The 72,089-nt window shown below is 36.8% G+C and overlaps 3 protein-coding genes across 3 annotated transcripts in view; 2 read left to right on the top strand and 1 right to left on the bottom strand.

The window, feature by feature from the left end:
- The first annotated feature begins 10,411 nt into the window (after positions 1–10,411).
- Positions 10,412–59,016, top strand: LOC106055563 (probable G-protein coupled receptor 139). The gene is made up of 3 exons (XM_056016381.1): positions 10,412–10,589; positions 56,049–56,212; positions 57,294–59,016. The coding sequence occupies exons 2-3, from the start codon at positions 56,096–56,098 to the stop codon at positions 58,521–58,523; spliced, it is 1,347 nt and encodes a 448-aa protein (XP_055872356.1). The 5' UTR covers positions 10,412–10,589; positions 56,049–56,095; the 3' UTR covers positions 58,524–59,016.
- Positions 23,877–40,563, bottom strand: LOC129923744 (nucleolar protein 58-like). Its single transcript, XM_056016255.1, has 2 exons — positions 40,486–40,563; positions 23,877–24,476 (listed from the first exon to the last, which is right to left on the bottom strand). The coding sequence occupies exons 1-2, from the start codon at positions 40,561–40,563 to the stop codon at positions 23,877–23,879; spliced, it is 678 nt and encodes a 225-aa protein (XP_055872230.1).
- Positions 59,017–70,290: 11,274 nt separating the features above from the next.
- LOC106055556 (uncharacterized) overlaps positions 70,291–72,089 on the top strand; it is a 5,518-nt gene continuing 3,719 nt past the window's right edge. The window contains exon 1 of the mRNA XM_013211853.2: positions 70,291–71,179. Within this exon, the coding sequence (XP_013067307.2) occupies positions 70,462–71,179 (718 nt within the window). The 5' untranslated portion in view covers positions 70,291–70,461. The remainder of the gene's footprint in view (positions 71,180–72,089) is intronic.

Consider the following 72,089-nt stretch of genomic DNA (forward strand, 5'->3'; position numbering starts at 1 on the left):
GGGAAGTGATGGGACGACAACATTAAAGAATGGGCAGGCCTGTTAAAAAAAAGAGACTCCAAACCTGGCAAAAGACAGAGAGGAATGGTCAACAGGTCATGGGTGGTAATCCAATGGACAACAGACTAAGGGACAGGTGAAGGTGAAAGACATTTCAAATATAAAAAAAAATATTTAAAAAAAAGGAAAAAAATTAAAAGAACCTCAATATAAGCTTTTTTAAAAAGTATCTCTATATATAATTCTCTTCTTCCCTCAACAGTTTGGAGCAAGGAGTAAAGGAGAGATCACTCTCTTATTTCTGCGGATAGTCACCCCACGAAATAACAAGAGGGGGGGAGAACACGTTGGTATTCACACGTCGCTACGGATGGCTGCGCGGTCGACTGTCAAACCCTGCCCGCTCCCATCCCCCTTCGTCTTGCGGGAGGTTTAGACAAATTGGTAAACTATCTTCAACTCTGAAGGAACATCCGAAACATGTAAAACATTTTACAAACAACCATTTTACTAACACTAAATAGCAAGGCCGGACTTACGCATTGTGAGGCCCTATTCGAAACGGATTTCGCGGGGACAAGTTTGGGTAGGGAAGCGGACAATAAGTGAAATTTAAGAGTTTGTATTAGAAAATAAATTTGTCTATGCATTTTATTCATTCTTTACTACGTACAGAATTACTTTAATAGCCTTGCGTATAACAAAGTCATACAGTATATCATAATAATTCTATTTCCTACATAGATCCCGCTCAATAGCAAGGATTACCAAATGTTTCAATCTATCTTTGAAAATTGTTGACCTCCTGGTAAATCGACATGAAGGCGCGGGAAATCTGTTTTAAGTTAAAAATGGTTTAATTTAATAATTTATACACCTTGAATTAGCACGGGTCCTATGAAAGTGCGGATCCTTTGAAAGTGGGGGCCCACTGCGGTCGCATAGGTTGCAGTGGCCTAAGACCGGCTATGCAAAAATAGCGGCGTATGCTTTTTTTTTAATAATATTATTTTTTATATTTTGTTTGTTAAGTTGTGTAACCTAAAAAGTTTTTTTTTATTAAGTGTTTCATTATGGACACACAACAATGGAAGTAAAAAAGCTACACTCTGATCTATTCTTAAAGGATTTGGATTAAATTCGTGATGTTACTTTAGGAAGCAACATTGAGATGTCAGCCATATTATTTGACGATTTGATTTGATAAATAAAAGTTTAGTTCCGATCCTGGTAAAAAATATTGCATGAAGCCATTGGCTGACCTTGAAAAGTTAAACTCTCGTTGTCTTGTTTCGTCCTAACGACTGAACTATGATTAGAGTTACCTTGATCTGGCTTCCAACTAGATTTTTTTTCATAAATGACACCCGAAAGTCATTATAAAGGCCTTGTTGAGGTCACAAAGCACGCTTAGTCAGCGAGACCATCCATGACTAGAAAAAAAAGGTCTGAGATAAATCATAAGGAGACCTTTCTTACACATCTCATGAGGCTAACTAAAGTGGACGTCTGCTAAGACTGAACAGAGTTCCCTTTCTTTGAGTCTTAAAGCTTATCTAGATCTATTTACAGTTTCTTTCCCTCGACTTCCATGACGTCAGCGTGTCATCGCTTGACATTTCACGAGCCCCTAAAATAGCCCACGTGACTGGCACGTGCTTGTGAGTCACGTGTGGATTTAAGGAAATAGCTAACCTGTAGACGTGTTCTGTCTAGTTAAATTTAATATCTGTTGGCTTATTGGCTTTATATAATCCTTTGTCAGACAAGCAACCCCACACACACCCACACACACAATGTGACACATGTACACACAACTAACATTGCAGGATTCATACAAAATATATAGTAGAGTCACTATTGCGGAGCAGGCATGTTTGCGGAACAGCTCGTCGAAATTAGTTAAAACCTACTTTATTTTGAAATGTTCTGCTAAACTACTGTAACGGTACTGCGCATGGTCCATTTCTCTAGATTTCCAATATAAGGGTTTTCCTTTCACAGCAGAAAATTAATTTTGACTCCAGGTTAAAGTTGACAGGTGTGGAATCGTCCATTATTTTTCACGTACCAGGAGAACCGCATAGGTCAGGGCTTAAAGCTTTTTAAAAATGATAATGACCCATCACCTGCATGATACACATATTTTTCGGTTTATAAATGAATGTGGAAAAACTTCATGTCGTAGCCATCCACCAGGAATTTAATTTTTAAAAAATTGGGAGGTGTTAACCCAGTTTTTACCCTTTTAAAGATAGTCACAATTGTGGAACACTATAGATGTCATTTATTTGACCTGCGCATTTAGCTTAATATTTACATAGTGATTTAGATTATCGGAATTTAAATATGAAATAGTATTAGTACACATAAATTTAAAAACATTTAGACAATAATATTACTTATAATATATAATTTATGATTACCAGACGTCCAGCAAAAAGAGGACAAATCATAATATCAAATAATATCATATAGGCCTATATAATATTAATATAACAAAAAAGAATTACAGAATAGTGGAAGATAAAATCTTGTAAGGAAAATCAGGGTAGTGTTACGTCAATTAAATTAAAGAGGTAGAGAATTAAAAAGTGACAATGTGTTGTCTTAAGCTTTAATACAATAAAATTGATGTAAAGGATAAGGAGTTCAAGTATTATATAAGACTAATAAATGTATGCTTTATATAGGCTTTGTTCCGACATTTTTACCGTGTTCCGCAATTGTGACTTCTTAAAAAATCCTGTTCCGTAATTGTGACTGACCATATCTCAGTCGATTTGAATGTAAACTTTAAATATCTGTTGAAAAAAACTAAACAATGCGTCTATTTTTATCGGGAAATGGATGGGCCATGCCTAGATACTTTTAGTTTTTCCATAGGTCTAACCATTACGGAGCAAAAAATTGAAAACTAAAAGTAGCTGCAAACTGTTCCGCAATAGTGACTCTACTCTATTCTGTCCATATACAAAACCATCATAAAACATGTAAATATATATGCAAGTGCGGTCTGGACACCAACAATGAACGTCAGAAAATCTACTTAATACTTGGGAACAATAAATACTTAGAAAAATCTATGGTGCAATACAAGGTGATACTTGATGGGGGACACGCACTAACCAGGAGATACACCAGTTGTATAAAGATCCACATATACTGACGGACAAAAAAAAAAGAACAGACCTGCTGGCCAAGGTCAAACTCAAAGAGTGTCAGAGACAAGAGGAGCGAAAATTGTATAACGGCAAATATCAAACGGCAGGTGATCCAAAAGCAGAACTTAATTGAATCACCCCAAACTGGTCCACACAAGTGATTGGACCTTAGCCGAGATGTGTAAACAGGATGTTTATGTATTGGCTACTCGAATCTTTGAGTCTGGACACATGAGTAAATTAATGAAAGGGAATTATTGCTTCCGGTAGAAGTGCATTCTTGAACTTTCGGTTTGAAAACTTGTCTAGAGAGGAGACGAAGTGGTTGTAAATTTACTGATGAGAATTTATTATTTATTATTGAATTCGATTGATAAAGTGTAATATTGCTTGATTTAATTCGTAAAGAGTAGAGAATACAGTAGTTCTTTCATCTCTTCACATTATCCCTGGCAAACATTGGACACGAGGTCATCGGATTTAACTTCCGTATATACGAAGACATATTCACCACCCAACTCTATTGTACTATTTTCCAACTTGGTCCCATATCACCCTTGCTCTTGTTAAACGTCCATTAAAGGCTCTACTCGGTTATTCTGGACCACATAGTCACCTTTGGAACAGTGGCGACAACCAAAAGGAATAAATGAGCTTAACATAAAACAAAGTAATCAACTGATTTTTTTTTTAAATCTCGTTTAGAGCACGAAAAATATGTTTTCGATCAACACCATTGGTTTATTTTTACAAAAGCTTGTATCTACTCATTCTGTCTTTCTGGCTGTCTGTCTGTTAAAAATTGTGTACACGTTATTTCTCCCACGTCAATCTCGGATCAAGTTGAAATTTTGCAAAATGTTTTCTTGTAACTGACAAAAAAGAATCACTAAATAAATTAAACAAGTAGTTAATTAACTATTGTTAATTAATTATTTTGTTTCGTATCGAACAAGGGCAAGAAATTGAACTAACAAATGTGGTGGTATAATTTGAATTGGTCCCTTTATACTTTGTGTAATGTACAGAATTAGGTCGTCGCTTAAAAGTTTTAAACCAACACTAGATGACTATAAAACCATCTATTTTGATAATGTGTTCATTTGGGGAGGCTAGAGCCTTTAAGTTCCAAATGAAGTCGTACAACTTTTTTTTCTTCTATAAAATGCATTTAAAAGCGATCACAGTAACACTCACAGAGTACGCTTTTCTTCTCCCCTACCCTCCCTTTCGCAAATGGTCTAGACAAGTGATAAGATCATAGCGTATTGAGAAAGCTAAAAGCATGATATTGCGCTAAACAAAAACAATTGATCAAACTATTTCTTATCGCACATATTTATTATTGTTAGTATAGATATATTTCAAATTTAATTACATGACTGATCCAAACTAAATGATACAATTCACCTAATATGAGCTTTTTTTTTCAAAAAGTAGGTTATTTTTTATGTTTTTCTTGGTATGCTTTGATACAATTATATGTTATAGCACACACGTAAGCTTAAACGTGTAGCCGCTGGATGTCTTGGGAAGAGTTCATTAGGTGATTAGGTTTTAGCTCTGAGGAAACTTTTGGGGAAAAAAAGTCAAAGAAGAAAAATTAAAAGTCGCCATGTGACCAGCAACTTGTTTTTTTTGTGTGTTTTTTTGTTAGCCTGCTGGTAGAGCTTAGCAAGGATTAAAGTTTTTATTCGCTGGCCAATCTGTGTAACCAGGTCACATCGTCAATAACATGTGTCAATAACAAAACACGAAAGCTTGTAGGGATCTCCTTCTCTCTCTCTCTCTCTCTCTTTTTTTTTTCTCTCTCTCTCTCTCTTTCTCTCTCTTTCTCTTAATTTTCATTCGTTCCCTCTTCTTTCCTCTCCTTTCTTTCTTCCATTGACTATTGTTTTCTCTTTAATATATTTTCTTTTTCTCTTTCTCCCTCTCTCTTTTTCGTTAGCGCTCTTTTCCCGCCCCGACAGTGGCCTCTACTTCTCTATTCATTTATACTCTCTTTTAGTCTCTCTCTTTCACTCTCAACTCTTTCTCTCCTCCTCCTTGTGATATTTCACTCGCTGTATTTTATAGTCATTTTTTTAGGCTTCTCTCTATCACTCTCTCTTTCATTAACTCTATTTCAATCTCTCTTTCTCTCTTTCTGATGCTTTCTTTGGAAAGATCTGCGATGCATGATGAAATAACTTCGTAAGAACATAGACCTTCAAATCTGGTCATATTTCAAGTCATATCTCAACTTCTCTAGTCATATTTCAAGTCATATCTCAACTTCTCAACTTCTCTAGTCATATTTCAAGTCATATCTCAACTTCTCTAGTCATATTTCAAGTCATATCTCAACTTCTGTAGTCATATCTCAACTTCTCTAGTCATATTTCAAGTCATATCTCAACTTCTCTAGTCATATTTCAAGTCATATCTCAACTTCTCTAGTCATATTTCAAGTCATATTTCAACTTCTGTAGTCATATCTCAACTTCTCTAGTCATATTTCAAGTCAAATCTCAACTTCTCTAGTCATATCTCAAGTCATATCTCAACGTCTCTAGTCATATCTCAAGTCATAACTCAAGTCATATCTTTAGAGAAAAAAATATACAATCTAATCAACCACATATTAAAATTTTTTTAGACCATGCTTCAGTGGGAATTCCCGCATTCACTTCAACTGTTTTCTTTGTATTAGTAAGGAGTTGAATACATAAATAGACGTCTTACGATTTTCTTTTGTATGTTTCCTTTGTACGGTCGAAGGTACAGGAACATTTGGTGCACCGTTATATGCACCTGGTTGCATGCGGCATCAGAACGAGACAGCTGAATGTCTCTCGCGAAGGCCGCGGGATACACATTTGAGACCAAAAGAAAATCTTCTGCCGAGGACAAACGCAGAAGGCGAAAAGAAAATCTAGATCGACCACCTGCGGACAATGGTTATGCTTGCTCTGGTTGTGGCAAAATATGTAGGTCACACCTGGGACTGAGCCGCCACGGAAATTCTGCATTGCTCTCTAATCTTCGGACTCGACGACTAGCACTATTATATGTCAACAATTATCTGGAGTGTAATAGAAGAACTGAATTGTGGAAGCTGAATGGAAAGACTCTTTTCAGTATTGAATTGAAGTATTACAACCACTAGCGGATTCAGGGGGGGGCGGTAGGGGCGATCGCTCCCCCCCACTCGGCCGACCCCCCCCCTCCCGAAAAGGGGGGGGGGGCGGACGAATTTTTGTATAGAATTCCCACAATTTGTATACGAATTTATTACTTATGTTAATAATATATACTAATTATTGATATTTCAACCTATTTTTAGATTATTCCCCCCCCCTTTCTAGTATTTTGGCCGATTTAGTAGGGTCGGGAGGGGGCGATGGCATCAATCCGCCCCCCCCCCACCATAAACTTTCGAGTGGGGGGGGCGGTCCTATTTATTTGTAGAAATCACAGTTTGCTAACAGAATCAATTAAATATCTATATGATTAAAACTTGTTATTGGTATTTTAACCGGTCTTTATAGTATGTCGTTCACCTGTTGGCCGATTGGAAGGGGAGGAGCGAATGCCTCTACTGCCCTTCCCATCTAAACCCTTTGAGTGGAGGGGGGGCGGTCCTACTTTTATGGAGAAATCATAGTATGTGAACAAAATTAGTCGAATATCTTTATAATATAAACAGGTGGAAGTGCAATACATGCAATCACCTTCCCCCCATCGGACAAACCAATACTTTTTACTTTTTGTATTATAGAACTTTGTCATCAGTGTATATATAACAATGAGATGTCCTTGTACCTTAGCGAGCTGATTACTCCATATGTCCCCCAGAGAGCCCTGCGCTCAATGGACTCAACGCTTTTAGTAGTGCCACGTTTCTCCCTCAAAAGCTACGGTCTGCGTGCTTTTTCAGTTCACTGACCAAAGGTTTGGAACTCACTCCCCATTGATCTCAGACAGACAACATGCTACACCACTTTTAAGAAGAACATTAAGACCTATCTGTTTAAAACTCTTTTTAGATTAACTGTCACTTTGGCTCTCGTGTTTTTGTTTGTAATGTTGTTACAGCGCCTTGAGCCTACATTTTGTTTGTTAACAGCGCTTTATAAATAAAATTATTATTATTATTATTATTATAGTAAGAAATTACAAAATAAAAAAATCTGTCACTAATATAATTTATATAGGCTATAAAGTAAATTCTTATATCGAATCGCCCAACCCCTATTCTTTAATGCAAAATGCAATCATTAGCAGAAATTATAAAAAGGAGCGAGGATTATTCATTTTTATTTTACCGCCATTCCCCTTTCCAGACAGAGTTTGTGTAATTTCACATGAATTTATCATAACTATTTTAAGAAAGACTTTGCTTTGGAAAAGTTATAATTCAAACGAAATTTTTCAATATAACAGTCACGGTTGAGATTAGTTCAAAAGCCAGATAATCTTTTCCTAGTCAACTTTTTCCAACCTTTACTCTATCTCATATTTTTCTAGGTAAATAAATTTAGGACTATAACTCACAATTTATACTTGAATTTTATTGAATATTATTAATCGAATTTTTTTTTCTAGGTAAATAAATTTAGGACTATAACTCACAATTTATACTTGAATTTTATTGAATATTATTAATCGAATTTTTTTTTGGCTGCGATCCTCAAAGCCTTAATCTAAATACGTGGGGTATCTTATCATTTCAAAGAACAAATCGGTTTTATTTGCAATGTATTAAGGGACTATAAATTCATATTAGAATATTTTTCCACATTATTCAAAAGGTCCTTTATAATAGAATGAATAATGAGCTGTAGGTCAGGAGAATGCGTTACTGCAGTGAAGAATGCCAGAAAACGCTTTTAGCGTCGAGGCTCCGCCCCAAAACTCACTGATGAATAATAAGCTGTAGATGTCAGAAGAATGCGTTTCTGAAGTGAAGAATGCAAGACAACGCTTTTGGAGTCGGGTTTCGCCCCGAACCCCATTGATAAATAATGAGCTGTAGATGTCAGGAGAATGCGTTTCAGCCGTGAAAAATGAAAGAAAACGCTTTTGGGGTCGGGGCTTCGGCCGAACCCCACTGAAGAAGCTTACAGCGCTCTCCCAGACCCCCAAGTTTGAAAGAGAAAGGCCTCAACATGACTGTTTTTTGTTCTGTTTTTTTTTCGCCGAACATTGAGAAACAGTGTTATTTTATTCTCATATATCGTATATATATATATATATATATATGCTGTACGCACGTTTATGCATAGGGTTAGGGTTTACTGGGCGTTAGGGTTAGGGTTTGGAAAAAATTCGCCCCCCCCCCCCTCCAAAGTTCTGGATCCGCCAGTGATTACAAGAAATAAATGGAATGAGAAATTATAGCTCGCGTCAGCTTCATAAAGTCGAAACTGATTTGAAAAAAATAACTTTTTTTTTTGTAATATGCTACTTGTTATTACTCTAAGCAATCGTAATACTAAATGGTATTTGTTTAAATAAATGCTTATATAGTTCAGTCAAGGTCTTTCTGTTAATATTAACTGCTTAAAATTCACCGGTGGGAATTTAATAAAATGACATAATATGTTTTGTTAATGAACAAAAACAAGATAATTGATTTTTTTTTAATTTTTTTTAAAAATTTACTTGTTATTTTCATTAAACTTAAATGAAAACTCACTATTTTAATATTTGCGTCGCTCTAGACTTGCTGTTTATCTGTTTGGATAGAAATCATTGGTTCTAATCGGATTATTGATCGCTCTGACGTCATTCGGCGTTTACGCGAGGCGCCTAACGAGACGTCTACACTGACACTTCCAATTCCGATCAAATAACAAGAAGATAAGAAATAATGATGTACAAATAGTGACTCTTTCTTGGATGTGTCGAGTTGAACGAAGATCCACTTTAAAGTCAGCTTCCGATAGAGAACAATTTTTCAGAGGAAAATTCAATAAGTAGAAAGCTATGAACCAGGACTCAATGTCGCCAAAAAAAAAATTATTAAATGCTAAACTCTGCACCCATTCTGACAAAGTTTGTTTTAGGTCAATATTAGAGATTGTCATGAAGGGTGGATACAAACAAACAAATAGCTACCTTTTTGGTGTATCCGGTGTACAGACTAGAGGAATTGTTGATGAGCTGTATTTTGTTTTACAAAGCTTTTATCAACTCTGTCTGTCTGTCTGAACATGTTTTTCCTCCCCATTTCGTATCCTCGGATCATGTTAAAATTTTGCATAATTATTTAATCATTTAGTCCTAGATAATTAATTTTTGTTTTATGTAGTATAAATGGAGCTAAACCCTGTACATTTCAGATAAATTGTAGTAATTAGCGGTTATTTCCTCTTAGATAAGCTTTGGTTTTTAAAAAGTTTTCTTTTTTTTTTCTATTGCTTATCAAGTACTGGACAAATCTATCTACTGTTCTATAAATTAAACAAATAACGTTTGAATACAAACACAAACAAAACAACAACCTAGATTTGTCACGTGGTTTTTAAATCCAAAATAAAAGGAACATATAGACTATCTGTCTAACACAGCCTGAATAGTCTGGTGCCACAAGATCCTGCTCCGTTAGTTTTGTCTTGTTGTTGGCATCTTTCGTAAAAAAAAAAAAAGGTATCAAAGGTCAAAGTTGAAAAAAAAAGATTCATTATTAAATGTTTGACCTTTTTAAACCGTGTTTTTAATGTTCTTTTTTTTCTTGATCAATGTTCTAATTGGAGTTGATAATCGTAACTCAAATACACCAGAGTTTTGTTTTTTTTACTTTAAAGAAAAAAATAACGACCCCCCCCCCCCCCTATTTATTTTTCTGTCAGATGGTTCCTTCCTCACAAGGGTTGAGAAACACTGAATTGTAAATTTACACAAATAAAAATACTTTTACAAATCAAGAAATATTTCACAGAATTTGCAGAGTGAAGTTACCAAGTAGTTATTACGACTGGATAAAAGTTTCTGAAAAAAGCTTTAGGATTGGTTTATAGTCCTGGTCTACAGAGTTAAAATAAAAACTGACCGTTTGGCAGACGCTGGTCATTTACTGTCGTAAAAGAGAGACCTCAACTATAAGCAGACTTGCGTTATGGATACCACCGACGCTTTCCCTCATTCTTTCTCTCACTTCCCTCCCCCCCCTCTCTCACTCGCTCCCCCTCCCCTCTCTCTTCCACTCGTTCTTCAGAACCGGGCATAGCATTAGCCGTGGTTCCTGATCCATTATTCAGCGGGTGAGATGTGGTGGCTGGTTCGTAGATTGAATGAAAAAAGGTTTAGGCTGTAGAAATAAACAAATTTACGGTGCATCGCTGATTAGGATTCGAACCAAAAAATATTTAATTTCATAATCATCTTAACAAAACCAAAACTAACTGATTCATAACTCGTGGATTTCCTTTCAATAACGCAGTAAGTTTTGCATTTTGCTATTATACTTTTTTTTTGGGACACATTGCAACACAAAAGTCTTTTTGTGAGTTTTGTCTTGTCATAGTGATTGGATTTTTTGGGGGCATAATGATTTGATTTCTGGTCATCATAAAGATTTTTAAAAAACAATTTTGTATGAAACAGTATATATCGGCCTTTGTGCGTGTAGGTGGTAGGGTGGGTGGTCGGGTGAGAGAGAGATTTCCCTCTATATTTATGATGAATTGAAAAATAAAAATCCAGATTGAGTTGAAAAAATCGAATTTACAATTCTCTTTATTTGAAGATGTTTATTTTGTTGAGCGTGAGAGTATAGAGGCACGTGCAATGAGCTGTTTGTTCTAATCCGATATTAACTGGACATATCACTACCTGCTCAACGTAGTGCTAGTGGTGACTAGAATTAGAACGGAGTGTGTGTATGATGGACGCTGAAATCGTTTTTGGAGCATGTGCGTCATCGGGCGCCGTTGAGACACAGCCTTCACGAGATTCATCCAACGGAGAAGTTGCTGAGCTGAAAATCGCCGCTGAGTAAAGACAACCACTCGTGAGTTCTCTACTGACTACTTTACAGAGCTAGGACTTGTTTAGTCAAACTTTCCAATATGTATCTGTAATTGTGAAAAAAAAAATTAAAAAGAAAGGCGCAGTAGTTTCCAATGTAAGCGATCTTGAGTTCAAATCTCGGTGGAATCTTCACGAGGTTTCTGATGCAATGCTTTATAAGCTAGGGTCGGATCACTAGACGCGCAACAATGACCAAAGGCCTCAGTGGTTTGTATGGCCAAAGTCCTCAGTGGTTTGTATGGCCAAAGTCCTCAGTGGTTTGTATGGCCAAAGTCCTCAGTGGTTTGTATGGCCAAAGTCCTCAGTGGTTTGTATGGCCAATGTCCTCAGTGGTTTGTATGGCCAAAGTCCTCAGTGGTTTGTATGGCCAAAGTCCTCAGTGGTTTGTATGGCCAAAGTCCTCAGTGGTTTGTATGGCCAAAGTCCTCAGTGGTTTGTATGGCCAAAGTCCTCAGTGGTTTGTATGGCCAATGTCCTCAGTGGTTTGTATGGCCAAAGTCCTCAGTGGTTTGTATGGCCAAAGTCCTCAGTGGTTTGTATGACCAAAGTCCTCAGTGGTTTGTATGGCCAAAGTCCTCAGTGGTTTGTATGGCCAAAGTCCTCAGTGGTTTGTATGGCCAAAGTCCTCATTGGTTTGTACGGCCAAAGTCCTCAGTGGTTTGTATGACCAAAGTCCTCAGTGGTTTGTATGACCAAAGTATTCAGTGGTTTGTATGACCAAAGTCCTCAGTGGTTTGTATGACCAACGTCCTCAGTGGTTTGTATGACCAAAGTATTCAGTGGTTTGCATGATCAAGACCGAATACTATGTTATGGGACATTTTTTCATTAATGCGATTGTGATTCATACAGTATTGAGAGTGATTCAAGAACTGCTTCTATTGCGTCAACGCATATCCTCCGTCATGGTCTATAAACAGACCTATTTTATTGGTTGATTCCCTTCCGTGTTAAATACTTTATGATTTTCATTGTGTATTGTAAGCAATGTACACTGTACACCTAGTGGAGAATCATAGCAATGGGGGATAATTATAAATAGATAGGGCTGTTTATTGTACACTGTAATGTTTACTGTGTGTACAATGATCCCGCCGGTGTATCCTGTGCACAGAAAATAGGAAGTTTTGATTACCTATGTATTTTAAAAGGTTTGCGATAATTTGTTTAAAACCTATTCAGCACTGTCAATTCAAATTTCTTGGCTCTTTCGTTTGAAGCACCAACTAAGTTATGTTATTTTAATGGCCATAGTGTTTGTTCAAAATGGCGTCATTTTACATTGTTTTGATTATCTATTTATTTCAACATCTCGTCCAATCTTACATTTTTCTTTGGGTTTCCTGATATCGACACCACATTTCTTCATATCCCTTTTTCTTCTTTTTCTATGCTCCACTATTTTATTGCATAAATAATGTAAACCAGTTCTTTATAAAAAAAATCGACAGTCAAATAGGATACTATTTTGTTTAAAAACTCATCGCGTGAATTCAAATCCTCAATAAATAATCGAACAAGTGTAAAAAATGATACATAACATTTTTTTTAGAATTGATATGAAATTTAGTTCACTGTATTCATAATGCATTAACATTGAAGACAATTGAAATGATGAAAGAGAAATCAATAGTAAACAAAATTTGTTTTATTAAGGCAATTAAAAAAAAACATTATTAACGCTTTACACTATAATGCTTATTCGTTAGAGTCTATTCGTTTATAATGAAAAGAAGTTAAGCGTAAAAATAGTTATTAGTTCTGTTTTGTCTGTCTGTCCATTCGTCCATCTGTATGATATGTTCAGATATAAATAAAAGCTAATGCGTTGTTTAAAGTCCAATTTTAAGTTGATCAAACTTGCTGCATCATCTACTTTTTAGCGTCCCCCGAAAGGGGAAAAGACGCTATTAGTTTTGTGTGGAATGTCTGTCCGTCCGTCCGTCAGTCTCGTTTAGATGTCGTAAACTAAAAAAGATATTGAAAATCCGACATAATAATATTTTAGACCAATCACAGTTCTGATGCAACGGCTACTTTTTTCTTTTCTGAAAGCATAAAAAATATAAATTTTAAATCACTTATGTAAGCAGTTTTTTCAAAAATACACCACTTTTAGAATTATTCACTATGAATAGTAACAAACACGGAAGGCTCTTTAGTAGGGGAGAAGACTATTTACCATAATTTTGACACATTTATGCAAACCGTTTTAGATTGTTTGTCAAAAAAATGTTTTTTTTTACATTTGTATTGCTAAGTTAAGTAAGCTCTGTTATATTAACTACTACATTTACACACAAAAAATGTTTACTCTTTTTTTAAAGAGAAAAAATTTATTTAGTATGCATATAAGTTGGACATAATTTAAAACTACAATTAATAATTAATTTTCATATTATCGCGTGAACTACAGCATTAGACCATGCATATATAACACATAATTAAAGAATTATTTTTTTACGGGAATGTTTTTTTCTTGAGGAAAAAGAGATTGATAATTAAATCAATTAGATATTCATTATCAGACATCATTTAGGCCAGGCTCACATCTAACTTAACATTTTCACCTTTCTTTGGTCTGCTGGACCGCTGGGGCACCACACAAGATCTGTCAACTTTCTTTCTCCATCATTCTTCTCTGTCATTTGTGTTTGATAGAATTTCATTCTGATATTCTTTCTGAAAATATTGAAACCTGCCTTTTTACCTGCCTGGGTGGACCACTTCGTGGGCCGATTTTGAGTTTGTGTTTCCACACAAACTGTCTTTGTAACCTTGTTTGTCCTTAGCATCGTCTACTTTTACAAAGCTTATATCAACTCACTCTGTCTGTCTTTGTGTCTGTCTGTGTATCTGAACACTAAATTGTGAATGAAGCCCATTACAAACCTACGTGCTCTACTGCCTCGAATGTCTGCTCCCCTTCAACAGGGTCACGCCCTTGTTAATTGAACTTTATAAGACCTGCGCTTATTTGACTGTCAGACATTGTATGTTGTTGACCAAAGGATTATGCATTTTGAAAACTTATATTGCAGGAAAACTATTGGCCCCGGGGGTTTCCAATATCAGAACCGAAGTGGTTAACGGGCTTTTATAAAAAACGCCCGCTCCCCCAGATCCCCTGGGTGGCTAAGGAGTGGGAGAGCTGCGTTCATGGGATTTTTTTTTTGGGGGGGGGGGGGTTGCCACTAGTAAAAGTTTGTGTAACACTGTTTTAAGAGAAATGGTGCTTTGTAGACCATCAATGTTGATATTGAATGAGAGAACAAGAGATATCTTTGTATATTTTCAATGATCTTGGATCTTGCTTGGTTATAGTTACAGTAAGTTATCAGTAACTCGTACTAAATATAAACATTAATTTTACACAATTGACAAAAGTTATAAATTATTTATTTATTTATCTACTCATTTTTGCCAAAATGTTTTTGCTTGACGCACGGTATGTAAGTTAACATCTTAATATTGTCTATGAATGAAGTATGAAAAGAAAGTATTTTATATCAAATTGTGGATGCATATTAACCTTTCAAAAATTAAAAAAACTATTTTATTTAAAAAGTTTGTCTTAGTAAAACCAATATCTACCTAATCTAAAGACATAGAACATGAGATCTCTAGGAGCAGAAAGTTCTAGACTATCGTCTTTATTGCCTCAGATTCGAACCCTTCCCGCCGTCATCTCTCGCCGGGACCCACCACCCGGCCGTCTAGCGGAAGGTTTGGCCTAGGATGTATTAATCTTCAAATATGAAAGAACATTCTAAACATATGTAAGTAACTAATATCAAATAACAATGATCAAACTGAGATAAAAAGTTAAGTAAAGCTAATAGGTTCTCGGCCTTTATAAAATCTTGAAGTTCTACATCTCCGTGTGCCCATGTTATCAGATACTTTTTGCGGACCGATATTCGTTACATTTTGTGGATAGTATAAAGGTTTATAAAATTAACATGTTTTCTACCTTCGAATTATTTGGATTTTTTTAAAATCACTTATCCATGTTTAGCTGAGCCAAACTTTGAAAGTGAAATCTGAAACAGGATGGAGAGTCAGAAAATGCGCTTAATGTAATTGTCTAAATAATTTAGAATAGGACACTAATACTATAAGTCCTTTTTGTGTCCTTTTTTGTTTAGCACGAGAGACTAAAGTGTTTCTTAGAAGTGAAGTTAGGTAGTGACTAGTCGTAATATGTTGTAGATATTTTGAGTTTGTAATATATTCTATTGTTATTTTAATTATATTCTTTTTATTGAGTACATTATATTTATTATATTACTATATGCTGTTTCCTGAATTTGGGGCGGGGGGGGGGATGGTGACAAAAAGCTGTTGTGCACCGGAAGTCAGTTATGCTCGCTACGCCTCTGCTCGAGACCCCTCGGTTCGCAAGCCAAGTACTTTAGTTCAAGTCCAACACGCTCCCATCCAGAAAATAACTATCAATTATTCTGCAAGCGCAATTCGTGGATGTTGAACAGTTTTAGAAATGGGTAAGCGACACGCATCCGCTTGATCGTCGAACTGAGCGTCCATAGTTAAAATCCTGATGACCTCAGGGTCGGTCTTAGGCCACTGCAACCTATGCGGCCGCAGTGGGCCCCGCACTTTCATAGGCCCCGCGCGAATTCTAGGTGTAAATTATTAAATTAAACCATTTTAACTTTTTATTAAAGGATTCCTGGTATTCTCCTGAAGTTCTAAAATATACGAAAAAAAAGTTATGAAAATCTCCTGAAATTATTAAAATCTTCTGAAAACTGATGCAAATCTCCTTAAAAACAGACAAAATTGTCATTTCGGGGTGTCATTAAATACGGAGAACGCCAATCCTACTCACGATAAAAAAAAACGGCATGTCAGCTTTCATTTAATAAAAATATAATAATAGGGCGAAATTTAACCAAACAAGAAGTTCAAATACTTAATTTACTTTTTAAGTACCTGGCATAGAAATATAGATCTAAATCTATCTCGACCTTTACAAAAAAAAACAAAAGCGATATTTTGCTACTCGATAGTAGGCCTAAATCTAAAAGGCAGATCTAAATGTTAATTTGCTTTTTGTTGGAAAACTACTATCTACTGTAGATGGCTAGTAAAGTTAATTTGACAGTGATTTTGTGCTTAGTAAAGTATGAATAAAATGCAAAGACAAATTTATTTTCTAATACAAAAACTTAAATTTTCACTTATTATCCTTATCAAAACCCAGAATGGGGCCCGCGCAATCCGTTTCGAATAGGGCCCCGCAATCTGTAGGACCGGCCCTGGATGACCTTTACATTGTGACACACCTGTGCAGGAGAGGGCAGGGGTCTGAAACTTTCCCGGAATTCTCTTATTTTGAAATCCCAATGGGTGATGTGCACACATCAGTAGCATGAAATTATTTCCTGTGTTATCAATGTAAAAAAAAAACAACACTCCTAATTAAGAGGAGATTAGAGTATGTATAAAATGAACCTAATTTACAAGAGAACAAAAAAAAAAAAAAAAAAAGTCAGTCACGACTTTCTCCGTCAGGTGTAAGCCTCTCTCCCCGACGGAATCCATACAATCTAGTTTAAGGACATTTCTGTCATTTCTCTGCGTACGATGACCTTGATTCGTGTGTACTACGTCAGAAATTAAAACCACGTGACCAAAGAGAAGTAAAGCGAGATTGCCAGCAGCAATGTCGGAGGAACAATGAATGCCGACTGAACCATTCATCTTTGGTATTTCAAATAGTCACATATTGGACTCAACTTTCCACTGATACACATTTTTCTTCTAGAAACATAAGAACAGAATCAAATGAGCGTCCATTCTATAGTTCTCATCATTAGCGTACACTTTTTTTTTATGGAAATGTAAGTATGGAAGTTGGCAGGAAACGGGAAAAAAAAAAGAATTATTTCAAGTTAAAATTGTGCACATAGTAGTGTGGCTGTCTTGCTCAGTTTATGGCAGGGTTTCGATCACCAGAGTCGATAATATTTGTTTTCTATGACAAATATAATATGAATGTTTAATTTACTATATTACTAGAAAGTAGGAATTGATATTTTTAAAAATTGTTTTTATATTGTATTATAAAATCCGATATGTATATATAGCTCCTCCTTCGTGATCGAAGATGAGCACATTTCTCATACCCTATGCACTCGAAGATGACTGTTAAGTTCAATCCTCGCTTTAAAAAGCCGGCCGCATACGTGGCATGGGTAGGCTAGGTCAGTTGCAAATAGGCCTGCTTCTTTTCTCAGCTTTTTATTGGTTCGGCGCTCTTTCACCCTGGCCACTCTTCTTGCTTCAAATCTCGACAATCCGAGACTCACTGCTTCACACCATGAGGTGCTTCCCAGCTGTGAATGTCGATATCGCAAAAACCGAAAGTAGTTCCTTAGTGTTGGACAGTTCCACTGGTAATTGTTAACTGTATGCTGTATTTATAACTGTGATTTCTGATTGATTTCAACAGTTAGATTTACATTATTCAGTCTGTGGGTTGAGTTGATGAAAACTTCAATCATCAAGTTAAAGTTGTCTCGCTTCACTGAGTAATTGAACAAGTTCACAGGGGTGCTGATGTACTGACTTTTTCCCCTTGTAAATATGACTAAAGTTAACCTAAGAGCCAAGATCAATAGTCATAGAAGGCCTGAACACTGACCTGGATCGTCACAACCTATGGGCAGTGAGGACCGATAGCTTGTTGCCTCATCGTACAGACCTGTGATGTAGCAACAATCTATTGTCTCCACTGCCCACAGGTTGCGACATTGCAGGTCAGTGTTGAGGCCTACATGAACGGTTGGTCTTGCACAATCTGGCCACTTGTAATCAGAAGAGGCTGCAGCGTATTCAACTTTTACCCTGCCCCTGGTGTATTCACCATCTGTGATCCAGGGCTCCTCCTTTAGGATTGCCCTCTATATTGGTTTATCCTGTGTTTTTTTTTCTCCAAACTGTTAATCTTGAAGAACCTCATGCCACGCTTTCCAGGAATTGTTTGGACAAGTGTACTTTTCTTTCTCCCGACTCTGTTCAGTTGTTTTTTCTCTACTCGTAAACCTTGTACAGGAGCAGAGCGCCTTGCATTTTTTTGTTTTGAATTGTTTGCTACGTCAAAAGTCCGGGGACGGTTATTGGTTATTTTTGTTCATGAGGCAGTTGACCACCTGAAGATGGTTGGAACGGATTGTGTGTTGGCCCGTAAAAGATTATTATTTTTTTTAAGACAAGTATTATTTCCTTGGACTTATTATTCAGTAGGATGTTTAGGGTGAGTTACTTAGTGTGTGATATCTCTTATTATATGTTCAGATCTATGAGGTTGTCACTATTTCTAGGTCTAGAGTAGACGTTGAGTTTTGTGTTTATTTTTTTTTACTTTTGATAGGATGCCAGTGGTGTAGTTGTATCACTGAACTCGATTCTTTGCCCACTCAGAAGTATCTATTACAGTCTTCAGTGCCATTGTCAGATTGGCAATCATTGACGACCTTGAGTATCACTGTCCGTTACAGAAGTGTTGGTGTCAGTTGGGGTTCAGTAGAATGCTAACTCTAAGACTGTGATGTTGTCAGTATTGGGACGTCATCGGTCAGCGTCTGGTTTACTATGTAGCGGTATAAAGGTGCTTACTTGTATATATATATATTCAATAATCACAAGTAAGCACCTTTATACCGCTACATAGTAAACCAAATATAGTGTTTCTTTTATTAAAAAAATAATAGGTGCCGGTACTCAGTGATGGATAGCTTAACTTTTAACTGCTTATAAATTAATAATAAACGATAAAATTCAAGAAAAGTCATAATTTTTCCCCACATTGATAAATGTGCCAGTACGCCTTACCAGTGCGTAACGCCAGAAAAAAAACAACAACAACACTGTACATATATCTATATATATATTATCTTACTAGATTTTTCCATGGTTTTTGACAAAGTTCACCACCATAGTTTGCTTAAAAAAATAAAATATTTTGGTATTCATGGTCCATTGCATCAGTGGGTTAAGAATTCTCTGATAGGGAGAGAACAAACTGTAATAATAAATGGCTCTTAATCAACACCAATAACAGTAAACTCAGGTTTACCTGAAGGAACAGTCTTAGGACCACTACTATTTTTAATTTATATAAATGATTTACCAAATTGCATTAGCTCAGGAACACAGGTCAGATTATTTGCAGACGATAGCATAATATATAGAAAAATAAAAACAACACAAGATACAGAAATTTTTCAAAGAGAATTAGATGAATTACAGAAATGGGAATCAAATTGGAGCATGTCTTTCCACCCAGAAAAATGTCAGTTGTTAAGAGTAACAAAAAAAAAACTAAAACAAATTAATTCCACTGTGATCAGCAAAATACTTCCTGGCTGGTTTGTACAAAGGAGATGTAGTATGGAGATCTATTAAGGGGACAGGAGAAGTGCAGGAGAACTACAGGAGAACTACAGGAGAACTACAGGAAAACTACAGGAGAACTGCAGGAGAACTACAGAACTGCAGGAGAACTACAGGAGAACTGCAGGAGAACTACAGAAGAACTGCAGGAGAACTGCAGGAGAACTATAGGAGAACTACAGGAAAACTGCAGGAGAACTACAGGAGAACTACAGAAGAACTGCAGGAGAACTGCAGGAGAACTATAGGAGAACTACAGGAAAACTGCAGGAGAACTGCAGGAGAACTAAAGGAGAACTACAGGAAAACTGCAGGAGAACTGCAGGAGAACTACAGGAGAATTGCAGGAGAACTACAGGAGAACTACAGGAGAACTGCAGGAGAACTACAGAAGAACTGCAGGAGAACTGCAGGAGAACTATAGGAGAACTACAGGAAAACTGCAGGAGAACTGCAGGAGAACTACAGGAGAATTGCAGGAGAACTACAGGAGAACTACAGGAGAACTGCAGGAGAACTGCAGGAGAACTGGAGAACTACATGAGAACTGCAGGAGAACTACAGGAGAACTGAAAGGAGAACTGCAGGAGAACTACAGGAGAACTGCAGGAGAACTGCAGGAGAACTACAGGAGAACTGCAGGAGAACTGCAGGTCGTCCAGTTTTAAGATACATCGATGTATATGAGCGTTGTCTGGGTTAAGACATATATATGTGGCTCAATAGCCGATCAAAAGTAAGGTCCCGAGGCTCATCCTGGCAAGAACAGTCGTACATAGAGTAACCAACTATGTGGATAAATTTAAATATCAAAATTATTAATGTAATTATTTGATACTTATATATGTATATGTACAATGAGAATGATAGAATGATGAATAGATAATGGTATATTACCGTATATATCTTATCTAGCGATGTTAGTATTTTGTGAAAAAATATTTTGGTTTCGCTTTGGCTAATGTTAAAACCATACCTGAGATATGAAAATAATACAAATATTCGATTGAACCATCTCTCAAATAAACAACGCCTCAGTGACTACCAGGAATCAACATTAATTTTGACAGTTGAAATCATATAGGTAGTATCATTGGTTTTTATGACTAATCTCTCGGAGCAAGGTCGTTAACCACATTTAACTCTTTCTCTCCTAACTGACTATACCAACGTTGATTCCATCAGAACGTGTTAAATAATAAGGGAGAGAAAGAGTTAAAATAAACAGATATCTTGTATGCCAGTTGATATCCCATGTTTCCATCCGAGCGTACTTAGACTAGAGGTGAAACGCGAGCTATTCATATCATTTCCATGAAAACAACTATTCCCCCCCCCACACACACACACACCCACATTATGAGCGGGAACTTCGTTTGTAATATATTTTTATCAAATCAATTTTATGTTTAAATAGTCTAGTACACTTAAGTCTTAACTTATCATGGGGGTGGACATATGCTAAAAGGATATTACTCATACTGATACTAAGTAATTCTAAAAATACGATATATATATATATATATATATGTATTAGTGTCTCTGAATTCTATAAATGAAACAAGGAGCTTTAATTAATTCTTAGTATTTAAACAATGAAGAGAACTTCTACAGTTGTCAGTTCGAGTTTATGTGTGAAACTTCAGCTCAATAGGATCATAAAATAAAAATAAACTATTTAAATTTAGTGCTTTTGGCTGTGATGATTTGTGAGTTATGAGAAGGAATCGAATAACAACTCAAGATCGAAATACTAAAATAAACTTTAAAAAAACACAGAAGTTTTCTTTTTTTTTTCTTTTACTCTGTTCATGTTAAATGATAAATTAAAAAAAAAAAAAAAAATAGCGATGCCCTTAAAAATAACTTAGAAAAATCCCCAAACATCTTTTTACTCTGACTTAGTTGACTTGTTTATATCATATTGTAATTTAATTAACAAAAAATGTATGTCTATATGTATATATATTTTTCTAATAATAATAATAATAATAATAATAATCGCCATGATCTTCTGTTCCTTGATACAAGAAAGAACCGCTACCATTATGACATCGCCGTACCACTGTCTCATAATTTAAGAAAAACTGAGATAGAAAAACAAAGAAAATATGAGAACTAGGCTTGAAAATTAAGCGTTTATAGAAGTTATCCAAAATAACAATATACGCGATTGTTATATCGACCGAGAGGATAATAACAACTGATCTAACAGATACCTTCAAAGCCCTTAGCATTCCTAGGAACATCCTCGTTACTTGTCAGAGGGGGTTACTGCTGCAGACTTGCCACATCACCAGAAAATTCCTCGGAGGAAACTGATAAAGGGACTACGATGAATTATGTTTCTCTTTAACGAAACTCAACCCTGGCTGTGCCAGAAAATGAATACTCGTAATAATAATAATAATAATCTTTATTATCCAAATGGAAATTTGTCTTACAATGTGTGCATTACACCAAATAATCAAGCACTTATAACCATCTCTACAGTCCACAAGCTCAATCACGTCTCTTATTTTGTTGAACGCATTTTCTGTATTAATGCAAAAATCTGTGTCAAGGTCATATTACGCAATATTTTCTTTTATCAATGTGACATCCATTGAAAAAAAAATGTCTTTAACAATGTAAGGAAAAAAAAGATTGAACGCAAAACTCTGCTGAGATCCTCGCTTTCTTGCAGATATGAGAAAAGAATAACTTAGAACATTTGAAATGAATGTTGAATTAAAAATGGGCATTGGAGGGACACGCGGAACAAAAAGCTCTCAATGGTTTGACGAAGTGTTGTGTATGAACGAGAGAGATGAAGTGCCTCGGAGTTGGCATTGACAGAGCCAAGTGGCTGAGAGCAATCTTTTACGCTAGAGATAAAAAGTTTCTAAGTTTATATATAAAATATATTTATATATATGCATAATATTCTTTTTTACTGGCCTTTCTAAAGTTGTATGTTAATATCTTGTTTTTAGATGTCTTCTAATCAGCTGCGGAACTCGACTGGAACACAAACGAAAACAAAACTACAGGAATGAATGGCCAGGTTGGCCCGTATGTTAATGGAGGCCAAATGTATGTGAAGGGAGCCTAACGGACTAAGTCGGGAAATGAAAACAGATACTCTACAAAACAATAACCCTTGACCTTAATACGTTACATTCAGACATTCTTTCGGAAATGATGTATACGTCTAGTCCCTATACCCCCTGCAAGGACATTGGAATACGTTGACTTCAGGCTCATAGGAATGACAGAGCAAGAGGCCAGTGAGCCACATTTACGCATAAAGTTATCTTTTAATCGTGGTAAGGGAAAAAAAAAAGAAGGGGCAATTTGGCCTTCTTGGTCAGTTTCACTACTTAAAGTTTGATTTCATCTAAATAACAAGCAAAATAAACAAACAAAAAAAAAACTTTGAAAGTAAAACAGAACTTATGAAAGGGGAAGAACCGCAAAAATCACTGCCATCTTTCAATACTGCAAGTTTAACTCCCTTTTCTATATAAAACAAAATTAATTAATTAATCACCACTAATTTATTCACAAAATTCTTTTTTTTTTAATTGATTTGTGTATTGTCATCGACTATGAATAAGTGTGTAAAGTTTCAACTTGATCCGAGAATGGGAAGTGGGAGAAAAATGCGTTCAAAATTTAGACCAGACAGAGTGGGCTAACATAAGCTTTGTAAAAATAGTGTTTCTCTTTCTTTTCAACTTGTTCTCTTATTTCATTTTTAGACTAAAAAAAATCATGAAATAAAATTTCAGGCTGGACAAAAACCACAAAATGTCTCAGCAAACCTCGGGGTTCATCGTGGTGTTAGTCTACATTCCTTAAGATCAACTTTTCCGTTTGGGCGCTCTTCGGTTCTTTTCGGTGCACTTCGGTTCTTTTCGGATCTCTTCGGTTCTCTTCGGTTCCCTTCGGTTCTTTTCGGTGCTCTTCGGTTCTTTTCGGTGCTCTTCGGCTCTCTTCGGTGCTCTTCGGTTCTCTTCGGTGCTCTTCGGTTCTCTTCGGTGCTTTTTGGTTCTCTTCGGTGCTCTTCGGTTGTCTTCAGTGCTCTTTGGTGCTCTTCGGTTCTCTTCGGTTCTTTTCGGTTCTCTTCGGTGCTCTTCTGTTCTCTTCGGTGCTCTTATGTTCTCTTCGGTGCTTTTCGGTTCTCTTCGGTTCTCTTCAGTGCTCTTCGGTTCTCTTCGGTTCTTTTCGGTGCTCTTTGGTTCTCTCCGGTTCTCTTTGGTTCTTTTCAGTTCTCTTCGGTTCTCTCCGGTTCTATTCGGTGCTCTTCGGTTCTCTTCGGTTCTCTTTGGTTCTTTTCGGTGCTCTTTGGTTCTCTCTCGTTCTCTTCGGTGCTCTTCGGTTCTCTTCGATGTTCTTTGGTTCTCTTTGGTGCTCTTTGGTTCTCTTTGGTGCTCTTCGATTCTCTTCGGTGCTCTTCGGTTCTCTTCGGTGCTCTTCGGTTCTCTTTGGTGCTCTTTGGTTCTCTTCGGTGCTCTTCGGTTCTCTTTGGTGCTCTTCGGTTCTCTTCGGTGTTCTTTGGTTCTCTTTGGTGCTCTTCGGTTCTCTTCGGTGCTCTTTGGTTCTCTTCGGTGCTCTTCGGTTCTCTTTGGTGCTCTTTGGTTCTCTTCGGTGCTCTTTGGTTCTCTTTGGTGCTCTTCGGTTCTCTTCGGTGCTCTTCAGTGCTCTTTGGTGCTCTTGGGTTCTCTTCGGTTCTCTTCGGTGCTCTTCAGTGCTCTTTGGTGCTCTTGGGTTCTCTTTGGTGCTCTTCGGTTCTCTTTGGTTCTCTTCGGTGCTCTTCAGTGCTCTTTGGTGCTCTTGGGTTCTCTTGGGTTCTCTTCGGTTCTCTTCGGTGCTCTTCAGTGCTCTTTGGTGCTCTTGGGTTCTCTTCGGTGCTCTTCAGTTCTCCTTGGTTCTCTTCGGTTCTCTTTGGTGCTCTTGGGTTCTCTTTGGTGCTCTTCGGTTCTCTTCGGTGCTCTTTGGTTTTCTTCGGTTCTCTTTGGTGCTCTTCGGTTCTCTTCGGTGCTCTTCTGTTTTCTTCGGTGCTCTTCGGTGCTCTTCGGTTCTTGACTCACCCGTGAATATAGTCGTATAAGAACAGAGCTGCTGACACTTTTCACAACCTGAAACCATCTGTATTAAACTTATGCTGCCGTCGATGATGATTAGGTTTACTTAATCTTCCATGACATCATTCATCTCTCTCTCTCTCTCTCTCTCTCCTTGTTACCAGCTGGCTAAGTCAATCAGTACCATGTAGAAGAGTGTCTAGATTGCACAAACTGATTTACCGATAGAAAGTTTGCGTGCTAACAAGATATAAGAATATCTTAGAAGAGAGATGGAGGGGGGGGGGAAGAAGTATTAATTAGATTTTTTTTTTCGCCCTTATGAACTGATTACACCAGCGGATCTCAAAGACTAGAAAAGGCTTTAAGGATTATCGTTAATCAAAAGATAACCAGCGTCGCGGGATTCTTTTGAGGATTTCTTAATTCTGAGTTTTTTTTACAAAGCTTATATCAACTCACTTTGTCTGTCTGTCTGCCTGGTAAAAAAAAATCTGTACACTGTATTTCCTCCGCATTCATTCTCGAACCAAGAAGAAACTTTACACAACGGTTCATTGGAATAGACATGCATCAATGAATTCATTGTTTGGTTTGACACCAACAAGGAACATTAATCCTTCAGTATTCATAGATACGGCTAAATATGTAGGATTTGTATACGAATTTATTACTTATGTTAATAATATATACTAATTATTTATATTTCAACCTATTTTTAGATTATTTCGCCCCCTCTCTAGTATGTTAGCCCATTTGGTGGATTGGAGAGGGGGTGATGACATCAATCCCGCCCCCCCCCCCCCCAACCATATACTTTCCAGTTAAGGGTGTGCGGTCCAATTTATTTGTAGAAATTACAGCTTATTAACAGAATCAATTAAATATCTATATGATTAAAACTTGTTATTGGTGTTTTAACCGATCTTTAGATTATAATTATGTCGTTCCCCTGTTAGCCGATCGTGTGGTGGCTGGGGGGGTGAATACATTTACTGCCCTTCCCACCTAAACCCCTTGAGTGGTTGGGTGGTCCTGTTTTTATGGAGAAATCCTAGTTTGTGAACAAAATTTGTTGAATATCTATATAATTTAAGCTACATATTGATATTTGAACCCATTTGTTTATTATGTCGCACCACACTCTAATCTCACATTTTATTGTTAGTTAATATAAAATGAAAAAGTGTGTTGGGTAGAAAGTTGGGTTATTAGTGTTCAATAAACTTAGCATTTCCTAAGTTTATAATTTACACGGAAAGAGCTTATCGAAGTCATATTTTCGACCACAGTCCCTTAAGGTCAGCAGCTGCACTATCGCTAGTAGAGCATTAAACTAAATATTATCAGAGCACACAGTCATTGAAGAGTTGAGTGCCTTCAAGTTTTCTACTTTCAGTTCTATTTCCTTTCATATAACCTAGATCTACAGACACAGCCACAGTGACAACAAAAACACAAGCACCCAAGCTATAAACAGAAATATGACGGAAACAAGGAATTTTACTACACACACACACACACCACACCATATACACCACACCACACAGACCACACCATACACAGACATTGTGTACTACACCTCTCCTCCTCTCCCCCTGTTTTCTGTTTCTCGTCATCAGCCCGAATGAAAGAAGCCGCCATATGGACAATGACCAACCCAATTACATCAACATTCAGTTCCGACCACTATTTGAAAAGCAAACAAAACTCTAGAGAATACCAAGACAGTATATAACAGGATAGAAGCCCAAAGTGACAAATCTAGAAAGTGTGGTATGTGTGTGGGGAGAGGGGGTTGTTTCGTCACCCAATCCAATTTCTGACTTATCTCAGGAGAACTCTTCAAGGTCATATATTTGGGGAGAACTGTCCTCTCCTGCGTCGACCGGTTGGGATAGAAACTCTCCAAAGAAAGGATTCGATCGAAAAATTTTACAAATCCTAATTGAAGGTCTGTTTAAATCTGGATGTTTCTTCTGGAAATGACCCATTCTGTAATGCACTAAGCAGCTTCCTACTACAGCTTGGTATTATTGGCGATATTGACAAAATTTGTTTACGTAAGACTTGAAAAATTCATTTTATAATAAGATCATTATACAGCTAAAGAAGTAGAGCACTTTGGCAAGACAGTCTTTCTCAGACCACACACACGCACACACGCAGGTAGGGTCGAATATAAGTATGTGAAGCCCCAGTTCAGGGATTTTGTGGAAATTTATAAGTGCACTGAATTAATACAAAGGGAATGTCACTTTAAACAGCCAATGTCACCTTAAACAACCAATGTCACCTTAAACAGCCAATGTCACCTTAAACACCCATGTCACCTTAAACAGCCAATGTCACCTTAAACAGCCAATGTCACCTTAAACAGCCAATGTCACCTTAAACAGCCAATGTCACCTTAAACACACAATGTCACCTTAAACACCGAATGTCACCTTAAACACACAATGTCACCTTAAACACCCAATGTCACCTTAAACACCCAATGTTACCTTAAACACCCAATGTCACCTTAAACACACAATGTCACCTTAAACACGCAATGTCACCTTAAACACTCAATAATGTCACCTTAAACACGCAATGTCACCTTAAACACCCAATGTCACTTTCGTTTATTTTTATATATTTATTATGCATAATTTAAAAAAAGTAAGTTTCCTTTTTCAGAACACACGCGGTCTGTAGGGCTGATCAAGGTCATCTGTTTCTGTGACCCACGGTTAACGAGAGTGTCATGGGACCAGTATAACGACCTACCGTCTTGATTTGTCTCCAACTAGAAGCGCCCTCAAGATCCCGGAATTAAAAATTCCAGTCTTCGGAAGCTAAGCGTTTAACTACTCAGCCTACGCGCCTCCAATATTCATAATCATAAAGGATTTTTGTTGTTGTTTTTTGGAGGCCTCCTTTTAAGAGTGAGGCCCTGGGCCGCTGCTTTGTCTCTACATAGTCGTAACTCCGGCCTTTTACACACACACAACAAAATATTTATAATGCAACGATGTTGATAATAGTTAGTTCCTCAACTACTCGCAGACATTTGTCCGAAGAGCCCATTTAAGTTGAATGTGTTATTAAGATTATTAATGATTATAGATAATATCATGGTCGTAGCCAGGATTTTTTTTTCGGGAGGGGGGTTGGACTCCCCCCCCCCGGCTACGCCCATGGATAATATGATGTTTATCGGATCTCTACTAGATCTACTACACGTTAATATTTATTTCTAATAGGTATCTTTGAAACTGAGTTGATGGCATACGTAGAATTACTAAATATTTATGTATGGCCAAGTCTATAGGCAAAGTACGCATTTACTATTTAGTAAGAGTACTCTAAATCAATCTTCATTTTTTGTCACCTATTACTATTCACTATTCTAATTCCTTTGTGTTCTCTTTCCAATAACTTGACCGTACTAAAATGGGGGAGGGGGTTTTAGCAATGGTAATAGGTTTATCATGAGGTTTTCATATCTGTGACCCGCATGTCTCGTTCGAGGCCGCCTGCATCCAGGTGCTCTCTTCCAGGTCAGTCAAAGCAAGCTGGCGCCTAAAGCATTTTCAGACCTTGCAATGTACGGGTTGGCTGATGTAAACAGTCATTTCATTTGCTGGCCACGAAAAAAGTTACACAAAATGACGCAAACGAAAGACTTTTGAACTAAATCTGTGCCGGTCTTGGGAATTCCGAGGCCCGCCGCATTTAGGAATGTCTCACTGCAGACGTTTTTCGATTTTCAATAAAATTATTTAATTATTATCAACGTCAAATTGAGGATCAAGGAACCATAGTGTTATAAAATACGTGATATAGAATGTAGTGTATTTCTTCCTATTTGCTATTGCCTTCATTCAGATGTGTTCGTTCCAAAAGTGGTTCATGGGAATTTGGTTAAATTGGTTCTCAGAGGCTGGATTGCTAGAATTGGGTTAACTGAATGGTAACGTCAGGCAGAGCAAACAAAATGAAAATAGTTTCCTGAGGTTGGCCACTCGACTAATTGAGTTTCAGCGCAGTGATTATTTCTGTGTGACTGGATTTACACAGGGTGCATGATGTGATTGAATCTTGGACAAAATATAATTGTATTTTATTTGGATAGTTTCCTTGCTTTCTATCCTCTCTCCCTCTCTCTCTCTCTCTCTCTCTCTCTCTCTCTCTATCTATCTATCTATCTATCTATCTATTTCAATGACTTTCTCTTTCTTTCTTTCAGACCCTTTCTTTCCTACACTATAAAGCTTTCTCTCTCTCTCTCTCTCTCTCTCTCTCTGTATCATTATTCCAGCCTAATTACTTATCAGGCTATATGTCTCTCTGTGTAAATGAACAAGTCAGAAACCAGCATCTCCTGAGAGTACGATGCCAAACACATGGAATTCTAATGCATTCTTTAAAACCATTCAGTCCACTGGACACTGAGCTTTGAGACTAGCATGGCTATTGAAAACACAAACCATGGCTTCCAGACCTGTTCACAAGCAGACCCGAGTCACAAGCAGACCCGAGTTACAAGCAGACCCGAGTCACTCGGGCCCTACTCACTAAAATTGTATCAACTATAATTCAAAGCCACTGCTTAGTTTGGTCATAAGTCTTTATATGTAATATGTATTGAAAAAATATCTTAGGATTGTTACCTCAGATCAACAACTTATTTGACGGACCTCAAGCATAGATTTTTAAAGCCTATAAGAATTGAGTACACAAAAGTTAGACAACTCATGACAATTATTGAAATGCATGAAAACGAAACTGTTATAATTAAATAAAGCTAGATAGCTAACAGAGTTTATGAACTCATAGGCGACCACTTGGGTGCGAATTTTCGTTTAGGAATGCAGGTCAAAAAAAGGTTTCGATATTATTCATTAGCTTAGAACTTAGATGAACATAATGGTGAAATTAGATTGCCATTTTTTCGTTGTTTTTTTTTTGTGGGTTTTTTTCTTGCAGATGAATATGTTAATAGTGGTTTATTATAGTAGTAATTGTTAATATCTCAGCGTATTCTGGCATTGAGACAAGGTCACAGAAAACTGTAAAAATGTGAATACAAGAAACTACGAACTCCAAACTTTCAATGATCACACTTCTCTCTTCCTCCATATATAAAATGTACATTAGAAGTATGGTAGCCTGCGATCACATCTAATGTACCAGCTTGTCACCTTCCAGTGTGAACATTGCATGATAGATTTGTATAGAAAAAAAAACAAACTTTGCATCTCTAATTCTAAAAACAAGAGAGTTCACTTCCTGATGACGTCATTGCATCCCTTTTTTAGCACTTACAAAATATACAGAAATCGGATTTTCAAAGGCGCATTTAACACAATAGAACAGTAGAACAGACAGACCGCACAGAACTAATAGCGGATTTTCTTCTTTCGGGGGTGGCTTTTTTTTTTTTTTTTTTTTGAGAAATTAAGGACATTTAGGAACCTTGTTAAAGACTTAGATCTAGGTCTAGTAAATGAAGTAACTTTTTTTAGGAGAGCTGGCAACATTTAGGATACATGTTGTAATAAAAGTTGCACACTGCAATCCAGCCATATACACGAAGAGATCATTTTAAGAATAAAAGTGTATAAAAATGTTTGAAAAGGTCTAGAATTTTTTTTTTTTCGAATTCAATAGCAGGATAATTTCATATAACGCTGTAACAATATACCTGTCTACATTTCTTTGACTTTACAAAATACAATGAGCCAATCAAAAGAGAGCAGACGATTGTGCGAAGCGAAAGTGATATGGAAAATGGGATTCTCATTTCTTTTTAGTCTTAAGTGTAACCTACCCATTGAGAATATACTGTTAGTGGAATAGCAATATCTTGTGGAGACACATTTAGATTTAGAATGACAAAAAAATTGAGGGACCTGGAGGGAACTTACCAGGACTAAAACTGTGGCGCCCCAAAATCTACCGTTCACGTAGAGAATACGCCATTTAGGAGTAGTGGAACTATAAATACGGGACTAAATGGAAGGGAAATAACTCTAAGAAACAAACAGAATAGTTCTGGCACTTGGGCATGTAAGCGACGTAACTGTCAGACCTGCAAACATACGCTCGCCACCCCCACCATCACCTGTCCTAAAATGACCATCAAGATCAGTGGCAAATTTAACTGTAATAGTAGAGGAGTCATATATGCTATAATATGCTCAAGGTGTCAAATGATCTATATTGGAAACACAGGCAGAACCTTAAAAACACGACTCCAAGAACACCTTCGAGACATTCGTAACTTTGCATCTAAGCCCGTCTCTATCCATTTTAATAACGCACATCATAGGGGTACCACCGACCTCCTCGTCACTGCTATACAACAATGCAATGACAAAAACACCCGTCTGCAGATCGAAAACAAACTTATTTACATGTCAGGCACCCTCCAACCTAACGGGATCAAAAACCAGCACACTTTTATTTAATATGCGATGGGCACTAACACTACGGTACCCCCTTTTCCCATTCATCTTTGCCTGACATCTCCGCCCCCTTCCGTTTTCCCGCGCTTTTAGAGAACAACATCGTGGCCCAAACGTCCTTTGTTTTACTTGGTCCGGCAGGGTTACATATATGCACGTTTTTCGTATTTTCTATACAGTCGTTTACCCCTGCAGCAGTAAATCTTTGTTTTTTGAGTCTTAGAATAGTTCTGTGGCTATAAGAGTACTTCTCTTTGATGACTACAATATCCTGTAAACATCTATCTCTATATATATGATTCTCTTCATGGCTCAATAGTTTGGACACCAAGGAGTAAAGGAAAGATCACTCTTTTATTTCTGCAAGTCAGACTAGAGTTAACCCACGAAAAAAAAAGGGGGGGGGTGGAACAATTAGTATTCACCCGTCACTAAATAGCAGGGCCGGACTTAACCATTATGACCAAGAAGTCGAGAAAAGATCACTCTTTTATTTATTTCTAACCCACGTAACTTTAGCGGCGAAAAAAAGAGGAAGTGGGGGGGGGGGAAGAGAACAAGTAATCTACTCTGTAATCACCCTTCACTAAATAGCAGGGCCGGACTCAACCGTTGTGGGCCCCTATGCGAAACGGATTTCGCGGGGCCAAGTTTGGGCAAGGATACGGATAATAAATGAAAATTAAATTTGTATTAGAAAATAAATTCGTCTTTGCATTTTATTCATTCTTTACTACGTACAGAATTACTTTACGAGCCTTGCGTGTAGTGAAGTCATAGCATATCATAAAAATGTATTTCCTACATAGATCACGCTCAATAACAAGAATTAAAAAATATTGCAATCTATCTTCGAGAATGTTGACCTCAAGTTATTCTTCATTAGTTTGAGGCGCGAGAAGCTTCTTTCACCAGATTCCACAAGTATGATTATTGCGATAATGCCGTTTTTATCACGCGTAGGATTGGCGTTTTCCATATTGAATGATACCCCAAAATGACAATTTTTGTCTATATATTTCAGGAGATTTGTATTGAGTTTTTAAAATTTTTAAATAATTTCCGGACATTTTCATGACTTTTTCGTATATTTTGCAATTTGAGTTTTCCAGGAGCTCCTGGTAAATGAGGCAGCCGCGAGAAATCTGTTATAAGTTATAAAATGGTTTAATTTAACAATTTACACCTAGAATAAGCGCGGGTCCTATGAAAGTGCGAGGCCCACTGCGGTCGCATAGGTTGCAGTGGCCTAAGACCGGCCCTGCAAAATAGCGGCGTATGCTACGCCGTGGGTCGGCTAGTTTACAATACTTTCCTTCTTCCTTTGGCTCCAGATAAACCCTTGATACATACATGAGACGTCAAGCAGTGTTTTTATACGTGAACTATCACATGATCTGACAACCGTCTCTCTCCACTCTTCACTATACCAGGGTAAGAGCCACTTCCCTGGACAGGCCCGTCAATTTTTTTGTTTTTTTTTTCCCCCATCACTTCATCTGTCTGTCTTTTTATTCCCTGGCGCTGTTCCGTCCATTAAAGTCTTTGCGAGCCCTGATCTTTTTATATGGCCGTACAGTTTTAACTTTCGCTTTTGTTTTTGTTTACAGTGGCCAGAAGGTCATCGTGGGGGCCTAGTACTCTTTCAAGAAGAAAAATGTGTACGTGTCAAATTTCGAGAATTTTTGTTTTAAAGACCAACGGCTAGTTTGTAATAAATGTTGATAGTACTACAATTCAAGGTATAAACTAGAATATGTAGCCAGTTACATTATTAAATTTTACTTTTCAGAAAAGTGAACCAGTATCATTGTATCACGAGGGATTTTAATAAATTGAGTCTTTGATGTGTAGGCCTACGTTGATATTGTATCTTCAGCGAATTTAAAATTTGTATTTTGGAAAGTATGTAATAATTTGTGCGCACCGTTGGGCACTGCGCAATCTAATTTCTAATCCTCCTCATTTTTTTTTATTCTGATGCAGTGGCGTAAGGAGGGTGTCTGGCGCTCAGGGATCCCGGAGCAGCAAGATCAGCCGGCACTCCTCCCATCTCCTAATAGTTTAAGTAATTGATATTTGAGTTAGAGAAACAAGTAAGCCAAAAAAAAAAAACGAATACATAACGTGTTTTGATATACAATTTTGGGGCTTGTAGGCTCCGACACTTGGGGCAGTACACCACTGTTTAGTAAGCAACAGTGATGCTTCAATGTAGCGTCCTTAAAATTGTCTATCGGGTATGCTAAGATTTATATCTCAAACTCTCTCCTTTTCCGTTCTCATTTCCTTATGTTTTATTCATTAACGCCACAATATTTCTCAATATGTCTTTCTCTTCTTTTTCTATCTTACAGTGTTTTACTGCTTAAAGAATGTAAACCTGATCTTAAAAATCAAAATGCCTGATATTAAAAATCAAAATGTAAACATGGCACAGAGATTATTCATTTTTACTTTGTGAGTCTCCATTTCGACATGGCATAAATATAAATCACAGAGGGAAGTAGTTTATAAATGTGTTCCCATGGAGATTGTAATATACAGAAAAATGCGAGGATATATTTTGATATATCAAGATGTGGGCGAAACGTTTTATGAGCTTCATTTCAAAGCTGTGCTTGTAATAGAATCAAAGACCTTGAAGGTGTCGAGAAATGGTTTTGAGAGCGCAATGTAGTATGTATGCGTAGAGAGGCATAAGCATCAACCTATTAGCTACCAAATTGAGGAGGCTAGAGTTTGAATCCCAATGCAAAGTTGGCATACCCTCCCCCCTCCCTCTCCCATATGTCCAGACAAGAGATTGACCCAGAACTCTCTTAGCACGCTACACGAGCATAGGCGCGATGTCGAAGAAATAAGAGTAACTATATGTGTGACTATATATCTGTTGGGGGTGTGTGACGTAATTTTTGCGGCTGTGTTTCCAGACACTACGTCATCACAGACACTACGTCATCACAGACACTACGTCATCGACTGGCTTTTACGTTGTTGTTGTTGTTCTTATCATTTCGCTCTGTTGTCTTGAAAGAAGTACTTCAGTTTTCAAAGCAAATTCGAACCAAGCGTTGGGAGTCTCGCTGGTAATTGGGCTATTAAACTACAGGATAGCCTTTGTCTTACTTTCAGTTCTACTGTCAATAACCATGTTGACCCCGTTAGTTATATGTTTCTTGTAGTGTTTTTTTTATGTCGTATCGTTATTTATTACTAAAGATTTGGGGATTACCTTTTTTTTTAAGCGTCTCCCGAAAAAGGAAAAAAGTTTGTCTGTCCGTCCGTCCGTCCGTCCGTACTTCCTTCTGTCACATTTCTATATCAAAAACAAGAAAAGATATTGAAAATTCGATATCATGATATTTTAGGCCTTGCAAAGTTCTGTTGCAACGATTGCATTTATCTTCTGAAAAAGTGCCGTTTTGTTTTTAAAATTAATTATGCAAATTATTTGTTTAAATACACTTCTTTTAAAAGATAAATAAATGAAAGCTAGAAGTTTAAAGGGAAAAAAAAGTTAATTTTACATATATTCAATAACATTTATTTATTAACATTTATATATCGTAAAACTATTATAAAATGTACAAATTAATCTTTTGTCTTCGGGTATAATAGATATTAACAGTTTATATAAAACGTTTTATTTCGTTTATTTAGGCTATTGCAAGGGTGGGCAACCTTTTTGTATCGAGGGCCGCATTAAAAAAAAGTTTGGAAATGGCGGGCCGCATATATGTATATATCTTAGAAAGATACGCTCGCCAACTGTGTTGAATGTCTTTTAACTCATATTTACAGTGTAATATTCACGTTTCTTTCTTTTTTTACACTCCGCGTTGAAAAATTACAAGAGTTAGCAATGTTTGAAACCAATTTTACGATTTTTTAAAATTGCTGTTGTCTTTTTATATCACAATATCCCCACAAATATACATTTTTACTTAATGTGCAGTATTTTACTTTTTACACTCATACATAATGTTCCGGAACTGTGAAACTAGCTTACCCCTGTGACTGCTGTCAAATTAGTCAGTCAACATTGACCAGTGTTTATACTTTAGTTTCCACAAAAAATGTTTGCTCACTGAATGAGACAATAATATATGTTCCGGAAGCTAAATGTCGGGACAAGGGAAACCTGCCCTTATAGAGCATCACCAGAGAATGCTGACTATGTCCTTCGATGGTGCATACTAAATCAAGAGACCCGAACAAGACTCTCCAAAGACTATTCGGAGAACTGCCTGATCTGGAAACCACTTCGCGGTTCATCTCAGATATAGAGTTACTGATCTGAACCCTTCAACATGTAAAATAAGAGCGAAGAAGAAGAACAGATGTATGTGTACCCCAATAGTGTGAACAGCAGAAAAGTTTTTTTTAATTTTAAAAATACAGCTTCTGGCACCCATAAGACTCCAATGGTAGTACTGACTGGAACTTCTCTTGGAGTTATGTCCTCTGGAGCTGAATCAGGTTCTGCGATAAATGGTGAGCTGATAATATTGAAAACTGGTTCTTGGCGTTTTAAAATTTGCTTTTATAAATTGCACAATTAAGGAGTCGTAATAAGTGTTGTACTTTTAATTATTTCACTAGAAATAGTTTCACCTTTCAGAAAAGAAAAATGACAAAAGCTATTTTCTTTTGCTTGCCTGTGGAAATGGGAAAGCCTTGTTTGAAAAGATTTAATATGTATTTATATTTCATATATAAACAACCAATTGCAATAGCAGTTATAAAAAAAAACATGAAATCTGTCTTTCACTGTTCATTAGAAATATTGGTATCAAAGTCACAGTCAATGTCCTTCAAGTAATATAACAATTTCTTCCTTGAGATTTTTTATTTTTTTCATTTGCCTTGCCCATGCTAAGCTAGCGTTACATTGGATTATTTTGTTCCTAAATCGGCACTAACCGTGTGGTTACATCCTTTGCTCTAATTGGTTTGTTTGTTGTATGTGGTTGCGGCTATTGACGAAATTTTATGCAGCTTTGTGCAAACTTTCCTGTTTAAAGTTTATGGTTGGGCAATTTAAAAAAAAAAATTCTCAGTCGAAGATTGAGTTCCACCAGTTGTTACACTTGCCATCTTGTTCCAAGCCTACTCAGAGATTGTGTCTTGAATCCAGTGTATTGATGTATAGCCAATTAGCATAATCTTCGTTTACTTAAAACTTTTATAATGAGACAGTTTCAATAATTTATATAGATATTATTTTTAATATAGGCATTTTTGTATGTATATACCATGGGCACACCTGATTTCTATAGGTGTCGGCGGGCCGCATGAAACACTTCGGCGGGCCGCATGTGGCCCGCGGGCCGTAATTTGCCCAACCCTGGGCTAATGCAAATTTTATGGAAATATCACAAACATCTTTAAGAATCTAATTTCTAGACACCCTGGTTCGTGCAGTGACGTGCCGTGAGACCATACTGTTTCCCATAGAGTGCAAGAAAAAAGTTTGTTTTTTTTATTGTTTTTATTGTCCCCCCCCCCCCCGAACGTAATGGGAAAAGCTGTTATTAAATTAGTTTGGTATGTGCGTCTGTCTGTCTGTCACGTTGCGATCGTAAAAGCTAGAAGAGATACTGAGAATTTGATAACACCATATATTATGTAGCTTGGAAAGTTTAGGTGCAATGGCAGTTTTTGTATCTCACACTTCTGACATAGTGCATTCAATTTTCTTGGTAGAAAAGACAGATGCGATTTCTGGAGGTGTACTCGATTCCACTTGCTCTACTTTGAAGATGATTTGTAATGGAGACGGTTACTGCCCAAAGACCTGAAAAAGTTGGGAACAACGTTATAAATAAAAAGATCTATGTAGACAATTTTGCTCAAAGTGAATTATCTTGAAGATATTCTACGTTTGATTTGTATGCAAGTACGCATTTGAATATCAATTTTATTTTAAATATATACCTGGGTCTTTATGAGTGTTCTTCTTATAATAATTAGTTAATATATATATATAGATGTATTTACCATCACCTTCACCTATCCTTTAGTCTGTTGGACCATTGGGGCATCTTTTTCCATTCCTCTCTGCCTTACCAATTTCTTCTTTTTTCGCTGCAAGAAGGTCTTTGCATGCCTGAAGACCTTGTAATTTGGCTATAGAGTTTTAGTTAGCGTTTGTTGTTTTACGATTGTTAGCAGGTCATCGTGGGGTCCAATCGCTGCAGTAACCCTGTCTCTAATCTCTTGGTTTGTGATGCGATCTTTAAATGTGATACCTAGGATCCTTCTGTAGCATCTCAATTTCATTGCAAGGATCCTCCACTCTAGCTCTGCAGTCAGCGTCCAAGACTTGAAAGCGTATAAGAATAAGGGAGCACATAAGTCTGACTTTGGTGCCAAGGAATACGCTTTGTCTTTTCATATTGTTTTGAGTTTTGCAAGTGCTGCTGTGGACCGTGTCATTCGGGCCAATAGTTCGGGTTTGGTTCTCTCAACTGAGACGAGAGCTCCGAGGTAGAGATGTATTTCAATTTATTATTTATTTATTTAGATCGTCATCCACACAATTGTGTGTAACATTATGTGCGACTCTTTGTCATCTTATCTTATAAAATACAGACGTTACTTCAAAAATGAAGATGATTACGTCCTACGCGTCATGCATCTAGTCATGCATGTTAACCAATGACTTCCAAATAGTAACCTGTTGTAAAACTCACATTATAACATAACATTCTTGGACTTTTGAGCGCTACATTATTGTAAACAATAGATATTTTATATCTTTCAGCGCTTAGCTAAACAAAGAACTACCACAGGCATACTTGCATTTACAATTGTAAGTTTAGAAACGGAGCAGAGATCTTTAAATTTGATGATAAAATGCAAATATTCCAATTGTATCTTAAACTCTGCGTATGTAAAGGGAAATAAAAGGGGAGTTAACCAACTTTTGTAGCCATCTGGTTTCAGTTCACGTCTGATGGAGCTATCGAAATTCTAAAGAACGCGACCGTTTGAGTCTTTATTTAGTAGGGGGGAAAATGTAGCCTGTAGAGTTTGTACCTCTGGAACTTTACAGCAGTGAGGACTTTGTCTCATTCTTGAAGATTCAATTACCTTTAGCTGATGTGGTGAATTTAGCTAGTGTGACTAGAACTGACTTAAACACATTGTCAAAGTGAAATATTTGGGATCTCTGCTGCGTAAATGTTTGCATTTTAAAATGTTTCTATAAACATTGCACTGTTTATTATACGACTTACAAGATTATTTCACGACTTCCAAGATTTTTGTCAAATTCCAAGATTATTTCACGACTTCCAAGATTATTTCACGACTTCAAGATTATTTCACGACTTCAAGATTATTTCATGACTTCCAAGATTATTTCACGACTTCAAGATTATTTCACGACTTCCAAGATTATTTCACGACTTCAAGATTATTTCACGACTTCCAAGATTATTTCACGACTTCCAAGATTATTTCACGACTTCCAAGATTATTTCACGACTTCAAGATTATTTCACGACTTCACGATTATTTCACGACCTCCAAGATTATTTCACGATTATTTCACGACCTCCAAGATTATCCTATTCCTAAACTCGTCTGCGCTGGTTGGTTGGTCTTACTCGTGGTTACATTAAATCTATTCAGCCAATATGGACTCGCATACACACTCCATAGCACATGACATAATGTTGTTCGTAGCATACAGAGATTTAGATTGTGTTAGTTTATAACTACACCTTTAGAGCTTTCCATTTTTCTCAGGACACTTATCGCATGGACGATACATTCTCTCACTATTAAATTTACAATTTTAATTCATAGCGCTTCGTAAGGCAACGTAAGTAACTATGTACCACTAGATACCTTTAATATTGCTGGCACATGTCACGTGAATCATCACGTGGTCATCTAACAATAAAACCTCACGTGTTGGTCCTCTGAGAATGATAGATATTGTCATTTGTTTTTGGGTTAGTGTTGATGCTTTTTTTTTCGATTACTTTTTTGACAGTTCAATTTCAAGTAAGGAATAAACCATCCACAACACTTGGGAAAGACAATTTGTCTGATTCTAGAGCAGGGGTTCTCAACCTGTGGGTCGCGATCCCCTTGGGAGTCGCTTGACAATTTGCCAGGGGTCGCCAAAGACCATTGAAAAAAATGGATTGTTATTGTCTATTCTTCAATTGCTGTGTGTGTGTGCGGGGAGGGGGGGGTGTCGCGGCAAAGTGGGGGATTGTAAAAGGGGTCGCCGAGCATAAAAGGTTGAGAACCGCTGTTCTAGAGAGTAATTTGTTCTTGCGTTTGAAATAGTTTTTTTAAGATGTGACGCAGTATTAGGAGACCTACTTCCAACAGAGCATTCAAATTAGTTTAGAGAGTATGAGAACACTTTATTGTGTAATGTGTATCAAGTGCTGTGTGGCTCTCTTTGATGGGTACACAAAAGTGTCGACTTTGAAAATTTAAAGTCCATTTCTTTATAGTTAAAGGAGATATTACTATGACAATTCTTGTACTGCAAAATATGAATGAATTATTTTAACAGTTGTAGCTCTAATCAAGCGTATAGCTTTTGATGCATATTATTAAAGGCTTCTGTTTGTGTTGCTTCTTAGATTAGCCATAATCAATGGATTAGCTGAAATAGTTTTTTTTTAAATTTATACCTTTATATTTTAAAACCTAAACCTAAATAAAATTAGGCACATTAAAGTTGTTCTTTTCTGAGATAAAATGTATTGTACCTAACCAGGCAACATACAGTAGAGCTTAAAAAGATTTTTTTATGTAATTTTTTTTTTTTTAGAGAATTGATGTATTGGAGCATGCATGCTTATACAGGATGCGTCAAAAAAATGTATACATACTTTGAACTGTCATAGACAATTTATTTCCCGTTCTACAATGCTAAATTTCAGCACATGGAAAGCTTAATGTCTAATTGGAAAAATAAATGTGATTAATGTGAGTAATGTTCTGGTGGCTTTCAGCATCAATACATTGCTGAGTACGAGTCAACACTGATTCCGTACATCGTACCAAAGTGTCCACTGAGATTTCTGCGCACGCTTAGCTGTTGTACCAGAATTGGAATGTACAAACGAAACTTGCCTTTCCTCAGAATGCGTAGCACACTAGTAGCACTTACATTACTCTCACGTGCCGCTTGCCGCTTTTGAGGTGAACGCTGAAACAGTTCCAAGACTGCAGTTGTGGACTCACCACTTGTAGCTGTACGAGGTCGCCCTGATCGACCTTTATGCACATCACACACTGTTCCGTGAATTTGTCTTGTAGACGTGTAATTGTGAACCTTGAAGGTTGTTCTGTACCATACTCAAGTCTCCACTGTCTTCAAACCGCAGCAACATTCTCAAACTTCCAGTACCACTTAATTATCTGCTTCCTCTCTTCAAAACTCAAATGCACGTCCGCCATGTTGCAGTTACTTCCTTGCCACTCCGGTACTGTGTGTGGTACAGAACCATCTTGACATTTATTTTTCCAATTAGACATTAAGCTTTCCGAGTGCTGAAATTTAGCATTGTAGAACGGGAAATAAATTGTCAATGACAGTTCAAAGTGTGTATATATTTTTTGACGCACCCTGTATATTAGCTCACTCCATCTGTCTGGTTCAAATTGTAGGCCCTATATATTTTTTGACGCACCCTGTATATTAACTCACTCCATCTGTCTGGTTCAAATTGTAGGCCCTATATATTTTTTGACGCACCTTGTATATTAACTCACTCCATCTGTCTGGTTCAAATTGTAGGCCCTATATATTTTTTGACGCACCTTGTATATTAACTCACTCCATCTGTCTGGTTCAAATTGTAGGCCCTATATATTTTTTGACGCACCCTGTATATTAACTCACTCCATCTGTCTGGTTCAAATTGTAGGCCCTATATATTTTTTTGACGCACCCTGTATATTAACTCACTCCATCTGTCTGGTTCAAATTGTAGGCCTATATATTTTTTTGACGCACCCTGTATATTAACTCACTCCATCTGTCTGGTTCAAATTGTAGGCCCTATATATTTTTTCCCAATTTTCCCGTTCTCGAATCAAGTTGAAATTTTTCAAAATCTCCCGATGCTAAAAAAAAAAAAAAGATTTACAAAAAAAAAAATATTTTTAGCCACACCAATTGTATGTGGTCTGTCTTTCCGTCCGTCTGTCACTCTAAGATCTGAACAATTATAAAAGCTATTGAACATAATAGCAGAAACTCTCTTTTTGTAATCTTGTTCAGGAGTTGTTTTTCCTTGGTGGTAAAAATATTTCCTTATATAAGAACATGCTACTTTACACCTATGTCCGTTGGTCATTCTCTTTGGGGCTCCACAAGTGATCTCTAGTCCTCTCATCCATTGTAAGACTGACACATCTGATGACGTTACTTTAAATCTTTTGCCTTTTTTTGTTTTTCTTTAGTTTGTCCTGTACTGAAGAATTTTGGACAAGACCTTACCCTTTAACCTTCTGAAATTAAAGGATTTTATATTACAATCGTCAAGGTGATGAGGTCATCATAAGGTCACGTCCACATTAATATCCGGAGTACACACAACTCTAAGGGATACCTGAAGTACATATGGAAAGTAAGGACGTTGTGCTGGCCTTATAACACCCTCGTTAACCGTCGATCAGAGAAACATATGAACTTTACATCATCTGCCACCCCCCCCCCCCGAAAACTCTGAAAAGGGAATCTTTCAGCTGGACCATCAGACTTGTGAGATATGGTCTAAGTGGAGAAGCAACCATGGCATAAAGAAGCTCTTTGCGTACGGCCCCAACACAATTAGGCAGCCAAGACCACTGGCGGATCCAGGGGGGGGGGGCGGTAGGGGCGAATTTTAGTATAGAATTCACACAATTTGTATACAAATTTATTTTTTATGTTAATAATATATACTAATTATTTATGTTGACCGATTTGGTGGGGTCGGGAGGGGGCAATGGTATCAATCCCGCCCCCCCCCATACACTTTCGAGTGGGGGGGCGGTCCAATTTATTTGTAGAAATCACAGCTTGCTAACAGAATCAATTAAATATCTATATGATTAAAACTTGTTATTGATATTTTAACCGATCTTTATATTATGTCGTTCCCTGTTTACCGTTTGGGGGGGGGGGGGGGGCGAATACCTCTACTGCCCTTCCCACCTAAACCATTTGAGTGGGGGGGCGGTCCTACTTTTATGGAGAAATCATAGTTTGTAAACATAATTAGTTGAATTAATCTATAAATTTTATATTATGTCGCTCCCTTTCTGGTATCTTGGTCGATTCGGTGGGGTTGGCGGGAGGGCGATTGCATGTACTGCCCTTCCCACTCTAGCCCTCTGAATGGGGGGGGGGCGGCCCTATTTTTATGGAGAATCATAGTTTGTGAACAAAATTAGTTGAATATCTATATAATATAAACTACGTATTGATATGTGAACCCATTGTATATTATGCCGTACCATACTCTAATCTCAAATTTTATCATTAGTAAATTTAAATGAAAAAGGGTTGCACCAGGTGGGAAGGGCGATATATGCAATTGCATTTCCCCCATCGGACAAACCAATACTTTTTCTTTTAGTATTATAGTTTAGAAATTACAAAATGTAAAAAATCTGCCACTAATATAATTTATATATACTATAAATTAAATTCTTATATCGAGTCGCCCTACTTCTACCGCCCCTCCCATTTCCAGAGTTTATGTAATTTCACATGAATTTATCATAATTATTTTAAGAAAGACTTTGCATTGGAAAAGTTAGAATTTAAATGAAATTTTTCAGTATAAGAATCATGATTGAGATGAGTTCTAAACCGAAAGAAATACATTTATAGTCGCCTTTTCCCAACATTTACTCAATCGGATATTTTTCTAGTTAAATAAATTTTGGACTATAACTCACAACTTATACTACAATGTTATTTAATATTATTTATCGAATAATTTTTTTTCAGCGGCGATCCTCAAAGCCAAAATCTAAATATGTGGGGTATCTTATCTTTTCAAGGAACAAATCGGTTTTATTTGCAATGTATTAAGGGCCTATAAATTCATATTAGAATATCTTTCAAGTACAATATTATTCAAAAAGTCCTTTTTTTTAATAGTATGAATAATGAGCTTTAGGTCAGGAGAATGCTTTTCTGCAGTAAAAAAAGCCAGAAAACGCTTTTGGCGTCGGGGCTTCGCCCCGAACTCCATTGATGAATAATGAGCTGTAGATGTCAGGAAAATGCGTTTCTGCAGTGAAGAATGCAAGAAAACGCTTTTGGCGTCGGGGCTTCGCCCCGAACTCCATTAATGAATAATAAGCATAGATGTCAGGAGAATGCGTTTCTGCAGTAAAGAATACAAGAAAATGCTTTAAGCGTCGGGGCTTCGCCCCGAACTTCATTGATGAATAATAAGCTGTAGATGTCAGGAAAATGCGTTTCTGTAGTGAAGAATAGAAGAAAATGCTTTTGTTGTCGGGGCTTCGCCACGAACTCCATTGATGAATGATGAGGGGTAGATGTCAGGAGAATGCGTTTCTGCAGTGAAGAATGCAAGAAAACGCTTTTGTCGTCGGGGCTTTGCCCCAAACCCCACTAGGGAACCTTATAGCGTTGCCCCACTTTTTCGCCGAAGGTTGAGAAATGCTGCTTTTTAAAATTCTCATATATATATATATATGAGCCAATATAAAACTCAAAAGAAGAATCTTACTCTGGAACAAATGCAACCTGGTACAAACTTTGTCACATGTAAATTATGAGTGAGTCTGGTGTGAATGTACACTTTGGTTTCTTATAGTTATAATGTTTTTTGTTTGGTAATGCACAAATTGTAAGACAAATTTCCTTACGGATAATAAAGATTATTATTATTATTATTATATATATATATATATATATATATATATATATATATATATATTTATATATATATATATATATATATATATATATATATATATTTATATATATATATATATATATATATATGTGTGTGTGTGTATGTGTATGTGTGTTCTGTACACACGTTTATGCATAGGGTTAGGGTTTACTGGGCGTTAGGGTTAGGGTTTGGAAAAAAATCGCCCCTCCCCCACTCCAAAGTTCTGGATCCGCTAGTGGCCAAGACTGACCCTTGAAAGGGAAAAAAAGATTTAGGTCTATGCATTTAGTTATAGATATTGTAAGCAAAGAAAAAAATGCATGTTAAGAGTAGATTTACATGCTTGACTAACCATGGCAGTGTTTTTTTTCTCGCTTGACAATTCCACACACAATAAACACTATCGCTTGGTTGTCTTGTCATGACACGTAGCCTAGGCTAGGCCCTTAAACTGACCAGTTTGTTAGAATAGACGATACGATTGGTTAGGTCTACATTCGCTTTCAGTATTGTCACAGATGTCATTATAGAATTATTTGTACATTTCACATTTAATAGAAATATAAACCCTTGACTGAGCCTCAGGAATTACGCCACAAATCTAGACCCTTGACAGCACCTCAGGTTTTACCCAAGACGTGATTATGATGTTGCAAATCTATTGGTTGATTTGAAATTAAACAAAGACATTTTTTTAAAAGAGTTAGCGCGAGAGAATTGACGAGAGTAGAAAGAACGCCAGTCAATAAAATAATTTCCTAGTAGTCAGTCGGTCTTCTAAGAGCTCTGTTTTAAAAGCCTTTGTGATATTTTGTGTTGATTGATCTGTAACTTGTACATAAGCTGTACTTACGTTTTATATTTAAATAAAGTTCCAGAGTTTTGTTTTAACAAAGAATCTTTTATTGTGATTCTAGATCGTCATTTATTCAACTATTTTATTTCAAGTAAAATCCCCGGCATCACAACACATTGTGACATCTGCATGTTGTGACATCTGGCACTCTCCGACTAATAAAAGTTTATGGACAACTTCTAACGAAAGTTATTCAAGATCTAGGACCAATTTCTAAACTCTTTAAAGGAACTTCATTCTTATTTAACGGAGGACAGAATTTCTGTGTTTAACAGGTCAGTTGGTTATCGATAATTCTTTTATAAAGATTTTCGTTAGAGTTACGTCTAACTCACGAAATCTATTATTATATGTAATTGGCAAAAGGAATAAGACCAATATACATAATAACTGGCATTATTAAAAGACCAGTAAATCAAATAACTGGCATTATAAAAAAGACCAGTAAAGCAAATAACTGGCAATATAAAAGACCAGTAAAGTAAATAACTGGCATTATAAAGAAGACCAGTAAATAATCATTTGTCTGGCACAAAGTAAACAGAAGACCAGATTTAACCAACTGTTAAACCAGTAAAAAGTACTCGGCTCAATAGATCTATATATTCAATCATACGACTCCAGTAACTACAAGTTTACTGTCAAGCATTATTAGCAAATTGAGGCTTCAAGAACTTTGTCACTATATTATTATTATATCTGAGATAAAGCCAAAATCCAGATATTTAACATTTTGCTCCAATACAAGAAACTAACAAAAAAATTAAATATGGCTTCCGGTTCTAGAACACAACGACTCTTCGAATTGATAGAATTAGCCAAAGAAAAGCAAATTCATAAGCCAGACCAGTGGGCAGAGAAACAAGAAGAGAAAGAATATCAAGAGCAAGAATCTGAAAAACAAAGGCAAGAATCTGAAAAACAAAGGCAAGAATCTGAAAAACGCATGCAATTAGAAGAAAAAAAATTACAAGACGCCGAAAAACAAAGGCAAGAAGCTGAAAAACAAAGGCAAGACGCCGAAAAGCAAAGGCAACATGAAAAAGAAAAAATGGAATTCGAAAAACAAAATAAAGAAAATAAAGAAAGCATTTCAATTCAAGGTCACTCAAATATGTTTGACAAATACAGATTAATGAACAAAATATCGGCTTTCAACGAAAACATTGACAATATGGACTCGTATCTCATAAGATTTGAAGAAATAGCTACAACATCCGGTCTACCTGAAGCATATTGGTCGAGCTCACTCCTCACCCTCTTGACTGGCAAAGCTGTCAACATTTGCTCACAACTGTCCATCAATGAACGCAGCACTTACTCTGATATCAAGGAAGCTCTACTGCGCCAATACGGAGCAACTTCAGCCAACTATAGAAAGAAATTCTATAATGAAAGGCCACAGCAAAATGATGATCCTCAAATTTTTGTAGCTAATATGTCAATGTGGTTTGATAGATGGGTATCCATGGCCAAAATAGAAGAAAGTTACCAAGCTCTTCGTCAACATATTATTATCGACAACATCACCCATGCTCACTCAGAAGATATTCAATCCTACATTATAGAGAGAAATCCTACTGATATCCAGACATTAACCAAGATCATCAGACAATATAAAGCAGCCTATCCAAACAAGTCAGTCAAACCATCTGTTGAAGAAAATTTTGTCTGCTTTGCTCAAGACAAAAATGCAAGATATAAGTCAGATGACAAAATCAAATGCAACAAATGTCATAAACTAGGGCATTTCACGTCTCAATGCCGCAGCAGAACCACAGAATGTTCATATTGCCATAAAAAGGGTCACCAAACTTATGAATGTTGGAAAAAACAGGCAGTCTCCAAAAATCAAAATTTTGATAGACCCACATCACCAACTCAAAGATACAGCAATAGAGAGCAATACAATCTCAACAAAGCACCTGGAAATAATAAACCAGATAACAAACCTCGCTACAGAAGTCATTCACAGGACTCCAGACCACAATATATGCCAAACAGAAGCTCATATAACAGAAGCTATTACAATGAGCATTCAACTATGACAGTCATTGCAAAGTCCAATGGTCTCAAATTTTATCCAGGCTTTGTAGGAGACAAGAAGGTGGAAGTTCTTCGTGACACCGGAAGCACGTCCACATTAGTACATGAACGCTTCGTACACGCAAACCGTTTCACAGGCAACCACGTCCAAGCCACTGCCTTCAACGGAACTGTCAGCAAGTTACCTGAAGCCATCATTTATGTTACTACACCATTCTTCAGTGGTCAAACAAAAGCATTAGTAACACCCAATCTACCAGTGGACCTAATCATTGGAAACATAGAGGGAGTTAAAGAATGCACTCCTCAAGAACTTACTGAATGGACAAATGCCATAGAGCAAGGTCAAAAATGTTTGGCAGTAATGACAAGATCCATGTACAGACAACAAGAACATTTGGCACCTGAACAAGTTAGCCAAAATAATCACATGGCTACCTCAGTTACTCAAGTTATGCAGAATGCAACAGAACCAGTTACTAGTCCAGTAGCCAGCAACAATCAAGAACATTCAACATGGACACCCCCAGTTACATCAAGCCCATCCCTACCGGTCATAAGTCCACCTCCAATTCCCGAATGTCCATTGTTGAACTTTGAAGAACAAGACGACATGCCCAGAGTCTCTAACAATGATACAAGAACTCTAACTGGTAAAACTGAAGTCCATCAAGACAAGTCATATTTCACACATGATGACTTCAAAGAAGAACAGAAACGAGATCCAACATTGCAAATACTTTATCACAAGGCTCAAGCAAACAAACAGCTGAATCTACCAAATAAACCATATTTTCAAGATGGCCTCCTGGTGAAAAATGCCATGCATAAAGACAATACCATTCAGCAAATAATAGTGCCACAGAAATACAGGAAAGAAATACTGGCAACAGGACATAACATTCCACACGCCAGCCATATGGGTATAGTCAAAACTAAAGCCAGAATCCTCAAAGAATTTTATTGGCCAAGTATCATTAAAGACGTCAAGAAATACGTGAAGTCATGTCATATTTGCCAAGTCAAAGGACCTAAGAACAACAAATCACAGGCACCAATTCAAGATATGGAATTGACAGACAAGCCATTCCAAAAAGTCTCAGTTGATTTGATTGGTCCTATGCCTGTAGCTTCAGCAAGAAACCATCGATATGTCCTGACATTGATTGACACATGTACAAGATGGACAGAAGCAGTACCTCTAGTCAACATTACAGCGCTTGACATCACCAGAGCTTTGTCAGAGATATTTTCCAGAATTGGTTTCCCAGAAGTTATCCTCTCTGACAGAGGCACACAGTTCAAGGCTGACATTACCAAAGACTTCATGAACATGTACCACATCAAGATGAAGTTCACAACGCCCTACCATCCCCAAAGCAACGGGCTTTGCGAACGATTCAACGGTACTTTGAAGAGGTGCATTTCAAAAATAGCACACGACAATCCGCAGAATTGGGACTTATTGCTACCAGCAGCTCTGTTTGCATACAGAGAAAGTCCTCAAGAAACCACAGGATTCTCACCTTTCGAGATGGTTTATGGCGCCAACCCACGAGGACCGATGGCAATCCTCAAAGAAGCTATTATTCGCCAAAACTCAATCTCATCAGAAACCAAGACAGCGTTTCAACATGTGCAAGATACCAGAAACATAGTCATATCTGCATGTGAAAAAGCAAATGAAGCCACAGCCATAGCAAACTCCAATACCAGAATGAGAGTCAATAGAAACAGAACACTGAAACAATTTGAACCAGGAGATCAAGTATGTCTGTTACTACTAGACAAAAGCAACAGACTATTCATCAAATGGCAAGGTCCATTCTCCATACTCAGAAAGATAACAGATGTTGACTTTGAGATAGACATACACAACAAAAAGAAAATCTATCACGTCAACATGTTACAAAAATATAACACAATAACAGAAGGTACGACAAGCCCAGAACAAAATGAAAGAGCCATATCATGTCTTGCAGTCATACCAGAAGAAGATGAGAATGACACGTCTGAATTTGACGACATCAATATGCCACAAACAACTACCAAACAAACTGAATTTTGGCAAGACATCAAACTCAATTCAATGACACCGCAAAAGCAGAAAGAACTGACTACCATTCTCAAAGAAAATTCAGACATATTTACAGATGTTCCAGGCAAAACGTCAATTGCGGAACACAATATAATACTTACTGATTCCAAGCCTACAAAAGCAAGACCTTACCCATTACCAGTACACTACAGAGACTTTCTTAAACAAGAAATTAACCAACTATTAGAGCAAGGAATCATTGAACATTCCAACTCTCCATATGCTGCACCAATAGTTCTTGTCAAACGGAAGCAAACGACAACTCCAAGAATGTGTGTCGACTTCAGACAGTTAAATAAAATAACCCAACTCGACTCATATCCTATGCCAAATCCTGAAGATCTTATGACCAAATTTTCAGAGGCAAAGTTCTTCACCAAAATAGACCTGTCCAGAGGTTATTACCAAATACCAGTCAGACAAGAATGCAAACGGTTTACGGCATTCACCACAGCTTATGGACTATTCCATTTCAACTTCATGCCATTTGGTCTAGTCAACGCCAGCAGCACCTTTAATAGAGCCATTCACAGCATACTAGGCAATCGCTCTCACACAGTGTCATATATAGATGACATTTGCATATTCCATAAGACATGGAACGAACATATCAAAGGACTACAAGAAGTTTTCAGCATACTGAAACAACATGGTTTTACCATAAAGCCTAGTAAGGTAGAACTAGCCATGTCAGAAATATCCTTCCTGGGTTATAAAGTCAGCTACAATTCGCTGAGACCACAAGAGAACATTATTCAACGCATACTAGACATCAAAGTCACCACCAGTAAAAAGCAAGTGAGAAGTATTTTGGGTCTGTGTAATTTCTACAGACATTTCATACCAGGTTACACAGCACTCATAACTCCATTGATTGAACTCACTTAGAAAGGACAGCCAACGAAGATTCCATGGTCTACAAAGTTACATACCACTATTGAGAACATTAAAGCTGAATTCTCAAGAGACACTATTCTCAAACTTCCGAATCCAGAGAAGCAATTTTACCTCGCCACAGATGCTTCATCTTCAGCTATAGGTGCATGCCTAATGCAGAAATACCAAGACACTTCACAGAAATGCCAAGAGACTTTGCACCCAGTATTTTTCATCAGCAGGAAGTTGTCAACAGCTGAAACCAGATACTCAACCATCGAACGTGAATGTCTAGCCATTGTATGGGCCATAGCCAAGTTCTCCAGATATCTACTAGGTGCTCATTTCACACTCCTAACTGATCATGCACCACTAGCATTTCTGAACTCAAAGAAGTTAGCGAACAGTCGTTTAACTCGTTGGAGTCTACAACTCACAGACTACCAATTTGAGGTCAAGACAATTCCTGGACGTGAGAATGTCTTCGCTGACACACTTTCCAGATGTATTTAATTCTTTACATAATTGTGTATATATTTTTCTTCCACAGGTGTAGTATATCAGTTTTGTATTGTCATATTTTAATTTCATCATAAAGCACCATGAAGAGAAGTAACTTATTCAATTCAAGATTTAATTTATTCAAGTATTATGCTTTGTACAACTTTTGATATTGTTCATGACAAGCATTGTCTCATTTTCATAACCACTTGAATAGTGAAACAGGTGTTCAAAGTCATCAATAATTTTATTCTCATATACCTGACACTGCATTTACATTTTTTTTTATTGTTATCTCCAAGTTGACTTTATTTTTCAGAGCATTGTCATATGTTACCTCAACCATTTTTCTATAATTTCATGTATGGTATTTTGTGTATATTTAAATATTTTTAATACATATGAGCATTTCTATTACCATACAAATGCTAAATGGAGGGGGGGGGTAATATGTCACAGATGCCATTATAGAATTATTTGTACATTTCACATTTAATAGAAATATAAACCCTTGACTGAGCCTCAGGAATTACCCCACAAATCTAGACCCTTGACAGCACCTCAGGTTTTACCCAAGACGTGATCATGATGTTGCAAATCTATTGGTTGATTTGAAATTAAACAAAGACATTTTTTTAAAAGAGTTAGCGCGAGAGAATTGACGAGAGTAGAAAGAACGCCAGTCAATAAAATAATTTCCTAGTAGTCAGTCGGTCTTCTAAGAGCTCTGTTTTAAAAGCCTTTGTGATATTTTGTGTTGATTGATCTGTAACTTGTACATAAGCTGTACTTACGTTTTATATTTAAATAAAGTTCCAGAGTTTTGTTTTAACAAAGAATCTTTTATTGTGATTCTAGATCGTCATTTATTCAACTATTTTATTTCAAGTAAAATCCCCGGCATCACAACACATTGTGACATCTGCATGTTGTGACAAGTATATTTGAGGGAATTGGCGTATGTCTAACCTAGTAGTTGATTATGATATCATCTCTGTTCTGTTGGACCATAATTTCATTTAAAATACACTGTCAGATAAAAGCAGTCGCCAATATAAAACTCAAAAGAAGAATCTTACTCTGGAATAAATGCAACCTAACACTGCTATACCAAGCTGCATTAAACTTTCAACAAACATTCTTATCGGAAAAAGACATTAACCAACCAGTTGATGAACACTGGAATTTCATTAAAAACTATCTTAGAAACATTATAGAAAATCCTATACCAACTAAATACAACGTAAATAAAATACAAAAATGTTTAATAATAGATTATAGAAACTTTGTAAACAGAAGGAAAACCTATTTAGGTAATTTAAAGAAAATAAGGCAGAAAGTGTTTATAAATAGTATATTAAAATTAAACACCTAACCCAAAAAGTAAGCAGACAGCTGCAGAGTGAATGCATAAACAATGTTATATCTAAGGATAGAAACAAAAGCCTATGATCATACATTAAGTCTAAGAAACTGGAAACAACTGGAGTAGCACCATTAAAAGGAGAAAATGCTTTGCATCAGCTTTCTCAGCCCCAGGAGACAAAGACATATTACTTAATTTGAACCAAGTAGACAACATAGGAGATATAGAAGTACAAGAAAATGGAATTTAAAAACTATTAGCCAACATCAAACCGAATAAAGCGTCTGGACCTGATGGTATTCCAGCTAGATTACTCAAAGAACTAAGCAATGAGCTAGCACCAGTGTTGAAAATACTTTTTAAGGCATCTCTTAACCAGGGCAGAGTACCAATGGACTGGAAAAAAGCTAATGTCACCCCCCTATTTAAATAAGGAGAAAATTCTGAACCAGGAAACTACAGACCAGTATCACTAACCAGCATCACATGTAAAATCCTAGAACACATGATATGTAGTAACATCATAAACCACTTAGACAAGCATAATGTCCTTACTCCATACCAACATGGCTTTAGGAAATATAGATCACGTGAAACACAACTAATAGGACTAATTGATGATTTTTCAAAAGGTTAGTGAGCAAATAGATGCTATCTTAATAGATTTTTCCAAAGCTTTTGACAAAGTTCACCACCATAGTTTGCTTAAAAAATTAAAATATTTCGGCATTAATGGTCCATTGCATCAGTGGATTAAAGATTTTCTGATAGGGAGAGAACAAACTGTAATAATAAATAGCTCTAAATCAACACCGATAACAGTAAACTCAGGTGTACCTCAAGGAACAGTCTTGGGTCCACTACTATTTTTAATTTATATAAATGATTTACCAAATTGCGTTAGTTCAGGAACAAAAGTCAGATCATTTGCAGACGATTGCATAATATATAGAACAATAAAAACAACACAAGACACAGATATTTTACAAAGAGAATTAGATGAATTACAGAAATGGGAATCAAATTGGAGCATGTCTTTCCACCCAGAAAAATGTCAGTTGTTAAGAGTAACAAAAACTAAAACAAATTAATTCCACTTATCTTATTCATGGTAAAAAAGTAGCACAGACTAAAACCGCAAAATATCTGGGTGTTATAATAAATGAAAAACTGTCATAGAATTCCATATTGATGAAAGTATTAAAAAATCAAACAAAGCATTAGGGTTTATTAAAAGAAATTTCTTTAAATCATATAAGAACATAAACTAGAATGTTATTTAACCTTGGTTAGGCCAATAATAGAATATGCATCCTCTATTTAGGACCCTCAACTCAATAAAATATTAAAAAACAGGAAAAGACACAAAATAGAGCATTGAGATTCATATCTAACGAATATTCACATTTGACACATTTACCTTTAGTAAAATCACTAAATTTAGAAAGCCTTCAGGATAGAAGACTCAAAAGTAAAGTAGCAATTATACATAAAACACTGAACCATAATCTTCAAATTCAAAAACAAAATCTAATTAAATACTCAGAAAGACACAAGGATAATGGCGCATTCCTTGTTCCATATGCTAGGACAAATTAGTACAAATGCTCCTTCTGCCCAAGTGCTATTAGAGCATGGAATGAGTTGCCTGAGCTAGCCAGGAAAACCAGTGACTTGGTAGAATTTAAGTCATTGGTTAACATGCATGACTAAATGCATGACGCGTAGGACGAAATCATCTTCTTTTTTGAAGTAATGTCTGTATTATATAAGATAAGATAATCTAGAAACAAAATCTCAAAGAATCTCGTTTATTTTTTGTATTTTTTTTTGAGAAGCAAAAAAAAAATTACTGTCTAATTTATTAAATATATTTGTTTCTTAGCATTTAAATAAAAATGGTAAAATGTTTGCTATTGCAACTTTTTACGAGTAATTTAAATGTGTCAACAACTCAAATTTGAAAAAAAAACATCGGAGTTTCCTTTTAATGTGCTGCTGATGCCTAGTGGCGTCACTAGGGAAAGGGGTGCGGGACTCACCGGATGACTAAGGCCCTTGTGACGCCACTGCTTATACATATAGGATGACTCGAGATGGTTCTTGTTACACTTAAACTACGGAAGGGAGCACCCAAGCACCGTCATCCTACTGAACCCAGGCCCCAAGTATCATACTCCGCTGCTATGCGGTGTTTAGTATATAGTTCTATGGAGTCAGTCGGAGCATACATTTTTTTGTTTACAAAGCTTATATTCACTCCGTCTGTCTGGTACAAACTTTCTAAATGTTTTTTTTTCCCATTTCCCATTCTCGGATCAGTTGAAATTTCCCACACTTATTCATAGTCCATGACAATATAGAAATCAATTTTAAAATAAAACCAATCAATTGGTGTTAATTGATTAATTTTGTTTTCTATAAAAAAAAAAGAGTTGAAACTTGCAGTACTGAGATATATGAAAAGGGTTTTGTGGTTCTTTCCCTAAAATAAATTATGTATTTTTTTTCATCTTTCGCTTGTTTATCATGCACTCTAGAGTTGATGATTTCCTTTTGCGTTAGCTGTATAAATAAAATATTTAGAAAAGTTATGCATATAAAAACACACACACAATTCAAATGATACTGACGGTCATAGAAATATTCACTAGCTTAATCTAGAATTAGAATATCAGATCTAGATCTGCATGTGAGGATATGAAGAAAAAACAAACTTTTAGATAAAAGAACAACAAACAGCAGCACAAAAACTAATTATCTCCCTTTGAGGTCACATCCGGGGAAAAGTATCGTAGATCAAACGGGTTCAAGCTATTTTTGGCTTTCTGAAAGAGAAGCGAGAATGACAATGGGGAGTAACTTGAGATATTGACAAGGGAGACAAACACCAAAGAATTTCAACATAACAATGAACAGAGCAATGTTGACGTGTAATTAGACCTTGTATTCCTAAAACCTTTTTGCCTTGGTAGAAATTTAAAAAAAAAAAAAAGAAATACAAGATAATTTTAAAGACTGCACTAACAAATGTATTTTAAAGTCCAGTCTGTGGTGAAGTGTCATGAATGATGTATGGGGCATTTGGCTAGAATTGCTAGATCGGTGTTTCCCAAACTGTATTCCGCTGATTCCTAGTTTTCCGTGAGGCCTGACGGTGTTCCGCGAACTACTGGAATAATTAGCTAGTAGAACTTATCTCTAAGTAAATGCAAACACACACAAAAAAAAGAAACTTCTAGGTAACAAAATATATTCTATAACATCTTTATTAACTTTGAACTGATCTAGATTCTGATTCTAACTTAAATCAAAGATACTATGATAAAACTTTAAATGATTTCTGGTCAAGTTTGAAGAGTAACACACTATTTGAAAAACAAGTTGTCGTCTTTTGTTGTTGTTGTTTTTTTAATTTAGTTCCTACAGTCTGTTTGTAGAACCTTTTTTTTTTTTTATTTTTTTTTTATTTTTCAACAAAGTTAAAGCAAAGAAAAATGCTTGATGCCACATCAGATGTTCGAATTCAGATCGCTGATAGCATGCCTGAAATCAAGAAGTAATGCTCTTCCCAGATATAATACCATAAAAGTAAAGTTTATACTTGAAAAAAAAAGTTTAATTTTGAGTATGGTTTCATTATTATTTTTTAATTAAACAAGCAGAAAAAAAATCCAACCTAAAAAAAAATAAGCAAAGTGTTCCGCTAAATACTCAGAATGTGCGAAGTGCTCCGTAATGGAAAAAGTCTGGGGGGGGGGGACACTGTGCTAGAGGAGGGGCATATACCTTCAAGTAGGTTTTATAGCCAACATAATTAGATTGCACAATGCGTACCCCCATCCTTACCCCATTTGAAACCTTGTGGTCTATTGTGGTCTTTTGTGGTCTATTGTGGTCTTTTGTGGTCTATTGTGGCAGATAATGTAATGGCTGACGGTTAACGAGGGTGTTATTTGGCCAGCACAACGACCAATCTTTACTTCTCAATTTACCCTTAAAACATGGTGGACTCAGGGGGGGGGGGTCTAAAAATCCACCTTCAAAATCCCAGTCTTCACTTGGATTCGAACTTCCCTCGGTTCGGAAGCCATGCGCTGTACCACTCAGCCACCACGACCCCATGTATAATGTACGCATACATAGGCGTAAATCGAAGGCGGTCAACTTTTGAGACTCCCATCATAAACTGAAAGAAAAGGTACAACGTTTAAAAGCTCATTGAACTTCGACGTAAACGACGCTGCTAACCAATATGTTTATTTGGTCCAACAGGTGACAATGAGATGGTCCATGTCCTGGACTGACGAGAACACAATTGAATGACCATAGAACGAGTCCAGGTGGGGGACTCCAGTACCTCCAGAGTCAACATGGAATCCAATAGTTACGATGGCTATGTCGATGGACATCAAGAAGTCTCAGCAGACAAGGAACAGGTGAGAATACTTTAATACTTAATAAGCACACGATTATATTAACTTTCAGTAAATAATACATAAACACCAGCCCAGGAAGCGACTGTCCAACCTTCCGGGACCGGAGCAAGACCTCACTAACTTAACACACTCTCTCTCTCTCTCTCTTACATTCAACGAAGACTTAGCCATTCAGTTCACAACACGTGCAAGACTGTTCACATTCACAACCTGGGAATACATATACAAGGGGATATAACTATAATACCAAAATATCAAACTAACATTCTCTCTCGCCATACCTCCCCCTGACAATCCAGATCAGAGTGCATTCAAAGAATGATGCGAAAAATAAACAAAATATTCTGAAACAAAGCAAGACACAATTAGCAGCAAAAACAAATCCTTACAAACAAGAAACTATAAAAACTCGTATGCAATTGCAAGCTGACTGAGATTGAGACGAATGGATTGGTCTCGCTGAGATCCACCTGGATAATAACCGGATGTTCCCTACCCACTAACCTTAATAGTAGGATGTAGGGCTGAGTGACCCTAAGGAGGCTCGAGCAGGACTCAAGCTGAAAACGAGGCCTAAAAAGGTAGCACGGAAACTTTCCAGATAACTCCCCCCCCCCTTCCTGCCCCCCACCACATGTCCACAAAAGACTTTGATCTGACTTGAGAGACGCGCCATATAGAAGCATAAGAAAATATTAATAAAAAAAAAATTTTATTTCAATTTTACTTAAGATAGTAAGTTTCTGTTCTTTAAATGTTGACTTTGAATATTTTTTTACTACATCTCTACATGTTGTTTGTTAACAGCGCTTTATAAACGAAAATATATGTGCTGTCATTATTTTATTTCTGAGAGAATTTCATAAAATAGCAATCATTTTTGTATTCCTGGGAAGGGGGCTTTTATTTGCATATTTTTACACATTTTTTAAATATATTTGCATGCGGCAGTTAACGGTATAATAATATAATAATTAGCAGTACGTGTAATTTCTTTTGCTCTGTTTATTCGTGTTGTACTGAAGAAAGATCCTGTCAACTTTGTTTTAATCAAACCTTTACTGTTTTGTATTTTTCCCAGACGGCCCAGAATGATTCCTGCACAATGGCTGGTGAACTCGTCTTGTCGTTTCTGCTTCAACTGGTTGACCTCAATGAAACAAACTGCAGTTCCATCTCACACGTGACCTCCGGCCAGCTGCCCCCTCACCGGGTCTCGATTTTGATTAACGGCCGCCTGTTCTACGCTTACTTCACCCCAGTCGTCTTTGTCATTGGAATCATTGGCAACCCTCTCTCCTTCTGCGTGTTCGTCTCCAAGAACATGCGCCACCTGTCGGCCAGCACGTATCTGGCGGCGCTCTCCACGTCGGATATATTCGCCTTGCTGTTCTACGTTCTGATCGAGTGGCTGATTCGGGGATACCCGGTCCTCAGCCCGGGCTCCAAGCTGTCCTTCATGCTGGTGCCTGGGCTGTGTCAGCTGATCATGTACCTCCATTACGTCTCGAGGTTCTTATCGTCTTGGCTGGTGGTGGCCTTCACGGTGGAGAGATACATCGGCGTGTGCCATCCGCTCCGACGCAGGCACATCTGCTCGCTGAGCAGCTCCAGGAAGATTGTCTTTGGAATCGTAATCGTCTCGTTCCTGGTGAACATCTTCAAGCCTCTGCTCAGCCGCGTCCAAAACGTGGAGCTCTGGGGGCACATGTGCACAACGATACCCGCGTATCGAGACCTGTCCTTCATACTCGATTCCATATACGCCGTGTCCATAACTTTCGTCCCGTTCGTGATCATCACGATACTTAACATCAAGATCATTCGCCAGCTCGTGGTGCACAACAGACAGCAGCGCCTCCTGCGGGTGGTGACGGAAGAGAGCGTCATCAAGCTGGAGTTTACCTCCATTTTACTGCTGGTCTCGTTCTGCTTTGTGGCCTTGAACTTGCCCTACTTCGTCACGTGGTTCAAACTTTTCCTAACATCGGGATTCTTGAGTCTGTCTTCCTTCCACGAGTCCAGGGACCTGGATTATTTCAGGGGTGTATCTTTCTTCACCAGAGCAATATTTTACATCAACTACTGTATCAACTTTTTCTTGTACTCCATTACAGGGGCGTATTTCCGACGAGAGCTTAAATGTCTAGTTTTTATGAAAAATCGCCGTCATCAGGTGACATGTAAACTTAAAAAACAGAGGCGTCCCACTTTTGAGAAAAGTTTTCGTCTTCTGCCATCGAGAAGTTCCGACGGGAGGGACAGCATTAAACAGCACAGCCCGCCAACAACTAACGACACGTGGGTCTAAATTTAGCGCACCAAAGAAATTGAGGCATTTATGAACTGTTTCTACTTATTGGTGTTTCAACATATCAAATAATGTTCAGCGTCTTGATTTGTTTGCAGCTTTCAGTTCAGCCCCATCGTCATCATCATCACTGAATGTTTAACCAACATGTAGGTGGCGCTGTGATGAGTCGCTTGACCAAGTTTAGTCGCATTGGCGAATCAAGAACCATAGTGGTCGACTCCAAGTAGTCCTGTTTATCTTCTGATGAAGTATCCTGCGTACTGTAGGTACTATTAGGACAAGTTTGGCCAAGAAATCAAGTCCCATAATGTAACCTAAGCGCACAGCTTTTGATGTTTATAGTACAGTTGAGCTTCCCAGAGCATTGTTGTTTGCTCTTTAGTTGAGAGGAGTTTCCTCCCCTGCCAAAGAGTTTGATACAAAAAACATTTCTCTAATTGTCTGTACTTATGTTTGTGTGTATGTGTGTGTGAATGTGTGTGTGTGTGTTTGTCCGGGTGTGTTGACGTTTTATTTTGAATGTAATGCTAAACAATAAAAAAGAAATTTGAATGAAAATGAGGTATTGTTTTCTTGTGTTTTCCATTGCTCAAGTCCTACACGCTCTTCGTGTGTTGCAAAACTTGGTCAAAAGTTGAAAGTCTGGACATTTCCGAAACTGGCAGGGTAGCTGATAGAGCGTCGTGTGTTCGAGCTCCAAACTTTTACGATACGATCTGATTTTACTTGAAAATAATGTAGGAATTGATTTTGTAAACATTTCTATTACAGGAGGCGTGGTGTCAGGAGGCGTGGTGTCTGGAGGCGTGGTGTCAGGAGGCGTGGTGTCTGGAGGCGTGGTGTCAGGAGGCGTGGTGTCAGGAGGCGTGGTGTCTGATGGGTAAAGCACTTGGCTTCCGAACACGAACCGGGATCCTGGGTGAAGACTGGAAATTTTAATTTCGGGATTCCTAGTCCAGACAGTTCTAATGGGTACATGAAATTAGTTGGGGAAAAGTAGAGGCGGTTGGTCGTTGTGTTGGCCACATGACACCCTGTTCGTTAACCTGAAGTCAAAGAAACAAATGACCTTAACATCATCTGCCCTATAGGTCGCAAGGTCTGAACTATACTTTTTACTTTTCTACTTGTTATCTTCAATATTAGATAATGCAAACCATTGTGTTGCCCAGACATTTTGGTGCATTATCGTTTGACTGGCCTCGACATTTACTGAAATCTATTTTACACTTATTTGTAAGGTAGGTGTGCGTCATGTTACTGATAGCTTCCCCTGTGTAGCTCTCCATCTGAAGGAAAAATAGAAAACGTTCAATATGGAGGCCATCATCTGGTATCACATGCACCAACAGTCAGCTGATGAGACTGGCCTAGAGTAGAATCTACAGATAAAAATATAGAAAGTGGATTTTTATTTTTTTTAATTTAAATACGCTCGGATAAAATTATTGCATGTAACACCTGTACCAACCATGTCAATAATGCACAACCACCCAACAAGGCATTTTTCATATCAAAATGTTGGGGGGGGGGGGGGGGGATGCGGTAGAAAATATTCTTGCGTTAATTTAGCCATGTGCGTACTTCAAGTACTTGTATAAATTGCACATACCTGAAATGGAACTTCAATACGGATGCAAAAAAAAAAATGTCCAAAGTAATGTCAACACTCAAATTATCAAGCGAAGCCACAGAAAATACTGCACGAAAATTCAAATATATTCTCTCGCCTGTGCATAAGTTTAGCGCATTCACCTGTAGCAAAGCAACACATAAGAAATTATATATTTTACACGCTCCATTTTTATTATAAAATAATAATAAAATAATGTTTAAAATTAACAAAATTAGCAGGTACATGTATTAACTTTCAAAAATTATAGGTAGATATTTAAGCACGTTACCATTGATAACTAGGATAACTTTTGGGGGCCTCAATCTCTCTAGGGCCCTAGGCTATATTTTATGTTGCCGATGAGGTGTGAAGTCACTTTAGAAGAGTATTTTTTTTAAAGCTGATAAATCGAAACACTTTCTTTTTAAATGTCTTTAAAACCAAGGCTGCAAAGTTATTATAATTGCAAATGAGTACATCTAAATCGAAGTTGTTGTTTTTTTTGTTTTGTTTTTACTTTTTAAATAAATTCAAAATGCAATATGTCAATAACAAGGCAATACTATATGAAGAATGTTGAGATTATCACAAATGTGGCCCTCAACTCAACGAGTTTAACAGGAATCAATATTTCTAAACGTAAATCTGGTAGCACAACATCGTGGCGACGAGGAATCCATGATATAGTATTCATTGAATATAAATCTACTTGATTAAACTAAGTACTTTAATATCCCAAACTGAAATCATATACATTAGCGAACAACATGCACCTTCCAGTATAAAAAAAAATTAATTTAAATTATCTGTTGACAGAGATAGTGTTGAAATAAATCCCAATAAATAACGAACCCTTAATTTTTACTTTTTAAAAATTGTATGCCAATGACTCTTGTATAGCCTACGTGAGGAACTAAGAGAATTCCTATTTGTGAGGTACACAAACATTACCGCAAATCCTCCAGGTACAAATCATGAAAAATATGAAACAAACCATATATTAAGCAGTTAAAGCAAGTATAGACATTATAATCCGAATTCATTAATAAATTCGCACTATTAGAATTAACAAGAATCTTGAAACTTATAATAAAGTGAACAGACTAATTTTGGACCTTAAAATAAGTTCGATTTCGCTCTCTCTAAATAAATAGGTTTCCAAATCAAAAGCATAAGGATGTATCCCCACGAATTGTTACCATTCTATCAATTGTGATGTTGCTTGTTCTGGCTGTCTTGAGGTCAACTATAGATGACTGTTGAATTTCAACCAATTACTCTGCAAGCGTTTGGGTTTTATTGTTCGGGCGTATTCAGTGTAGTTGATCAACAATCCAGACAAAACAAAACATCTATTTTAACAAGTAAAGAGATGTAGTCAACGCTGATGAACAACTTCACATATATTTAATCTAAGAAAAGGCCACAGTAAAAGTATCTGTCAACTAAACACGTCATTACCCTAGAGGATTCTATCGCTAACTGATTTTCCGGTCTCTAACCCAACATATCCCAAACGTCACTAGTCCCGTTCAATATGCGTCTTCTATGGTGCGTCGCTAAATAACTAAACTATAAATAAGGTGTCTAACAGAATTTTCTCTTCTGTGTAGAAAGCCGAAGCTTCAAGAATCCAAATTGTCACGTGACAACCATAATACTTCTATGTTAATAGTGACACCACAAAACTTGTCATTTATCTTGATAGTCAAAGATCAAACCATGAATGTATCAGAAGACATTTAAAAGGAAAGGTTTACAAGAGCAGGTATTTTGCTACGCCACTGGACATGACTGGTACACATGAGAAGTAATGTAAAATCAAGTCAAAGGAAGAAGAAGAGTTATAGTGCACACAGATGGCAATTACTTAGTACAATGGTGCCCAGACTACGGCCCGAGGGACATATTCGGTCTGTGACGAGGTGCTATCCAGCCCTTTGAGCCTACTTGTGCACTCTTTGCATAATGAAGACTTGAATGATTGGTTCATTGGAACTCGACGATTTCCTCAGACGATGCTGCCAGTAACACGTATGTCGAAGATCTATTCTCCCCGTTCCCCGGAGAACAAAGAAGGTTAGACAGTAACAACCGTTTGAATAGACACTTTTCAAACCTTGCCTTCTATATGAAATCTAGGAAAGAAAATATTTTATTTTAGACTGTCGGGAAATCCTTAATATACGGCTCAAATCTCTCACTCTCTTTCTTACTCCCTGTCTCTCTATGTCTCTCTCTCATTCTTTCTCTCACTCTCTCTTGCTATATATCTCTCTCTCTCGCTCACTCTCTCTCGCTATCCCTTCCACACACACCCTTCTCTGATGCGGGAACGAAACCTGAACTACTGGCCCGAACAGCACAGTCCACAGCAGCCCTTTCAAAACTAAAATAATATGGAGAGGCAAAGGCTTAGCCCTCGGCACCAAAATCAGACTGATGCGCTCCCTGGTCATGGACAAATTTTTATATGCTTGTGAATCTTGGACGCTGACTTCAGAACTAGAGAGGAGGATCCTAGCAATGGAATCGAGATGCTACAGAAGGATCTTAGGTATCACATTCAAAACTGCATTACAAACCAAGAAATTAGAGACAAGGTTACTGCAGCGATTAGACCCCACGATGACTTGCTAACTATCGTAAAACAAAAACGCAAACTAAACTAAAACTCTAACTTGTAACTTCAGTGGCGGACTGAAAGGGTTAATGTGTGTGCGGCCTACTGATACACACGACTAAGGCCAATCACACAGAGGTCAACGGGTCAACGGCTATCGATAGCCAAGGGACAGTACTACTAGTTCACGCAAGTATGACCTGTGTTGTGGTCATGTGATCAAGAGCCTTCACGGTCGAGAGACACAGTGTGTTTACAAGGACAGTTGAGTCCAGAACAGCTTGTTATGCAGTGTTTGCAGAAGGCCTGATTGAGAAGATCGTAACAATATGCTTGTGAATCTTGGACGCTGACTTCAGAACTAGAGAGGAGGATCCTAGCAATGGAATCGAGATGCTACAGAAGGATCTTAGGTATCACATTCAAAACCGCATCACAAACCAAGAAATTAGAGACAGGGTTACTGCAGGGATTAGACCCCATGATGACCTGCTAACTATCGTAAAACAAAAACGCAAACTAAAACTCTATAGCCAAATTACAAGGTCTTCAGGGCATGCAAAGACCTTCCTGCAGCGAAAAAAGAAGAAGAGAGACAGAGAAAGCCATGGTAAGGCAACATTAAAGAAAGAGGTTCGATCCAAGGCAAAAGGCAGAGAGGAATGGAGAAAGACTATCGTAAAAACATGCAAGCTAAAAATGTCGATAAGACCTTCCTTCAGGGAACAGTACCAGGAAAAAGAAGAAGAGGCAGACAGAGAAAGCGACGGGAGGACAACATTAAAGAATGGACGGGCCTGCCATTGAATGAGGTTCTAACTAAGGCAAAGGACAGAGAGGAATGGAGAAGGACGGTCGACGAATCTTGCATGGTGACCCAACGGTCCAGCAGACTAAGGGATTGGTAATATATAAATCCCCCCCTAATCCCCCCCCCCCGGAAAAAAATCCTGGTTACGCCCATCATATATATATATAGTATAGGGATTTTAAATCCGAACTATATACAATATTAAAATTGATTATAAAAATGGCGTATTATGATTAACATTAAATATTTTGAAGGCGATCCTGAGAAAGATTTCTTTCCGAATAATAAAAATGTGGCATTTCTTTTCCAATATCCTCTCTTTTATCTGTGAACATTTTACATTGAATTTATCAACAGAGATAAGGTTGAAACAAGAAACATAATATTATAACATACTTTTTTAAAAAAAACACACAAGGCTTACATTCAGCGTGGTTGTGTCTAGTTTGGATCAGTCATGTCATGAAATTTGTCATAGATTTAGACTAACAATAATAAACCTGTGCGATTAGAAATATTTTTACCAAAGTTTTTGTTTAGCGCAATTTCATGCTTTTAGCCGTCTCAATAGGCTATGATCCTATCACTTGTCTGGACCAGTTGGGAAAGGGAGGGGGGGGGGGGAAGAAAGTACGGGGTATCCATGTGTATGTTACCGTGATCGCTTTTAAAATGAATTTATTTTAAAAAATTGAACGACCTGAATTCGAACTCGAGAGCTCAGTGCCCCACAAGCCTCGTCACTAGCTACTGTGAAAGGGAGAGCTTATGAAAATAAAATGTTTTATAATTATGTCTTGTTAGTTTCAAACTTTAAAGCGGCGAACTACAAAGTATAAAGGGGACTAATTCAACTTATACTAACACATCAGTCAACTACAATTTCTTTCCCTTGTTTGATATTAAACAAAATGATTAATTACCAATAGTTAGTTAACTAACTGTTTTTTTTTTTATTGGTTCTTAAACTTTAAAGCGGCGAACTATAAAGTATAAAGGGGACTAATTCAACTTATACTAACACATCAGTCAACTACAATTTCTTTCCCTTGTTTGATATTAAACAAAATGATTAATTACCAATAGTTAGTTAACTAACTGTTGTTTTTTTTTATTGGTTCTTGCTTTGTAGGTAAAAGAAACAATTGTGCAAAATATAACATTGGGTGTGGGTCAGTGAGGGAGAAATAACAGCTTTTTACCAGACAGACAGACAGACAGACAGAGTGAGTTGATATAAACCTTGTTACAAAAAAAGATTTGAAAACATGCACTAGCAAAGCAAAGGATCAACAAGCCAAAGTCTGATCAGTATTTCACGGGAAACTTCGAGGCGGGACAACAAAGGTATTTCGTCCTTTAGGGTTACCCATTATATGCCTTAAAAGTGTTTTTGTTCGCTATAAATCAATCATGACCTGTTTTGCTACCAGTCGCTGGGCTCGTTTAAGAAAAGGTTTCTTCTCTATAACTTGCTACAACGCATGAGACCTGAAAGCGTTTCCTCAAACAATAGAGAAGTACTCTACTTGTAGGCCTATTCCACTAACTCCAGGTATACATTTTGTTTTCAATCTACATGAACAAAAAGAAAAAAGTCGGAATACCATCTTTTTTCACTTGACCTACTAGCGATGCCTGGTTGTGCGTTATAGATTGTCGTTCGGTTGTTTCTACGGTCCCGGGTCATATCTTGCCAGCTACCATCCCCAATCGTCCTGCGGGAGGTTTGGACTAGGATGTAAATTATCTCTGAGGGAAAATCCGAAACACGTAAAACAGTTTACAAACATTTACATTGTAGTTGCGTGTAAGGGGAAAAGACGCTATTAGTTTTATGCGGAATGTCTGTCCGTCCGTCCCGTTTAGATCTCGTAAACTAGAAAAGATAGTAAAAATCTGACACCATAATATTTTAGACCAATTCCAAGTTCTGATGCAACGGCTACTTTTTTTCTTTTTTGAAAGCGAAAAATCTATTTTTTAATTCATTTATGCAAGCAGTTTTTTTCATAAAAAATACACCACTTTTACAACTATTCACTATTAATAGTAACAAACATGAGAGGCTCTTTAGAAGGGGAGTCGCACAATATTCATATTTTTAACATATTTATGCAAATAGTTTTAGATTTTTTGTCAAAATTTTTAAAAATTACATTTGTATTGCTAAGTTATGTAAGTTCTATCATACTAATTATACATTTACACACAAAAAAAGTTTTCTTTTTATTTTAAAGAGAAACAAAAATCTATTTAATATGCATATAAGTTGAACATAATTTCAAACAACAATTAATATGTAGTTTTACATATTATCGCGTGAACTGCAATGGTAGTAATGAGGCATAGTATACATAGCTATTTATTTTTTTTACGGAGAAAAGCCGCTATAAGGTTTGTGCAAAATGTCCGTCTATCACACTCAGATCTCGAAAACTAGAAGAGAAATGAAAAATATTTTTTCACCATGCGATGCAGCTTGAAAAGTTTAGGTGCACTGGTTACTTTTGGTTTTCTAAAAGCAAACCGTTTAATTTATAAAATTAATTATGCAAGCGATGCTTTCATAAAAATTCACCAATTGTAAAACAATTACATAAATGTAAATGTAAGGGAGGTAATGTTACACTATGTTAGCAAAGAATGACAATTTATTTTTTTTGTATTTTCAGTATCACTAAGTCGAATATATTTATAAAATGTACAAGAAATGTTCACAACAAACATAAATATTAGTTAAAGGTGTTTTTTCTGGTCAACTAGCTGTTAAATTTAAAAGAAAACATTTCTGTTTGTTTATAAAGGCTAAGAATGCACTTTGTATGTAAATATCACGCACATTTTTTAAAATGGACTTTCTATGCAGCGACTTTCGTGCAGTAGCGTAACAAGAAGCGGCTAAACTTTGTACTAATCAGTTTCCACATCATTTTTTAAATAATCAGATTATATTTTTTTTTTTGTTTAGTGCCCACATCAGGATAAAAGACGCTTATTTTTGTGCGTTTTGTTTGCCAGTCACGTTTAGATAAAAAAAAAATTAATTCCACTATATCTTATTCATGGTAAACCAGTAACACAGACTAAAAACGCAAAATACCTAGGTGTTATAATAAATGAAAAACTGTCATGGAATCCCCATATTGATGAAACTATCAAAAAATCAAGAAAAGCCTCAGGGTTTATTCAAAGAAATTTCTATAAATCAAGTTAGGCCAATAATAGAATATGCATCTTCTGTTTGGGACCCCTCAACTCAAGAAAACATTAAAAAACTGGAACAGACACAAAATAGAGCAGTGAAATTCATAACAAACGAATATTTACATTTGACTAGAGTAGCACGTTTAGTAAAATCACTAAATTTAGAAAGCCTTCAGGATAGAAGATTGAAAAGTAAAGTAGCAATTATAGCCTACATAAAACACTGAACCATAATCATCGAATACATAAACAAAATTTAATAAAATACTCAGAAAAACACAAAGATAAAGGCACATTCCTCGTTCCATATGCTTGGAAAAAAGTTTACAAATGCTTCTTCTTCCCTAGAATCACTAGCGGATCCAGAACTTTGGAGTGGGGGGGGGCGATTTTTTTCCAAACCCTAACCCTAACGCCCAGTAAACCCTAACCCTATGCATAAACGTGTGTACAGAACACACATACACATACACACACACACACACACACACACACACACACACACACACACACACACATACATATATATATATATATATATATATATATATATATATATATATATATATATATATATATATATATATATATATATATATATATATATATATATGAGAATTTTAAAAAGCAGCATTTCTCAACCTTCGGCGAAAAAGTGGGGCAACGCTATAAGGTTCCCAAGTGGGGTTTGGGGCAAAGCCCCGACGCCAAAAGCGTTTTCTTGCATTCTTCACTGAAGAAACGCAGTCTCCTGACATCTACAGCTCATCATTCATCAATGAAGTTCGGGGCGACAAAAGCATTTTCTTGTATTCTACACTGCAGAAACGCATTCTCCTGACATCTAAAGCTTATTATTCATCAATGGAGTTCGGGGCGAAGCCCCGACGAAAAAAGCGTTTTCTTGCATTCTTCACTGTAGAAACGCATTCTCCTGACATCTACAGCTCATCATTCATTAATGAAGGTCGGGGCGAAGCCCCGACGTTAAAAGCATTTTCTTCTATTCTTCACTACAGAAACGCATTCTCCTGACATCTACAGCTTATTATTCATTCATCAATGAAGTTCGGGGCGAAGCCCCGACGCTAAAAGCATTTTCTTGTATTCTTTACTGCAGAAACGCATTCTCCTGACATCTACGCTTATTATTCATCAACTGAGATCGGGGCGAAGCCCCGACGACAAAAGCGTTTTTTTGCATTCTTCACTGCAGAAGCGCATTTTCCTGACATCTACAGCTCATTATTCATCAATGGAGTTCGGGGCGAAGCCCGAAAGGACAAAAGCGTTTTCTTGCATTCTTCACTGCAGAAACGCATTTTCCTGACATCTACGCTTATTATTCATCAATGGAGTTCGGGGCGAAGCCCCAACGCCAAAAGCGTTTTCTGGCATTTTTCACTGCAGAAACGCATTCTCCTGACCTAAAGCTCATTATTCATACTATTAAAAAAAAGGACCTTTTGAATAATATTGTAGTTGAAAGATATTCTAATATGAATTTATAGGCTATTAATACATTGCAAATAAAACCGATTTGTTCCTTGAAAAGATAAGATACCCCACATATTTAGATTTTGGCTTTGAGGATCGCCGCCGAAAAAAATTATTCGATAAATAATACTCAATAACATCGTAGCAGAAGTTGTGAGTTATAGTCCCAAATTTATTTAACTAGAAAAATATCCGATTGAGTAAAGGTTGGGAAAAGGCGACTATAAATGTATTTTTTTCGGTTTAGAACTCATCTCAATTTTTTCTCAAATTTCGTTTGAATTCTAACTTTTCCAATGCAAAGTCTTTCTTAAAATAATTATTATAAATTCATGTGAAATTACATAAACTCTGGAAATGGGAGGGGCGGTAGAATGAAAACGATTAATCCTCGCTCCTTTAATAATTTCTGCTAAAGATTGCATTTGGCATTAAAGAATAAAAAAAAAAAGTAGGGCGACTCGATATAAGAATTTAATTATAGTATTATATAAATTATATTAGTGGCAGATTTTTTTACATTTTGTAATTTCTAAACTATAATACTAAAAGAAAAAGTATTGGTTTGTCCGATGGGGGAAATGCAATTGCATATATCGCCCTTCCCACCTGGTGCAACCCTTTTTCATTTAAATTTACTAATGATAAAATTTGAGATTAGAGTATGGTACGACATAATATACAATGGGTTCACATATCAATACGTAGTTTATATTATATAGATATTCAACTAATTTTGTTCACATACTATGATTCTCCACAAAAATAGGACCGCCCTCCCCCCAATCAGAGGGCTAGAGTGGGAAGGGCAGTACATGCAATCGCCCTCCCCCCAAACCCCACCGAATCGACCAAGATACCAGAAAGGGAGCGACATAATATAAAATTTATAGATTAATTCAACTAATTTTGTTCACAAACTATGATTTCTCCATAAAAGTAGGACCGCCCCCCCCCCACTCAAATGGTTTAGGTGGGAAGGGCAGTAGAGGTATTCGCCCCCCCCCCCCCCAAACGGTAAACAGGGAACGACATAATATAAAGATCGGTTAAAATATCAATAACAAGTTTTAATCATATAGATATTTAATTGATTCTGTTAGCAAGCTGTGATTTCTACAAATAAATTGGACCGCCCCCCCACTCGAAAGTGTATGGGGGGGGGCGGGATTGATACCATTGCCCCCTCCCGACCCCACCAAATCGGTCAACATACTAGAGGAGGGGGCGAAATAATAAAAAAATAGGTTGAAATATAAATAATTAGTATATATTATTAACATAAGTAATAAATTTGTTTACAAATTGTGTGAATTATATACTAAAATTCGTCCGCCCCCCCCTTCGGGGGGGGGGGGGGTCGGCCGAGTGGGGGGGGGCGATCGCCCCTACCGCCCCCCCCTGGATCCGCCAGTGCCTAGCACTATTAGAGCATGGAACGGGTTGCCTGAGCTAGCCAGAATTTAGGTCATTGGTTAATATGCACGACAAAATACATGACGCGTAGGATGTAATCATCTTCTTTTTTGAAGTAACGTCTGTATCATATACGATAAGAAGAAGATAAGAAGATTAATAAATGAAAATCGGTGTTAAATTATAAAAGCCAAATCTATTTATGTTGGATACAATTTTACTAGTTTACTAAGATAGCATGTTAAAAAGAATTCTGAAAGTAAATATTTTAGAATACATTTATTATGGTGTCTTGTTTTCCAAACTAAGTCCAAAACTCTATATCATAGTATATCTAGAAAATCTCAAAACTCTTTTTATTTTACAAGAAAAAAAAAGATTATTCATTAAGACGGTCCAGCTAACATTTTCACTTTATTCTATGGCTACCCATGTTACTACTTATTGTAAGAACATTTCACAAAACTTAAATTAAAAAAAAATATATCTGTATGGGCCTACATGTAGATTGTTTAAAACAAAATAAATAAAAGGACTAATTGGCAGCACAGCTTCTACCAGTTTTCATTACAAAGGGAAATAACGCTAGCGAAATGTTATTCTTGTAGATGTGTTTACATTTTTTTTAAAGATTCGCTTATAAGGTGTATCGGGTCAAGTGGATCTAATACAATGAAGTTTCAGCAACAGAATTCAATTCTAGAATATTTTATTATTCCTTTATCATAAAGTGTGAACAGAAGACAATCATTGGTAGATTTTAATTATGGTTGTTGATCCAAACATCGCCTGCAACATAATGATTTCAATAGGCAAATTGGACGCCAAGGAAAACTTTTCCGATTTCACAGTCGTAGTGGAAGGCCGAGAATTTCGTTGTCACCGCTTTCTCCTGAATGCATGCTCAGGCTTTTTCAACGCACTTTTGCGTTCCGGAATGAAGGAGGCATCTGAAAGCTCGGTAGTTGTTCACGGCATTTCCAGCAAAACTTTCTCTACCATATTAGAATGTCTCTACAAAGGAGCGAATGTGATAACACGGAGTAATGTCATTGATCTGTGGCATGCTGCCAATCTGCTTCAAATACAATTTCTTATCACAGAATGTGAAAAGTATGTCATTGATAAACTTATTCCCGAAGATAAACAAGATGTCTATGCTCATGCTAAGTTGTTAGATTCAAGTGCTGTGCTCAAGTCTCTTTTAAATCTTATTGCTAAAGACTTTGAAAAATTTTCTAATAGCTCCATATTTTTACAGCTGTACCCTGAAGATATTCTATCATTAATACAGCATGAAGAGCTGGAAGTGTCATCCGAAGATGTTGTTGTTTATGCTATATTACGATGGGCCTCCCATTCTAATGTATTGGAAGAAAATCAGCCAGTACCCTTATCTGACAACTCTTCAAAGTCAACTACACCGGAACAAGAAAAAAGATGTACTCCAACAGAAATCTTATCAAACTCTGAAAATATTGGAGGTAAATTTGAACTAAATTAAATTTTGTAGGTTCGGTTTTCTGTTCTTAATTTAGAATTGTCCTCAAATGAGACTAATTGTTATACTCAATACTGATCTGCAACATTGCAACCTTTGGGAGTTTAGTCCAATAGCCTTTTGCCATGTCACAGATCCAAGGTCATGCCTGTGATGTGGCAATGAGCTATCGATCTAAACTGCCATGGAGAGGTTGCAACATTGCAGGCCTCCTATAATGATTGGTCTTGCCTCAACCATATAATTTGGAACTAAAACAAAAGACAAGTACTATGGAGTTTTTAATACCATTAAAGATATATGACATTATATGTGTTTAGTCATAAGACAGTCAAGATATTTTTTTTTTAATTTTGTAGCATTAATTTGTAATCCTGGAGTTGAATTTTTGTTTGAGCTTTTCTTATTAAAATCCAAATCAAATGAGTTAGTCTATTGGTACCTGAAATTTATTTTAACTTAGTTTTCCAACTTTAAACTTAGTTATAAATCTAATTCACCAACATAATTCAAACTAAGTTATAAATCTAATTCACCCACATAGTTCAAACTAAGTTATAAATCTAATTCACCCACATAGTTCAAACTAAGTTATAAATCTAATTCACCAACATAATTCAGACACACTTAATGAATCAGCTCGCTTTTTTCTTTTTAAATCTGTGACTCTTTAAAGAGTTCATATAATAGGAAAGACCAACCTAAGCCTTAACTCTTTAAGAACCTGATTGTTTAATCATAAATGATATTGGAATATTTAAAATAGTTTTAATGAATTAACCTAAGTAAAATTCATATCTAGATTCAGACGTGTAGACATATGGGCATAGAACAGAATCATAAATCTGTTAACTTAGCAAAAGCCTGGATACCTTATTTAACAATACAAGTAC

Source organism: Biomphalaria glabrata, chromosome 17 (assembly GCF_947242115.1).
Source record: "Biomphalaria glabrata chromosome 17, xgBioGlab47.1, whole genome shotgun sequence".
NCBI classification, from domain to species: Eukaryota; Metazoa; Mollusca; class Gastropoda; family Planorbidae; genus Biomphalaria; species Biomphalaria glabrata.

Bases quoted from the DNA above. Each gene is read 5' to 3' on its own strand.
- LOC129923744 (XM_056016255.1), bottom strand. From the start codon at position 40,563: ATGGCGGACGTGCATTTGAGTTTTGAAGAGAGGAAGCAGATAATTAAG. The intron at 24,477-40,485 runs GTTTGAAGACAG...AGAACCCAAGAG, and splicing joins AGTTTGAGAATGTTGCTGCG to CACCAAAGAGCACTGAAGAG.
- LOC106055563 (XM_056016381.1), top strand. From the start codon at position 56,096: ATGACCATAGAACGAGTCCAGGTGGGGGACTCCAGTACCTCCAGAGTC. The intron at 56,213-57,293 runs GTGAGAATACTT...TATTTTTCCCAG, and splicing joins TCTCAGCAGACAAGGAACAG to ACGGCCCAGAATGATTCCTG.